This window comes from Podarcis raffonei, chromosome 12 (genome assembly GCF_027172205.1).
Source record: "Podarcis raffonei isolate rPodRaf1 chromosome 12, rPodRaf1.pri, whole genome shotgun sequence".
Classification (NCBI taxonomy): domain Eukaryota; kingdom Metazoa; phylum Chordata; class Lepidosauria; order Squamata; family Lacertidae; genus Podarcis; species Podarcis raffonei.
The window spans coordinates 51,489,806-51,556,364 of NC_070613.1; the positions used below are offsets into that span (position 1 = coordinate 51,489,806).

The 66,559-nt window shown below is 42.8% G+C and overlaps 1 protein-coding gene across 1 annotated transcript; it reads right to left on the reverse strand.

The window, feature by feature from the left end:
- Positions 1–246: 246 nt before the first annotated feature.
- DCLK3 (doublecortin like kinase 3) lies at positions 247–34,970 on the reverse strand. The gene is made up of 5 exons (XM_053359509.1): positions 34,851–34,970; positions 10,914–12,793; positions 4,404–4,536; positions 2,497–2,664; positions 247–1,562 (listed from the first exon to the last, which is right to left on the reverse strand). Exons 1-5 carry the CDS (start codon positions 34,936–34,938, stop codon positions 1,366–1,368), a joined length of 2,466 nt encoding a protein of 821 aa, XP_053215484.1. The 5' UTR covers positions 34,939–34,970; the 3' UTR covers positions 247–1,365.
- Positions 34,971–66,559: the final 31,589 nt, after the last annotated feature.

Consider the following 66,559-nt stretch of genomic DNA (forward strand, 5'->3'; position numbering starts at 1 on the left):
TGCTTTAGCCGAGTTTCCTGCATTACAGGAGAGTGGACTCCCTAAAAACTCCAAATCCTACAATTGTATTATTCTAGTTGCTGCTTGAACTTGCCCTTGCCTGACATCATATACAACATCAGACCAGGGGAAGGCGATCGTGGTTTTGCTCCAAAAAACCTGGTAGGTTAAGCTCTGAAGCCTGGCAGATCTAACAAGACCAGAAAGTCGGAAGTTCCCTATCACTGCCCCTTGGCAAGCACCTTGGAAGTTGAACAAAGTCCATTCGACTTCCAAAATGTTCAGAAATCAAGGCAGGGCTTATGATTGGCTGCAGAAAGCTCCTGCAGCCAATCAGAAGCTTCAGAAGTCACATTGGCCATTTGGGTTCCAAATAATGTTTGCAAACCAGAACAGTCACTTCCGGGTTTGCAATGTTCAGGAGCCAAAACGTTCAATTTGCAAGGCATTCGTCAGCCAGGGCACAACTGTATGGACATTTACTCTTTTAAGTAAAAAAAATGCCATTGGGTGCACACATTCACAAGTCCTCATGCACACTTAAAAGTAGTTCTTAGGATCCTGACCAGTATGTAAACTTATTAAAACATGTGGACGGATTACAAACAGAATCAATCTTATCCATTTAAGTTAACAGTTCAACAAGGACTTTGCAGGTAGCATTTTCCAAGTGAGTTGTGTTTAAAATATGCCTCCACCACCACGACGTGGTGTCTTCACTCCAAAGAAAAGGTGCAGGTGTAAAAGTTGGAAACATTCAGAGAACTAGATGAACATTAAGGCAGCCTTTTGGTGCACGCAGACGTACCAAAAAGAAAACAAGAACAAAAATCGCATATTTCATGGGCCAGAAACTGAAGAAGCTGCCTCATCCGGAGTCAGACCCATAGTGCAGCTAGCTCAGTACTGAACACAATGACTGGCAACAGCTCTCTGGGGCTTCAAGTCCTACCAGGAGATGCTCTGGGTTGGACCTGGTACCTCCTGCATCCAAAGTAGATGCTCTACCACGAAGCTATGACCAGCCCAGCTTCCTTCTGCATCTGGAGAGCCAGTGACAAATGTGCTGACCAGAAAACTGAAGGCCAATTCAGTCCTCCGCCAAAATATTTCAAGGATGGGTTCCCAAGGTGGCTCAAACAGGCTGTTCACCACCACCCCTGCCCCAAGTATTTAAAAAAAAAAAAACTGTAGAAAGAAGGAAATGGGGCACATAACATCACAGGAAACTAGCCAATCAGTTTGGGGGCACAGCAGGCTTTGTCTTCATACAGGAATAATGGATTTCCCCTGAGCTCAGTCCTTAAGAGTATATGATAAGTGTGCTTTTACAGTGGGCTCATTAAGTACACCTGGATGCACCTTTTACGAGTCTTTGTTGCTAGCTTCAGCCTTGCGCTGGCTCAGAAAGTGGCGCTCAAGATTGATGGTCACCTCCCTCTGGAGGTTCCTGCTGCTGTTTTTCCCCGCTGTGTGGATCCACAGGTGCTGAAGAACTTGCTGGGCGGTGTAGCGCTTCTGGGGGTCAATCACAAGGAGTCTGCTAATCAGGTCCTTTGCAGCTGTCGGGGGCAAGAACAAAGCAGTGAGTGTGAGTTTGTTTGGAACAAACTGGAGAAATGGGGTGGCAGTTAACAGTCAGTATATAATAATAATAATAATAATAATAATAATAATAATAATTATTATTATTATTATTATTATTATTATTATTATTATTATTATTTATTATTATTTGTACCCCGCCCATCTGGCTGGGTCTCCCCAGCCACTCTGGGCGGCTTACTACAAAGATTAAAAATACATTAAAATATCACACATTAAAAACTTCCCTGAACAGGGCTGCCTTCAGATGTCTTCTAAATGTCAGGTAGTTGTTTTTCTCTTTGACATCTGGTGGGAGGGCGTTCCTCAGGGCGGGTGCCACTACCAAGAAGGCCCTCTGCCTGGTTCCCTGTAGCTTTGCTTCTAGCAGTGAGGGAACAGCCGGAAGGCCCTCAGCGCTGGACCTCAGTGTCCGGGCAGAACGATGGGGGTGGAGACTAGTAGGTCTAATTCAGGCATCCCCAAACTCGGCCATCCAGATGTTTTGGGACGACAACTCCCATTATCTCTAGCTAACAGGACCAGTGGTCAGGGATGATAAACAGCTGGAGGGCCGAGTTTGGGGGTGCCTGATCTAATTCATCATTCAACAGATACGGTGGCTGCAAACTCTAACACACCGAGTGAGACTTGTAGGCAGATCATGGGAGAGGTTTTTGCTGCCCGTGGCAATGTTAAGAGTAGTTCTCAAGGCAATTTTAAATACAGCATTTTCTTATCAGATCTAACCAAACTCATAACGCTAAAGTTTAATGGTATGTGCCAAAAAGACCAATAAAACTAAATTCTGCACTTCTCAACAAAGACGGATGCCAACAACTAAAATCACAGAATTGTCCAACACACACAGTCCTGGCTATCAACTCCCCAGTCTGCTTTTAGGAAACTTACCAGCCGAAATGTTGTCCCAGTATGGTGAGAGAAATTCATAATGCCCAAGTTGTATGATTCGAAACAGCTCCTCTTGATCTCTTTCGTGACTCCGGAAGGGGGGGAATCCACAAAGCAAAATATAGAGTATAATGCCAGTAGCCCACATGTCCACCTCTAGTCCATAGCCTACGGGAGCAGAAAGATAAATCCAGAATCTTTAACATATGCAACCAGTTTATAAGGAACAGCCGCTTTCATTAAAAATGTAAATGAAATATTGGAGTAAAATGAAAAATCTCCTTTCAAATGGCACTGAGATTATACTCATGCAGTGCACATACATGCCTAGTTAGATGTAAGCTACATTAGTCTTCAATGGGACTTACTCAAATGGAAAGGTGCATAGTTGTCAAGGACTGGGCAAAGGAGGAGTGGTGGAGCAGGGCAGGGAGGAGGAAGAGGAAGACAGATAGATTTACAACAGGGGTTTGAGGGAGGTTGCAGCTCAGAGGCAGATGAGGGGGAAAGCTGCGAAATCATGGGAGAGCCAGAGCAACACCAGGTTGACACGTTGTCATTAGAAAGCATTCCAGACCCTCCATCTCCCAGAACCCGGCGAGCCTTAAAAGTAGGGGAGCAAAGAGCTCAGAGGGCATGTAGCAGCACCCATAGAGGAGGTGATGATGATGACGACGAATGAGGAAATGGAAGAGAAGGGGGGTGGAGATCCACTCGGGACAACACCATTATCCAAGAGGCTGGGTTCTACAGCCTCTCCCTGCAAAGACTGAAATAAAAAAGGACAGGAAGAAACTTTTCCTTGTCTTTATACTTTCCTGGGCAACCAGCCGGGAGCCGATGACAGCATCCTGACAATAGTAGTGCAGTCTGTGTGCTTCTTAATCTTTTTAAACTTGGGAATCCCCATTAAACTTTCTCTAGCTTTTCTCTCATCTCCCATTCCCGGGACAGCACCAATAGGAAGAAGAAGAGGAGGAGTTTGGATGTGATATCCCACTTTATCACTACCCGAAGGAGTCTCAAAGCGGCTAGCAATCCCCCACAACAAACACTCTGTGAGAGACTTCAGAGGCTGAGAGACTTCAGAGACGTGTGACTAGCTCAAGGTCACCCAGCAGCTGCTCGTGGAGGAGCAGGGATGCGAACCCGGTTCACCAGATTACGAGTCCACCGCTCTTAACCACTACACTACCACACCACACAATAACCTGTTCTATAAGTAAACATACACAAAAGATGTGTGCAAAGAATCTGCTGATGCTATATTGAAAGATTTACTAATATCAACACCACCTTTAGCAAAAAAATAGGATGTGCAGGGAATCATCATAAGAATAAGCAGCAGTTTTTAAAACTCTCTTTTTTCCTAATCACATTAGGGTGATGGAGCAGTGAGGGTGCTGTCACTTCCGGCGGGGGGGGGGGGGGTATTCAGTGACTGCATTCTTCCAAGATGCAATCCACCCTGGACTTTGCTAGAAAGCAAGGAAGATACGACTTGCTTCAGGTTTCTCCCCTTTCTTAGAACATCACAACCTAAGCTTTCATGCTACAAAGCCAAGAGGGAAGATTGCCCTACAGCTTACAGAGCAGTGGTTTTCAAGCAGATTTTCAAAAGAAACCCAGTATGGCCTGTCCATCAATTCTAACACTATTAAGGAACTGAATATGGAGAAGTGGGATACATAAAAAGGTAAAAATAAGCTAGTGGTGATCCCAATATCCTAGAGTATGTTTATCTGCCCTGTACAAGCTCTCATCCAGAAGACAGCAAACTGTTGGAAAAAATAATGAGAAGCCCAATTATATTTCTTGTTCAATACTGCATCTAACAAATATTTGGATAATAGGACAATGCACTAGGTTACTTGGAGCATATTAAAAGAATTAAACTTTATATTCACCAGTCTCAGCCAGTATTTCAGGAGCAACGTAAGTTGGAGTTCCACACACGGTGAATATGGGTTTGGTCACCTGTTTTGCAAGGCCAAAATCTGCTAGTTTCAATGTGGTAGTTTTGTCTGGATTACGCTGGACCTGTGGAGAAACAAAAAAAAATTTCAGAATAAGCTGCACCTTAAGAATATAAGAAAACGAATAACTTTTGCCTTAACACAAACTTAACATGGGCTTTCCAAATGAAGAGCAGCATTTATTTTTACAGCACATGGAGGTGGGAAAAAGCACATCATATATAGCTGGCTGTCACTTGTGAGCTTTCCCTTGCCACACACTGCGATGTCATGAAGTGGTTATAAATATCTTTGCTGGTTCAGGAAAAGTCCACAGATACGATTTCCCCCTGACAATTTTTTAAATTATTATTGTAAACACTGACCCTGTAGTTTAAGCAACTATATTTCATCAGACCTTTCCAAGCGGGGGTTTTAATACCTTGGACAGTGTTCTGGAGCAATGATCATAGCTTAGTCCCAGGTGGTAAAGCTTTGTATATGAAAAGGTCCCAGATTCAGTCTCTGGACTCCAGATAAAAAGCATATTGGGGAAAACATCTCCCTAGGATTCTGTGGAGATTAATTTCAGTCAGAGTAGGCTATACTGAGCTGCTAGATGAATCATTTGTACAAGGTAGGTCCTTGTAACTGTTATAAGAATTTTAACGTCTTATATATAAAATAGATGTTCATAAATGTACCAAGCAAACACATTTACAAATATGTAAACCACATGTCTGAAACCCACAGAAAAGTCCTGAAACCATTTTCTCTCTCCCAAAATGACCTCAAATATTTCTCTGCAAGGTCGAAGGAAATGGAAAATCTTCCCATTGTCTCTTTCACAAATCCTGTCTTAATGGCACATTTAAGATATGAATAGGGTGTGAGCCTGTGACCTGGATTCAGAACTGAGTAACAAAAGAGTGGCCAAAACCCAGATAATGCAATCAGGTAACTTGCCAGACAGCAGATAAACAATGCATTCAGATTTCTGTTGTAGACCGCCTTTTCTGTGATGTAGGTATGATGTATCGGGGGGGGGTCTTGGGCTACACCCCTTCAGTGATGTATGTATGATGTTTCTGGGAGTGGTGTTGGACTCCAGGGCGGGCAATTAAAAATGTCTATATAAGGACTTGCGCGGATGGCTTGGGGTTCCTCCTCCTCTCTCCTGCGTGTGGGGGGGCACCCTGTTGCAACAGTTAATAAAGATCAGGCTTACTAGCTGCTTTGCTTCTCAATATTCTCTGGTTGGTCTCGTGTTATTTTCTCCTACCGACAGAGAACCTACAAAAGGACTCTATATGGGCTCTTGGGTGCCCCATAAGGGAAAAGGAGCAGTTTTTTTTACTTATATCATAACTATATCTCAAATGACAGAATTATATTCCAAATTACAGTATGAATTTATGTGCGAGTCCTTACAGTTACCTGGTTAGCAGGTCACTAGTGATTTCAGGGAAAGAACAAGTGCCCACGCTTCAAATCTTTGCATTTCTCTATGTTGTATCTCTTTACAACACAAGATGGCAATACTACATTATTATTTCAAAACATTTGCAGGAACTAGACTCCCTTTATATTCCCAGGCCTGCATAAAACCAATGGAACAGCACAAAGCCTTGTCAATACAGTGGTACCTCGGGTTACATACGCTTCAGGTTACATACGCTTCAGGTTACAGACTCCCCTAACCCAGAAATAGTACCTCGGGTTAAGAACTTTGCTTCAGGATGAGAACAGAAATCGTGCTCTGGTGGCGCGGCGGCAGCAGGAGGCCCCATTAGCTAAAGTGGTGCTTCAGATTAAGAACAGTTTCAGGTTAAGAACGGACCTCCAGAACGAATTAAGTTCTTAACCTGAGGTACCACTGTATTCTTTTCTCTATAACCACTTAAGCTTCTATTAGCACCTAGGTGTAATCTCCATTTCCAAGCTTGCTATTGTCAAAGAAACTGAAGTGTGCTTGTGTAATGCAAATTACCGTATTTTTTGCACCATAACACTCACTTTTTTCCTCCTAGAAAGTAAGGGGAAATGTCTGTGCGTGTTATGGTGCGAAAGCCTACAGATGGCGGGGGGATCGGCTGCAGTTGTGAGCAGAGGATCCATGGTTCCCCTTCCTTCCCTCCTCCGTGGCTCGCTTTGAAACAGCAAAGCAGGAGAAGAGCCGCTGAGTGGGGAGGAGAGAGCATCAGAGAGCCTGCTTCTTTAAAGGAGCAAAGCGGGAGAGGAGAGGAGCCGCTTACACGGGTCACCCCAAATTCACCAGCAGATCACATAGCATGTCCATGGCTACAGCTTGCACCAAAAAAATCATGCACCCACTGTTGCCTGGGGCCGCGGTGGTGCAAAAACATGGTTACAAAGCATGGATCCTCAGGATTTTTGCATTGGGCTACCCCAAACTTACCGTCAGATCACATGTCTGTGGCCACAGAATGAACCACAAAAATCATACATCCACTGTTTCGTTTAGAATATTTTTTTTCTTGTTTTCCTCCTCTAAAAACTATGTGCGTGTTATGGTCGGGTGCGTGTTATAGAGCGAAAAATATGGTAATCTCAGGTGTGGAAGGTGGTGGATTCTCCTTCCTTGGAGGATTTTAAGCAGAGGTGGCCACCTGTCCTGGATGCTTCAGTTGAGATTCCTGCAATTCAGGGGGTGGGTCTAGATGACCCTCAGGGTTCCCTTCCAACTCTACATTTCTATGATTCTATAACTGGCAATGTGTTTCATCCTTTGCATTCTCTTTTGTACAATTTTGCGTTGGCGAGGGGCTGAAATGCTATGCAAAAGCATTATCAGAATGTTTATTAAGCAGGTGGTGTCGGGTGATTCAAATTCAAAGGAAGAATCAGGCAAACTAGACGGAAGGAGGGACTTTAACTAGCAAATACAGTGGTGCCTCGCAAGACGAACGCCTCGCAAAACGAAAAACTTCGCTGCCGCCCGCCAGCATTTTAAAATCTCCCCGGGACAGCGGAGAAGTCTCCGCTGTCCTGGGGGCTTTTAAAATGCTGGTGGTCGGGAGGAAAGCCCTCCTGTCCCCGGAGCTTGCGGGGTGGGAGGTGGGGAGAAGGGCTTTTCTTCCCACCGCCAGCCTTCAGAACAGCCTTCTGAAGGCTGGCGGTGGGAAGAAAAGCCCTTGTCCCCCCCCCCAGCCTTCAGAAGAGGACGGGGGACAGACTGTCCCCAGACCTGGTCTGAAGGCGGTTTCCATAGGAACGCATTGATTGATTTTCAATGCATTCCTATGGGAAACCGTGCTTCGCAAGACGAAAAACTCGCAAGAAGAAAAAACTTGTGGAACGAATTAATTTCGTCTTGCGAGGCACCACTGTATATTCATAAAATGGAGAGCAGAACTACAGGCAAATGCCTCATCAGAAGCAACTGGTTCCACTTGTCAACCTCTGCCCATCTACCCACATATCCATGCCCACTCCCATCACGGATGGACCTCAAACACCTTGGCTTTCCCAGTTCCACACCAAGGGTGCTTTTACTGGGATGAGGCAGGCTGCTGGTGGTGGTCGTTGCCTCCTGTCTTCCTTTTCCTGGTCCCCAACCACACATCCATCTTTGCTGCTAATCACTAGAAATAATTTATAATAATAATAATTTATTATTTATACCCCGCCCATCTGGCTGAGTTTCCTGAGACACTGGGCGGTTCCCAATCAGGTGTTAAAAACAGTACAGCGTTAAATATTAAAAAGTTCCCTGAACAGGGCTGCCTTCAGATGTCTTTTAAAGATAGGATAGCTGCTTATTTCCTTCAAATCTGAAGGGAGGGTGTTCCACAGGGTGGGCGCCACCACCGAGAAGTCCCTCTGTCTGGTTCCCTGTAACCTCACTTCTCGCAATGAGGGAACTGCCAGAAGGCCCTCGGCGCTGGATCTCAGTGTCCGGGCTGAATGATGGGGGTGGAGACGCTCCTTCAGGTATACAGGACCGAGGCCATTTAGGGCTTTAAAGGTCAGCACCAACACTTTGAATTGTGCTCGGAAATGTACTGGGAGCCAATGCAGATCTCTCAGAACCAGTGTTATGTGGTCCCAGCGGCCACTCCCAGTCACCAGCCTAGCTGCAGTATTCTGGATTAGTTGTAGTTTCTGGGTCACCTTCAAAGGTAGCTCCACATAGAGCGCATTGCAGTAGTCCAAGCGGGAGATAACTAGAGAATGCACCACTCTGGTGAGACAATCCGCGGGCAGGTAGGGTCTTAGCCTGCGTACCAGGTGGAGCTGGTAGACAGCTGCCCTGGACACAGAATTAACCTGCGCCTCCATGGTCAGCTGTGAGTCCAGAATGACTCCCAGGCTGCACACCTGGTCCTTCAGGGGCACAGTTACCCCATTCAGGACCAGGGAATCCTCCACACCCGCCCACCCCGTCCCCCCAAAACAGTACTTCTGTCTTGTCAGGATTCAACCTCAACCTAGAAAGGCCCCACCACCTCAATTTACCTATGTGGCTGTTTTCAGCTGCAAAATCTAGCAGAGGGGAGGGTCAAGCCAGCCTAGACGAGAGCTGGAGACTACCAGAATCTGCCTGCTCTGCCTCCTGTCACAACAAACAGTTAAATCAACACTTCTTAATCAGATGCATCAAGTATGTGTTTTGGATGGGGGACGTTCAGGTTTCTGGTTGGCTAGGAAGGTTTTCTGTCCGAGGGAGGCTATAAATCTGCTATTTATTGTTTTAGCTTCCTTGAATTTTCAAGCCTGGGTACAGAAAATCAATCTCAGAGAAAGGGGGTGGAAGAAGAAGTACGGCTGCGAGTTTGAGAGGAGATATGTGGGAGGAAAAGAGATGTAATCACTGAACTTCAGTATCACAGACTAAAAAGAAAGAGACAAAAACAAATGAGGTGCCAGTACATAAGGTATCTGTTCTAGTCAGTATATTTTTCCTTGCAAGTACGAGTTATTCTCTTATGAAACCTGTGGATTTTTCGTTAAAGAACAAAAGCAAAGCCAGGGAGCCACACAAAAGCTGTTTAGTGTGCCTATTTACCTTTAAGTTAAACCTTTAAACACCACCAAGGGCCTTCTAGTGGTTCCCTCACTGCAAGAAGTGTCACTACAGGGAGGGCCTTCTCGGTAGTGGCACCCACCTTGTGGAACGCCCACCCATCAGATGTCAAGGAGATGAATAACTGCATAACTTTTAGAAGACATCTGATGGCAGCCCTGTATAGGGAAGCATTTTAATGTATAATGTTTTATGTTTCTATATACAGTGGAACCTCTACTTACCACCATAATCCGTTCCGGCAGCCCGTCCTTTAGGTGAAATGGGTCACTGGTAGAAGCGCCGTTGTGCGCATGAGCAGATGGTGGCAGCTGCTTCTGCGCGTGCATGTATCGCGGCAAACCTGGTATTTACTTCCGGGTTTGCTGCAGTCACAACTTGGATCGGGCCCAAGTAGAGGCAGTCGTAAGTAGAGGTTCTACGTAAGTAGAGGTTCTACTCATGTTGGAAGCCACCCAGAGTGACCAGGGCAACCCAGTCAGATGGGCAGGGTACAAACAATAAAATTGATGTTGTTAATGTTGTTGTTATTTAAACTTCTATGCTGCCCTTCATCAGAGGATGGCAGGGTGATTTACAATACAAGAACACAAAAATATGTAATATGGTAACAAACAAAAACTGTACCCCCAGCATCTAGTATTGCTAGGCAAGACCTAGAATAATGTGCTCTGAGGGAGTCTTCACATTATAGGGCCTGAAGACTTAATAATCTCCCCATATGTGCACAAACTAGAGAGAACCACAGCCAGTCAGAAGCTCCATGCAGCATACACCCATATCAAACAGGTATTTATAGCAAGCTTGTAAAAAGCCACTTGCCTGAATAACAGAGAAAGGTACAAGTTACCTACAGGTGAGAGGGCACAGAGGAAGCTTTGTATACTGAAAGAGGGTTGATTATTGTTAATTTTCAAGGTGTCACTATAGCTGACACTAATTAGCATGGATAGGCAGGCCAGTAATGGTTTTGTGGGATAGTAGTTTTTGTGGACTTATTTGCAAGGGTGGTTTATAAGCACTGCACATTGCATTTTTAGTACCCTCAGCGTATAACTCTGAGTGCAATATGGTGTCAGTTGTGTCCCAAGCAAGGATATTAGAAGTTATTCCGCGTCTCTCATTCCAGAAATAGCATCCTAACATTCACACCCTACAGTGTATATCCATTTCCTGAAAATTAGTATTTTTGTCCAAAAAGACATACCCAACAAGTACAACCCCTCAGTTGTATATTTTATTATTATTATTATTATTATTATTGATTGCTTGATTGAATTTATATACCACCCTAGACCCAGAGGTCTCAGGGCGGTTCACAGAACTAAATCAGAATATAATACCACAAAATATATAATCAAAATAAAAAAAAAAACCTATAAATGCCCCCCCCCCGCACATTTCCCAATACTTACCAGAAGATTTTCTGGCTTAAGATCTCTGTGGACAATGTTCTTGCCATGAATATAGACGAGCGCTTCGCACAGATCAGTTATCATGAGAGCAGCATCACGTTCTGTGAATTTCACACTCTCGATTATGGCATCAAACAGGTCCCCACCGGGAACGTACTCCAAGATTAGGTATATTTCTGCATCGGTTTCAAATACTTCAATCAAACTGACAATGTTTGGATGGGAAAGGCTCTTTATGATCAGTATTTCATTTTCAAGCATGTCTTCCTTTCCTTTCAGCTTGGACTTATCGATGATTTTCATAGCATAGTTCTGATTAGTGCTGCGGTGATGACACTCCATCACAACAGCAAAGTTCCCGTCTCCAATGGTTCTGCCAATCTCATAGCTCTTCTCCACATCTGCTCTGCTTGAGACATCATGTCTCAGCTTCGCGTCACTGGCCCTACGCGTCTTGTTAATCTCTTTGATGACTTTATGTTCTTCCTCCTTTTCATGCCTAATCAGTTCACCCTCACTATGACCTACTTTCTCGTCTCCTCCATTAGCTTCCTCCTTCGGTTTCCGTACCTCTTCCCTATTCCCCTGAATCTTCAATGGTTTTTCAGTATCTGTCCGGGAACCCTTGATCAACCAACAGCTTTGGTTCACTCTAGAACATTTCCGGTGCTCCTTCTTCAATTCATAGGCATCTCCTACTATGGTACGCTGACTTTCAATGGGCTTCATCTTTCCCAGTTCTTCATCATGATTCTTATGGCTTTCCAGAGCTTGCTCTCTGTCAACGCTCCTTTTTTGCTTCTCCGAGTCTTTTTTGGCATGGCTGAGAGGGGCTGTCCAGGTACTTTGACAAGCAACATCGTTCCACGTAATTTTGCCCTCTTCCGCTGAGCTTTCTGACATTTTCCTGCAATTTCTCAATTTCACTGGCCTTTCTGCATGATATCTCTGACACGTTCTCATACTCAAGTCCCTGCTCTCAAATGGAAGATCAGTCTGTCTTTCCTTCTGCAATTTTTGCCTGAGCTCCCTTTCTCTTTGGCACTTCTCACACCTCACTATCATGTCCGAACTCTTTTCTGCTTCACTTTCAAGGCATTTCTCTTGATTAAAATACCTCTCGCATTCTCTCGCTTTTCTAGATGGCTTTGCATCTTGCTCTTCATTCCAGTTATCTCTGACCCACCTCTTTTTGGTCCTCACTTTCTCCTCTTGCCTGACCTTGGTCTGACCTTTCACTTCATGCCTATTAATTAGTTTAGGAGATATGGCATCCAGACAGTTCTTGGCAGCTATGGGCTCAAGGCTCTTTTCCAGTTTGGAAGACTTTTCATACAGCCGGTTTTTGGGTTTCTGAGTTTGTTCCCAGTTTTGTGTGGTTCCAGTGCGGGGTGCATAGGGGTTGTCAGGGAAAAGCTCTTGGATTGCCGCCTCCAGGTTCTTCGGGGTTAGCTGTTCCTTTCCCATAGCTATAAAGGCATCGCCTTCTCTAAAGAAGTCAGAAACACTTCGGATTTCCCTTCCCTTCAAATTATACAGTTTTCTCACGCGGTCATTCTTCCAGCGTGGAAACCCAAGGGCTTCTGAGATGTCAGCGATCAGTTGTTCAAATGTCTGGACAGATCGGCGATTTAGGAGCAGCGTTATCTTCCTCACTGTGTGCCCACAAGGTTTTACAACAGTGACAATCCTCGGCTTCACTGGGCTGTTCTCGGAATGAATTGTGTGGAAACCAGTCCGGGAATTAATAAATGGGGAACTGAAACAGTTTGTACCAAAGAACGGCTTCCCAAAACTTCCACGGCCAATTGGTGGGCAAGTGCCTTGTAGTCTTCTCTCCGTTATGCAGTTTAAAGAGTGGTCAAAAAATCCTCGAGGTTCTGCAAAAGAAAAGAAAGCCATTCAACTTTTGTTCCCTGCGAACTTCTAGTGAACATTTTCTGCAAGTTGGGTGGGCCTAATACACAAAAACTAAGACACTCAGTCCAAAGAGCTGCTAACTGTTAACTGATCCCTATTAGCATATTGATATCACTTAACATGTCCCTTTATATCAGGAATAGGTTTGTCCAGTTTGGAACCCCAATTTTCAAGGCAAATACAGTGGTACCTCGGGTTAAGTGCTTAATTCGTTCCGGAGGTCTGTACTTAACCTGAAACTGTTCTTAAACTGAAGCACCACTTTAGCTAATGGGACCTCCTGCTGCTGCTACAATTTCTGTTCTCATCCTGAAGCAAAGTTCTTAACCCGAGGTACTATTTCTGGGTTAGCCGAGTCTGTAACCTGAAGCGTCTGTAACCTGAAGCGTATGTAACCTGAGGTACCACTGTATTGACATACAGTATGTTGTCTCGCACCAAAAATAGACTTTGAGGCATTTGAATGGCACAGAGTGATCCAAAATATGTATTAGAAAGCAATGGTGTGAATTTAAAGTCTATTTCCTAGTGTTTGTGCCATGTTGAGCTTGGTGGGTTTTTTGGCTAACTTTCATTGAAATATTTTCTGGTGAAGAAAAACACACTATAAAACCAAATACCATACATCTGAACAAACAAAAGTTGTCCACGGAGGACTTTTGGAACACTTGTAAGTTAAAACCCAATGGCCACAACACAGCAATTGGAAGTTTAGGGAAACAAAAGAAGTAAACATGCACACATTTCAGTACCCTGTTCTACTTTTAAGGCTATTGGTGGGAGACAGCACTCAAGACCTGCTGATTTTTTCCCAGCAGTCTACATCAATATAGAAAAGATATTTCTCCCAAGAAAAGGAGTCAATTCAAACAAAGCATCCGCTCCCAAAATAAAAGGCAGGAAGGGAATTCAAACTCTTCTAAAATAGAAACCAGCATGTTTTTGGATTTCAAAGAACGTCATGCACATCTCTAACTCAGAAGTTCTTATAGACAAGGTCACTGCAAATATCACAATCCCCTCTATGGAAACAATGCAAAGAAAAGCGATAAAGCCATTTTTATACCACAGCATGACTTTGGTGCTGCAATAAAAATACAACTTAGTCATTCTGGCCTATGATTTATATAGCTATAAGCAGTGCTATTTTTCTAGAAAAAGAGGTGCTGAAAATCCCTTGTTCTTTTATAATGGCAATGGCACCCACCTGAGAGGGGCCGGAGCTGAGTTTCAGAAAGTTCTGGCTGAAAAAAAGCCCTGGCTATAAGCATATAGAGTAGTTCTTCCAACTCCAGAGATACTATAGTTGTAAAGTTAGGACCTGGACCTGGACCAACTGATTGCTTCCAGTGATTTCTCTCATTTCCTAATCTGGTGGAAACGCTTGCCCTCCAACAGTCAACAGGCTAGCTACATATACAACCAAAACACCCATTATTTGAGCTGGAAGCACCGAGTGCCTCTGAAACCCCAGTCTTTAATAACCTTTGACAACGTCATAAGTCAATAGCATCTTTACATTGAACCTTAATGGACAAGACAGCTTGACCTCCATGGAAAGAGAGAGGATTGGTCAACTGGAATATCAGGTACCTGGAAAGCAATGCTGGCATCCATGAGACTGATCTCTCTGGGTATCAGGCTGGGCCTTATACAGTGAAGAGTCATATTCAGAGCTTACCAAACCCCACAATGGCTTTCCCAAAAAGATATGAAGCACAGGCAATGCTGCCCATGTCTACCCACTCAGAGATCACATGTGGTCCTGCCCTAAAATTACAAAGCTTGGGGCAGAGACTGTCAGCCGTTTTAATATATCTCAGATAAATATCTGAGGTTCAAGGACATCAATATCTTGTGAAATTATATTCCAACTCTATGGAACCTGATGGAGGGACAAAAGGCCATTATGGTGGATAAGCATTCCGGCACTGGAAAAAACAATCATCCTCTCCAATTGCGCAGTGATCAGAGAATATGACTACCCTAGCTGCATACGAGAAAGTAACTTTTCAAAAAAGGAAACAGGAAGGGAAATTCTTAGATATATAATATGTTTACGTAAGGTTGCATAAAAGGAGTTCTGTTAAATTGTGATTGCCAACTGAGGGTCCCCAAACCTCTTATTTCAGTATATTAAAAATGTAAATTCTAAAAAGTGAGGCTGTGAAGGACTATGCAATTGGTCAAACCTGCCAAACAGGTCTTCCCTTTGTTATGTAAAAAAAAAAAAATGGCCAAGCACAAGAGACTTGTTGGAGACCCTTCTGGAGGGGAGAGCAATTTGGAAATCAGCTGTAGAATGTGCAAACTCAGTGTCTGTTTGAAAGAAGCAGTTTAGTTAAATTAAGATGAGAGAAAAAGGTGGACTGCTTTATGCAATGATCTTACAGGAGCTTGTGGTTTCATTTGGAATTTGAAGAGGGAGCAGTGAATTTAGGGCATTTGCTTGTGTTAAGTGGTATAGATTCCCCTATGCTCAACCTGTATATATGTGTGTATATAAATCACCAATACAAACGCCACAAACACTAGCAAGTCTCCCCCAGTGACCTCGTTTCAAGGGAATAGGACCTATGTACACTGTGCCCCTTGAGTTCTCATCATTTAGAGAACTGGGACACATGCAAAATATTATGAACCCAGCTGTACACTGGTATGTCAGCATTAGTCCTGATCAGAACACACTCTCATTTAAAAGGGCTAAGGACAAAAGTTTAAGGACATTGTCAGTGTAGGTAATGCTACATTTTCACAATAGCACACACACAAAAACCAGTAGCCTGTTTGTAAAGTTATATCTGAGAGAGTTTCTATAATGCCTGGAGATGTTTGAAGCTAGGGAAGTCTGTGTAACTCTGCTTGAGAGATACATTGACTGGTTTAATAAATTAATTGAATGTAAGTTGTTGAACACACTTCTTTACAGGGAGGGTGAGGTTTGACTGTCTCTCATAAATCATTGCTCCTACATATGACCAAAAGAATAAATGGTGCCAAGCAGCAAAAACTATGGAATAGACAATGCAAAATCAGAAAATTCAAGCAAATCCATGTGTACGTTTTACACTGGCTGCAGAATTTGGCTTCTCTTCTCAAATGAACTTTGTTAGTATAGTGTATATGATTTTGTTGAGGGGGATACATGCAAAAAAACTAAGAATTCATGAACATGGTTCTCAAAAGAGAAATACTTTATCCCTCACAGCCTAGGCATAACACCCATATTTGAATTACATACCCCAACTTTAATATGTGCTAAGTCAATACATGAACCCCCTTCAGATTTTCAGTGTAGTCTGAACAAAAGTGCATGGGTTGGAGAAGAGGAATGTGGCGGCAAGACTCCATCTCACACCTAAGCATGTACATTTAAAAATCTGAAGAGAACTTGTGAGCACACAAGTAAATGCAAGTAGGGACCTCTATACACGATCGGGAGCTTTGACTTTCACAAAGTTCCCAATTACGCAGAGAAGTCCGAATGTACAGTCTTAGTGGTGAAGCTTCTTCATCCTGCATGTTCATTGTATGTATGTTAAAAGGTCCCAAAGAGGGCCTTATATTGAGGCCAAAAATGTCAGTTCACCTAGGCTTGCCAACGTTTCTCACAAAGAATATAAAAAGCTTGAAAGACATACCCAACAGACAGAGGAAGCCTTACAAACAGGAAGACACTCTGGCCATTGCCTGCATGACTTTCCTGAATCACTTGAGACTCCTGCTCAAATACATGCAAAAATTCTACCAGGTACTGGGGTGCCATCGGGGGGGACTGGGAAGATCGAGGCACCCCAAAAAATTCAAGCAGGGGGACAGGTCCCGCATAGCTGCGGTAGTCTCTGCTGGCCCTCCCACAGCGGTCCCCATCAGGCCTTCCTTGTGGCCACAACGGACCCTGCTGGTCCCCCTTCCAACACATGACATCACACATGTGCAACAAGCCCCCCCAAAGTTGGGTGGAACTCAGCACGTGTGCTGGGGCACAAGGATAACTATTTTGAGCCAGACATGCCATTTTGTTTTTAAAACAGTGAAGCCAGTCCTTTATATTCCTGCTCCAATTCACTGAAGGTGGGGTCAGGGGAAGAGAGGCTTTGTTAGATTGGGGGGGGCGGATTTCTATTACTAATAGTTTCTCAAGTAGAAAAACCCTTCAAAACACATTCTTATTATGCAGAAGGCCTTTGAAAGAGCATAGCTATCAAAAACTGCGTTTGAATTTATATCACCAGTGGTCCATTAATTATTTCATTATCATGCAAAAGACCTTTCATTGGCTCATTTACGAGACTGGTGACTAAATTGCAAGTGCCTTTGATACTTGCCCCTTCCCCAACTAAAGTCAGTGCATTAATCCCAACGATACTAAAATTATAGTACACAAAGGTATGCACTGTGACAGACCCACAAATCACTGCATACAAGTATGTGTAAAAGCAGGCTAAAGGAAGGACAAACTGGCATATGTATGCCTCAGCTGAGCACAGTTCAGAACAGCCCTTTGTATGACATGGCTCCGTTGCGTAAACGTACACAGGTTTGCAATGCGCAAGTAGCCATTATCTGTAAGGTGTAACTTGAGTCTTTTAGAACTGTATTGACTTCGATCTCTTGTTCCTTAAAGTAAATTATTCACAACGGCAACTTGCAAGGCCAATGTACACTGTGTGTGCACGAGACTGTACAGAAAGGGGGAGCAAAGAAGGCAGGACACTACACAGCAAGTGTATTGAATTAGTCAGGTGGAAACAAAATGTGACCACAGGCATCCTTTTACAGCACGTGAATTTCACACTGGCATTGTTTACCGGCACCTTAGAAATGGAATCCTGCCTTCTTACCCCAGGTCAGCAAGCAGAAATAAAAGCCAGCAATGAGGGATTTAAGGAAGCAAAAATTAAGGTTTTAAATTTTTTAATTTAATATAAAATTATTAAAATGGAGGGAAATGCACACAGGAGCAAATCTGAGAGCTCAAATATACTTTTATCCATCTAAGAATGCCCTATTTAGTATGCAGATACAGAATTAGTACAACTGGTTTTGCAGTGGCTTATGAACACAACCAAGACACCAAGATTTCACGCAATGTGGGGCTTCCCACCTAACCCACAGTTTTCCAAGATCAAATTTAAGATAGAGACTTCCCTGCACGTATTTACTTACCTAAGCTAACCATTCTGCAATGGATAAATCCAGATTTGTCCAGGGTCTGGAAGGAGGGGGAAACCGTCTGTGTTGAGAGCTTGAGAGGTTGCTAGTATAACCTGAGACTAACTCCTGTCTGAAGAAGAGTTCAATGTAACCTGAACCTGGCAAAACAGTTCAATTCACTGCTTCAGTCTTGTCTCTTGTAGCTCTGTACCAATTTAATGCTGGGTGTCAATCAGATTTAAGAAACCGGAGCAGACCAGAGAGTTGCATCTACTTCCTTAACTGTGATTAAAGCAGAAGGTGGAAGCGCATCTGCTCTCACTGTGGTTAAGGCTGCCCAAGGGCAAATGCAGATGTACCAATTTGCCACATGGCTGATGCTAGAGAGCAAAATCCCATCTTTAGCCTTCCTCTCTGTCCTGTATATTTCAGCAGACATCTCCTCGGTCTGCAATAAAGTCTAGACTACATTTACATTTTATGTTATTATTGAAACAGGAAAGCATAACTGAATGTTACAAATGCTAGACATAAGCAAATATTTAAACCTTTCAATACACACACACACACACACACCATGTGCAACACTAATCTGAAATATTATTCAACTTCTAATCTGAAAACCTGGTTCTTTAAAGACAACTCTACGCACAATTCTCTATAGTTCAGGGAATATACCTCCTCTGCTCTTTTATCATGTGTCATGGATTGCTAAGGCGGATGACCAGTTTACAAGTGGTTAACCCCCAAGCCTTGAGCACTGTTCAGAATGCATGTTAGGCAGGGGAAAAACTCACATGACCAAGCAAATTCCATGGTTGCCAGACTGCTTGTTTTGGCCACAAGCTTGCTGCGTAACCAGAATAGCTCAAAATCCTAGTTTAAGAATCTTAGGATGGAAATTTGATCTGCACAGGTAGTGAGCATGTGATTCTGCGGCCTATTCAATATTTCTTCTTTTTTTTTAATAAGATATTTATTAGAGTTTTCCATTTTATACAAACAAAGAGAAAAAAGAAAAAAGAAAAAATAATAAAAACACATAAAGTTCACAACTTATTTTTCAGTAACATATTTCCCTGACCTCCTCATACCTCCCCTTCTTGTATTCCATTTCAAATTATTTGTCCAGCAAATCCTTATCTCATAGCATTACAGCTAAAAAACACCTTATTTTCTATCCAACATCTTAAATTATTGTGGCTTAAACTTTTACTTATATAAAAAACACACCATTTTTTCATATTCTTTTATACCATTACAGCTAGAAACCACTTAATTTCAATCCAACATCATTCAACATTCATTAGTATTGCAGTATTTCTGTAAATAGTCCTTGAATTTCTTCCATTCTTCTTCTGCCGACTCTTCTCCCTGGTCGTGGATTCTGCCAGTCATTTCTGCCAATCCCATAAAGTCAATCAACTTCATCTGCCATTCTTCCAGAGTGGGTAAATCTTGCGTCTTCCAATACTTTGCGATGAGTATTCTTGCTGCTGTTGTAGCGTACATAAAGAAAGTTCTATCCTTTTTTAACACCAATTGGCCAACCATGCCCAAGAGAAAGGCCTCTGGTTTCTTCACAAAGGTATATTTAAATACCCTTTTCAATTCATTATAAATCATTTCCCAGAAGGCCTTAATCCTAGGGCACGTCCACCAAAGGTGAAAAAATGTACCTTCATTTTCTTTACATTTCCAACATTTATTATCGGGCAAATGGTAAATTTTTGCAAGCTTGACTGGGGTCATGTACCACCTGTATATCATTTTCATAATATTTTCTCTTAAGGCATTACATGCCGTAAATTTCATCCCAGTGGTCCACAACTGTTCCCAGTCAGCAAACATAATGTTATGTCCAACATCTTGTGCCCATTTAATCATAGCAGATTTAACTGTCTCATCCTGAGTGTTCCATTTCAACAGCAAGTTATACATTTTTGACAAAATCTTAGTTTTGGGTTCTAACAGTTCTGTTTCTAATTTAGATTTTTCCACCTGGAAGCCAATTTTCTTGTCCAAATTATAAGCCTCCATTATCTGAAAGTAATGAAGCCAGTCTTGCACTTTGTTTTTTAGTTTCTCAAAACTCTGCAGTTTCCATCTATCTCCTTCTTGTTCCAAAATCTCCCAATATTTCGGCCATTTGGCCTCCATATTGAGCTTTTTCTGAGCTTTCGCTTCCATTGGCGACAACCACCTTGGGGTTTTATTTTCCAATAAATCCTTATATCTAATCCAAACGTTAAACAAAGCTTTCCTAACAATATGATTTTTTAATGCTTTATGTGCTTTGACCTTGTCATACCACAAATATGCATGCCACCCAAAAACGTTGTTAAAACCTTCTAAATCCAAAATGTCTGTGTTCTCAAGAAGCAGCCAGTCTTTCAGCCAGCAGAACGCTGCTGATTCATAATAAAGTTTAAAGTCTGGCAGGGCAAATCCACCCCTTTCTTTTGCATCAGTTAATATCTTGAATTTTATTCTGGGCTTCTTGCCCTGCCAGACAAATTTAGAAATGTCTTTCTGCCACTTCTTGAAACAGTCCATCTTGTCCACAATTTGCAATGTTTGAAACAAAAACAACATTCTAGGCAATACATTCATCTTTATAGCTGCAATTCGACCCAACAAGGAAAGCTTCAAATTTGACCAAATTTATAAATCTTTTTTCACTTCCATCCAACATTTTTCATAGTTATCTTTAAACAAATTCCCATTTTTAGCTGTCATGTTGATCCCCAGGTATTTCACTTTCTTCACAACAGTTAAACCTGTTTCATTCTGAAACTTCTCTCTTTCAGTCGATGTTAAGTTTTTCTCTAAAACCTTAGTTTTTGACTTATTCAATTTAAATCCTGCCACTTGACCAAATTCTTGAATTAGTTCTAAAACTCTTTTGGTACTAGATTCTGGCTCCTGTAACGTCAAAACTAGGTCATCTGCAAATGCTCTCAGTTTATACTGTTTAGCTCCGACCTGTATACCTTTAACCAACCGGTCCCTTCTAATCATGTTCAGCAGGACCTCCAGGACCGATATAAAAAGCAATGGGGAAATTGGGCATCCCTGTCGTGTCCCTTTCTCTATCTTAAATTGTTCCGTAACCACATTATTTACAATTAATTTAGCCTTTTGTTCAGAATATATTGCACCTACACCATTCTCAAAACCTTGGCCTACCCCCATACCCTGTAAGTTCTTTTTCATAAAACTCCAAGAAATATTGTCAAAAGCTTTCTCCGCATCCACAAATATCAGGACTGCTTTGGTATTTATATTCACTTCTAACTTTTCCAAAATGTCAATTATGTTCCTCAAATTATCAGATAAATGTCTTCCCGGTAGAAAGCCCGCTTGGTCCTTATGAATCTCTTCAATCAATACTTTTCTCAGTCTCTTAGCCAAAATGTCAGCAAAAATTTTGTAATCCACATTTATGGGACGGTATGGGACGGTAGTTCTTAAGTTGAGTCTTTTCAGTTTCCGTTTTCGGTATTAGTGTAATATAAGCCTCTTTCCACGATTCTGGTGCCCTTTTTCCTTCCAAAATTTCATTGCAGACTTCCTTCAAAGGTTGTAATAACCACTCTTTCAAAGATCTATAATATCTGGAAGTCAGCCCATCCGGTCCTGGAGACTTGCCTAGTTGCATATTTTGAATGGCACCTTCTATCTCCTGGTCAGATATTTTGCAATTCAACATTAGTTTGCTTTCTTGTGAGATTTTTTGTAATCCATTTGTTTTCAAAAAAACAATCAATGTCCATTTCATTCTGTGGCCCTTGTACATATAGTTGTTTGAAGTACTTCTGGAAGCAATTTCTAATCTCATTTGGATTATGTATGTCTTTTCCTTCTACTTCCAAATTTGTGATGGTATTTAATTTTTGTCTTTTTTTCAATTGCCAAGCCAATAATTTCCCACATTCATTCGCTGATTCAAATGTCTTCTGTCTCATTTGTTTAATTTTCCATTCTATTTCCTGATTCATCAATTCCATATATTGTACTTGATAAAGTTTTATTTCTCTCAAAATCTCCTGCGACTTTGGCTTTACTCTCAATTTTTTCTCCCCTTCTTTTATTTTCTCCAAAATTTTATCTTTTTTCTCATTTCGACTTCTCTTCTTTATTGCATTCTGTTGTATCAAGAACCCTCTCATCACAGCTTTACTTGCATCCCAGATTACTCTTTTTTCAACATTTGTTGACATATTTATTTCAAAATAGTCTTTCAAAGTTTTTTGGGCCTTCTTATATACTTCTTCATCTCTAAATAGGGTGTCATTCATCCTCCATCTAAAGGTGCCGGTTGTTGTTTGCTTCATCTCCATCTTTACGGCATTATGGTCAGAGCAAGTTTTGGGGCAGATTTCCACTTTTTTTATCTTTGGTGCCATTCCTCTAGTAATCCAAATTTGGTCAATTCTAGTCCATGTCATCTTGGCTTCAGAGAAAAAAGTTCCCTCTCTCCCCAGGGGGTTCTTAGTTCTCCAGATGTCAATCAAGTCCATATTGTCAGTCATTTCAAAGAAAGTTTTTGGTAGTCTACCATCTTTGGTGACTACCTGTTTTTGTGCCTTGTCCATGTTTGTAGATACGACTCCATTCATATCCCCCATCAGGATTATATTATAGTCCATATAGTCCAAAAGGGTCTCGTGCAACTTCTTAAAAAATTCAGATTTCCCCTCGTTCGGTGCATACACCCCTACAATCAAAAATTTCTCTCCTTGAAGTTGAATTTCAATTGCCAAATATCTTCCTTGTTCATCTTTGAAAATTAATTTCGGTAAAAGCTTCTCCTTTGCGTATATCACCACTCCTCTCTTTTTGACCTTGTCAGACGAAATAAACTCTTGTCCCAATCTCTTGTTGATAAGTATTTTCCTGTGAAGCCTCATTACATGTGTTTCCTGTAAACATATCAAGTCCAATTGTTCTTTTCTTAAAATATGAAAAATACCTTTTCTCTTTCGAGGGGAGTTAAGTCCATTACAATTCCAACTTAAAAGTTGCAGCGCCATGGTAAATTACTTAGTTTTCCCTCCAACTGCACCAAGTTGTTGTTCTTCTTCTGTCGGTGGTTTGTCTTTCCCTGGGCCAGGGAGTCCAAATGATAAGTTTGCTATGTCTAGAATACCTTTTCCTGATGCGTATGGCTCCTCCTCCTTCTGTAGGTCCTCCTCGTGATCTTTCAAGAACTTGTCTTTATCATTTACTGTCCTTATTCTTATTTTCTTTCCTCTGTATTTGAAAGACAGACCTTGGGGAAATTCCCACCTGAAGAGTATTCTATTTCTTCTCAGTAGAACAACCAGATCTCTGTAATAGGCCCTTACATCCAAGATATGTTTAGGTATATCCTTAAAGATCTCCACAAATGTATCTTCAATTTCCAGAGTTCTTTGGTAGTGCAAATTTAAAATTTTATCTCTTTCTTCTTTTGTTCTTAAGGTGATCAAACAATCTCTTGCTTTATTCTTTCCTTGTCTTTTGCCAAGTCTAAATGCACTCACTATCTTGAATTCTTCTTTCCCCAGGTCCTGTTGCCAAAAATCTGTTAGTTCCTTTGTAAGGAAGTCTACCAGATTGTCTTTCTCACTTTCAGGTACTCCTCTGATTCTTAAATTCTTAAATTTCTCTCCTTTCTTTGTAATTCTATCATAGACAGTGTCAGGTCGTGTTCTTCTAATTTCTTATATACCGGTGGTATCTTTTCTTGAACGACGGTTGCAATTTCCTTAGCTTCCTCAGATAACTTTCGAGTCGAGGCCGATTCCTCCAATAGCTTTTCGATGGACTGTGTATTAGAGTTTACCTTCTTTCCCAGTTCATTAATACTTGTAGTGTTCAAATCAATTTTTGCTGAGGCCTCAGCTACTTGTTTATTTGTCTCTGCAACCTGTTTAGCTAATTTTTCCAAAGATGCATCAATCTTGCCAAGTGCTTGCGCCAATAACTCTTCAGATGACATAGCTTTTGGCTTTACTTGCAAAGCAGCAGCTCCTGCTGTGCCTGCTGCTCCAGATGTTGAAGCCCTTCTCTGGTGTGTAATATCTGTCTTGTATTGTCTGCCAGACCTGGTGATTTTTTCCTGTGTCAGCTCTATCTTCCCTTTTCCATCTGCCATAACACTCTCATGCACAGCCCAAGGTCAGTCTCACGCCTGGAAAAAATTGTTTTGAAGAGGAATTTTCCACAGCTTAGTTACTTAGTGGCTTAGTTGTTATTACAACATAGTCTCCTCTAGGGGGACACACTTCCAACTTCACTTTGCAACTTTTAAAACAAATATGGTCCTTATAAGTCCCCAATATCTCTTAAGAGCCACAGTTTCAATGTCCTTAAAAGTTACTTTCAATAGCAGTACTGGAGACACTGTATCTTTCTTTCAGAGTTAAGTCAAAATTCTTTACCCTTGAAGTGTTGACAGTTCATCCTGGTAATCGGCTTCCCTGTCATAGGCAGTCCGTTCCCAGGTTTTAAAGGCAGCAGATAAACCTTTACTCCTCTTTTCTTGCAGGATAAATATTACTCAAATTTCACCCCTCTGTCCCTGCAAACAGGGGGGAGATCGCATTTTTGGTGCTGGATTTTAAGCCTTTCATTAACGTCTTTCAAAGTTGCAGCTTTACAGTCTCTTTGCTTTGATCTATTTACAAGACCGGAAAGGCAGACTTCCTGTTTGTACCTTTCCTGTTTCAGTGCCAAATTTACTAAAAAATTTCTCAAAATATTTGCTTGATCCTACTCACGGGTAGTTGTTTTAGCTTCCAATTGTCCAGAAAGAAATCAGCGCTCTCTGGTGTATAAAGACTGAGGTTTTTGAGTTAAAATGGGTTAATTAAATTGATGGGGGGAATTTAGGAAAAGTATTTTAAGAATAAGTTTTGAAATATAAAGATTGAGGTTTATAAGTTAAAATTGATTAAGTAAATTGAATTAGAGGAAACAAGGTAAAGTGTGGGGACAAAAATTGCTGAGCTAAAAATTGGAATTGGAATACAAGAAGGGCAGGTGTGGGGAAGTCAAGGAAATTGGGCATGGAATGTAAGTAATGTTTTTTCAACTGTTGTTTTTTCTTTTTCTTTTCTTTCTTCTCTCTTTTTTCTTTTCTGTTTTTCTTTTATATTTTTTTGAAAATTTTAATAAATATAATTAAAAAAAGAAAAAGAAATCAGCGCTCTCCGACTATGGCTTGAGGCTTCACTCCGCGAAGAGGGTAAATGACTCTCAGCCCCGTGCCGCACACCCCCTTTCCATTCTGGAGCCTTTAAAAAGGCTCTTTCGCAGCGGGGGGGGGGGCGCAAATGGAGACCGCCGAGTCTCCGAGTTCACAGGCTTCACCGCCTGTGATTTCTTTGGGTCCCCGCTTCGCCGCAGCGGCCAGACCCAGTCCCCGCGGAGCCGATTCCCTCCGGAGCTCAGAGGGAATTCGCCATTCGTCGCTGGCGCTGACCGGAAGTCCAAGATTTCTTGTTAAGAGAGTCCCATCTACATCACCCTTAAGAGACCAAAGCAAGGCATTCTTATAATACCTGCTGAGAACTGAAGTGTAACTCCCAAAATAATTTTGTTTCTAAGTGGACTAAGTGGTTAAATACTGGAGATACAGATCAAACATTGCTAACAAGGCAGCTTACAAAGGGAAATCAATATTATGCATTAACTTGCAAAGCAGTCTTAATACTTCCCCAGATCTATCAGCTCCTTATGCACTGAACGAGACCGACTTAATTTTATACGACAGGACAAGTAATTGATCATTTCTGCAGGGGGAACAGATTTTATCTCAAGGGACATTCTGAATAAAAACATCTGCCAATATTGAAAACAGGCTTTAACGTTAACATATTTGTACACAAAAAGAACGCATTTGTTAAAACAGGAATATTCATATTATAAGAAAACTATAGATTATGCGTTCTACCCAAACAGATGATGTTTCCAGTTTTAAGGCCTTTTCAGTGGCAGCCCCTCAACGATGAAATGCGTCCCACAGCAAAGTTCCCCAACTGTTGCCTTCTTAGCACTAAGCTAAGACTCTTCTGTTCTCCAGGGTCTTTTAAGAACTGGATTCTGAAGTTCCCATGATACAGCTGGCAGTTTTGATGTACACATTTCATGGGTGTTCTTCGCCAGATTTAGGATAGTGAAAGTGGTTCGCACACACAGGGCACAAAGCCAAGGGGGTGCAAAATAAAATAAAATAAAATACAACAACACCTATATTTATCCGGGTACCTATTGATATGATCCTTTTTAAAAGCAACTGAACCAAAAGGAATAATTGTGAAAATAAGAAATATTGGTAGGAGAGGCAGGACACGCAAAATTTTGTCTGCTCAGGACGCCACATTACCAAAGTCTGTCCCTGCAGGTGTTTTCAGTTCTGTGCTGTACACAGTATAATACTGAGCTTGTTTTATTGTTCTGGGTTTGTATCTCTCTCTTAACTTTGTGGTTTTATTGTTGCTAGACCTCAGAATTCTGCAAATAAGCTGCTTGAGTGACAGATCATTTTCACAAGGATTACTGAAAGCCTCCTTTATGCGTAAAGGTAATTGCTCACATTAGCGCCATAATTGGACTAAATAAAATTATACTAGGAACAGAAGGAAGTCAGGAAATGTTCTATTTTAATTTACAGTGAAGCAAATTATTCCTAGGTAAGATAAACAACTTTCAGACACCATAGACTGTATATAATTCAATAAACTATTGAAGTAAAGGGAACACAGGAAGCCTGCCTTGAGTCAGACTGCTCCTCTGGCTTCGGGGCTTTGGGGTTTTTTTGTTAAAACAGGAGCAGGTTCTAAGTGAGTCTGTTCAACACGCTGCATTGTTCTATGGCTAATTACATTTAAAGGATGATATCGACCACCCCTCAAGGGATACAAAAATTATTCAGAGATCACAAATGTTAAGTAAGGGATGAGGGGGGCTAAGTGGTATCATCTTGCTCTTGTGATGCCAGAGGCAGTCAGTTTGTGATTTTATTTTTATTTTATTTTACTGACTTCCATAATTTTCTATTACGTGGGTGGCAGTCGGCAAGAAACAAACGCAAAGTCTGTTGCGTTAAAATGCCCAGGTTAAGGAAAAGGAAGAGAAGCAACGGGCCTCAATTGCTGTGCCAACAGCACATTCTAGCAATCACATTCATTCCTCGGCGTTTGCAGAATATGGCTACATACGCATATGCAGAAAGGCACAAGCCCTTTCTTCATATTTATTTATACCGTTAATCATAAGGTGTGGGGAAAGACCCCATAACGGAGAACATATTGTGCATGCAATACATTTTGGTTTCTGTCATCTCCAGGTAGGGTGGAGAAAGACAATATGCTGGAGTTGGTACTAGGCATCATTGGTGCTGACCTTTAAAGCCCTAAACGGCCTCGGTCCTGTATACCTGAAGGAGCGTCTCCACCCCCATCGTTCAGCCCGGACACTGAGATCCAGCGCCGAGGGCCTTCTGGCGGTTCCCTCATTGCGAGAAGTGAGGCTACAGGGAACCAGACAGAGGGCCTTCTCGGTAGTGGCACCCGCCCTGTGGAACGCCCTCCCACCAGATGTCAAAGAGATAAATAATTACCTGACATTCAGAAGACATCTTAAGGCAGCCCTGTTCAGGGAAGTTTTTAATATGTAACGCTGTACTGTTTTTAACACTGATTGGGAGCCGCCCAGAGTGGCTGGGGAAACTCAGCCAGATGGGCGGGGTATAAATAATAAATTATTATTATATATTATTATTATTCTAAACTTAGTAACCTGTTTAGCCTATCTCTGCACATCCAAGCCACCACTATTTATTCTGAAAGCTTTCCCCCACTGTTTCTTCAGCCCTTGTAAACAAGGTCAGATGCTAGTTAAGGCACAGTTATTTTGGAATATTGTGCATGGGATGCACCTTCTGGGGTAGTTTGTCCACCTTTGGTCATCACTCTGCACTCAGCTCTCACCTGTGGCTCTTAGAAGCTGTCAGCATGCGACAGTGGTCACATCCCGGGAACGGCTTCCACTGGCCAGCTAGACCAGGTGAGGGTAGCCAATGGGTCTCAAACCCTTGGTGAGTCAGGGACTTTCCCTGCATGCAAAGACGGGCTCTGGAGAATTGAACAGATGAGACCAAGTGGGTTCAATGGTCAAGAAGGTGGTTTCTGCACAGGAAGTGAGGGGCAAGTGGGGCTCATCAACCTGGGAAGGGAGTCCATCTAGGACAAGGAAAACTCTGATCCTAAGCCTCCGCTGCTTTGTGGGATATATTTGGGAGGAGAAGAAGAAGAGGTTAAGGAGAGATCACTTTGGTGCTACTAACCCAGACAACAAATTTTGCAATAACCATGCAAAAAGCCATCTGCAAACTGATCTACTACAACTTCTTTTTCTTCAGATTTCCCTCTGTCTGCCTCAACAAATCTCAAGCACCCTCCTACACAATCCATTATGAGTGAATTGCCATTCCTTGCATAGCTTTTTCGAGAACAAAAAAAGGAATGTGTTGGTATATTTGAAAAGGCAAGTACCTTGCTGAGAAAGAGAGAGAGAGAGAGAGAGGGAGAGAGGTGAAAACAGTGGCAACTCCCACCAACAAAAGCAGGACACAAAGTAAATATTCAGGCTTGTAGCTAGAAATTGAGCTGACTGGGTCATCTTACTTCAGTGCAAAACAGCAAGGGTAATTTTTTTTTATTTAAAGATAATAAAACATTTTTAAAAACCACTTTAAACCATTGCATTGTCTTTTCACATGGATCAGAAACAGCCAGGAACAAAGGGGTGGGCAACTGCCTTGAGTGTCCGGTCATTTGGTCTTCCAGAAACCTAAGAACAAGACACTTCTTTTCCTGAAAACAAAGAGGCCTGGACCACCTCTAAGCTTGGAGTCTAGGGGTGAAACCCCAAAGCTTTCCACCCCTTCTTGCTACAACTGAAGCTCATTATACATTCGCAAAAGTGGATCATTTCTAAGATTCTGATAAGTTTGTGGACTCTAATCCACAAAAACTTATGCCATACAACAGTTCTTATCTGTTGTTAATTAAACTGTCTCAAGAGAAAGAAGTCTACATAGACTCCGTTTGACTGAACCAGAATCCTTCTTCCTGTCCCACATGCCAGTTTCTTCTTCCATTTGTTCTAACCATAGTTTCAAGTGGTGATTGTTAAGGCAGCTATGGTCAGCTCCCAAGTCCAAGCCTTGGTTTACAATGCTTTTTCAAACCATGGTTTCAAATTGCATTTTGAAGACTAACACTAATTACTGTTTGCCCAGTTCAGCTATTATGGCATTGTTTAAAGAAAACCCAGAAATGAGGGGGGAAGCACCAAACCATTATTACCTTGATGGATCATAACACAGACCCTGAATACAGCCACAACTCTCTCTTGTGGTGAGGAACCTATTCGTTACAAACTGGCACTATACTTAAATTTTAAGACGATACCAAAGTAAATTTCCATAGTTCCTCTTATTATTAAGTACACATATCTTGTATGGACTGAAAGAGAAGTGGATAGCTTTTAAAAAGGAGGTGCCTTTCTAAAAAGGGAGCATTTTCCCCTCTTTAACTCATAGCTCTGAAGTCAAGAGCAAAAATATTCGCACAGCATAAACACCATATTAAAAGGAAGCATATTAACTGTTCACATTGTATTTTTCATGGTGACATCTATCGAACCTCCAAATAATGAAAAAGTTATGCATTTCTTTATGAAGTGTTCGACGGAAATAAAAGATTCATGTTAACTATCCGCCCACTGCACTAACACAATCCATGCAGCTTGATTCTTTAATGTTCAGGCATCTATTTATAATATTTTAAGCTTCCACCCTCTCCCTACGTCACAGTATCAAGCTTAGCATGTATACATCGTACGCACAAGTTGCTAAGGGGCAACTGGCTCCATTAGAGAGTGAGGAGCTAAAGCCTAAGAGAGATTACTTTTCGACTTTTGGGGGACTATGGCAGAAACGCTCCCAGACTGCACATCGCAGCCGCCTTCCCTTCTACGTTGAATGCTTTCCCTTTGGTCCCTGTGTGCTCCTTTCCAGTCATTCAACATTTAAAACCTAGGCAACCTGAAAGCGAAAGCCAAAACTAACAACCTACCGTAAGCTTCTTCCAAAGGCAGATATGCATGACTGACAAAATACACAGCTGGAGCTCTAGCACCTTCACAAAGTCTGCTGTTTGCTTGTTTCTGAAGCAACTAGAACGCATTCATTTTATGTGGAGTGGAAATATGCCCCCTTCCCCCCAAAAATGACTGTAGAGTCCCAAACCTATTCTCATTTAAGTACAGTATGGCATTTTCTGTTCTCATTTGAAACTACCGGATTTTAGAAGTCATGCTTTAAAAACATAAAAATGATTATTTTCAGCAGAATTGAAACCAGTGTTCAAATATGAAAACTAGGAGCTAAATGGCACCTTAAACCTAGGTTATGGGCGCAACAAAGGGATGTCTAAGCACACTTTTTAATATCAAAAATATAAATCTGAAAATGAATGAACTGCAGCTAAAATATTATGTTCATTTTCCACGTAGTCTAGTCCTTCCCCTGCCCACGCCCTTAATATTCTTAAGAGGGTCTCTTCTCCAGTCTTCAGAGTAGCTAGAAGTGGGGAGGCAGAAAAAGATCCTCCTTTCCTTCCACTCTGCAGTTTTAATCTGAAATCTTAGCCGCAGTGCTGCGCCCAGAGCTCAGAAACTGCTTGTGCTAATTCTGTCGCAAAATGCACCTAGAACAATGTGAGTTTCAAACACTGATTGAAACATCAAGATAGCCTTGATTTTCTCTATAACGCTAAAACAACTTGGATTTTTGAAAAGTTTGGTTGTTTTTCCAATCCACCAAATTCCTGCAAATTTAATGACACCTGTCTAAGTTTTATCAAAAGTCTTCGCTTTGTTCTTTCTTAACAAAAAAGGATGGATAGCAGTATACACAAACCAGATTCTATTTTTCCTGCAATAAATTATTTGCTCATTTGCTGAAAGGGTTGTTAACATGAACTCTAATGAATTCCCATCACAGGCCATGGGAATGTGTACCATGACAACAAGCCAAAACAACTTTTTTAAAAAGTTGTTTTTCATAAGTGTTTTTTTGTAGAACACATCAATACAGTGGTCCACTTCTCATATCACAATAAAACATACAGTCGTTTGCAAATTCACATTAAAACGTATTTAAAAACTATGTGTTCGCCCACCCTGCTAAAAAGTTCGCACTCTGCTCTTCTCTTCAAGCTACAAGCAGTAAACCAAGAACAAACTGTTGGTTACCAGTCATGGTTTGCTTAGAGAGAAACAAACCATGAGTCAAGGTTTAGATATCACAAGAAGTCAAAGTGGCTCTTTCTTGGTGGCACAGCAAGAAGGGAGGACTAGAGCGAGAACTTCTGAGCAGCATTTACTAGCACTAGGCACATTCATATTAAAATAATAACTTTAAACTGTAGTTTAATGTGACATGTGAACTGGGCCAAGTGTCCCTGGTTCAGATTTGCCACACACAAAAAGGAGTTTTAATACAGCTGTTGAATTCGAAACTGGGCAAATGAGAATACTGTGATGTTTTTCATTGAATGCAAACTTAACTTTAAAAAAAAAGTCTCTGAAATAATATTCACCTCGTTCTCCAACCACAATTATTTCACCCTCCACAGCTATAGCCGACTTCAAGATTCTCTAATTAAATATTTTCCAAGTTTTGAAAAGGAAGATATACAAACGTTTGGAGAAAGTAACTCATTAAGAAGCACAAAGCTGAACACAACCAACATCATTAATATCCATTTTAACATGCAAGCAGCTGGAGGCGACATAAAAAGGACCAGCCTCTTAACCACTTTGCTGATAGATCCATGAGATATATCCATCCCCCACACACAAACTACATTCACTATCCTGCAACGATGGAGACCTAGGCCTGCATTTCTGACAGAAACAGTCCCTGCTCTTCAGAACATGAGAACAACTTTGCCACCAAGGCGATGGTTTTCAGGCATGAGCCTCTAATGATGAGAAATGAACTCTAGGACAGAGCAGGATCCTGCAGCAAGCTCTGATTCGTGCCTCTCCCAGCCTACACCTAGTTAGTAAGGTTGAATATTCCCAAGCAAATCATAGAATCATAGAGTTGGAAGAGACCACAAGGGCCATCGAGTCCAACCCCCTGCCAAGCAGGAAACACCATCAGAGCACTCCTGACATATGGTTGTCAAGCCTCTGCTTAAAGACCTCCAAAGAAGGAGACTCCACCACACTCCTTGGCAGCAAATTCCACTGTCAAACAGCTCTTACTGTCAGGAAGTTCTTCCTAATGTTTAGGTGGAATCTTCTTTCTTGTAGTTTGGATCCATTGCTCCGTGTCCGCTTCTCTGGAGCAGCAGAAAACAACCTTTCTCCCTCCTCTATATGACATCCTTTTATATATTTGAACATGGCTATCATATCACCCCTTAACTCTTCTCCAGGCTAAACATGCCCAGCTCCCTTAGCCGTTCCTCATAAGGCATCGTTTCCAGGCCTTTGACCATTTTGGTTGCCCTCCTCTGGACACGTTCCAGTTTGTCAGTGTCCTTCTTGAACTGTGGTGCCCAGAACTAGACACAGTACTCCAGGTGAGGTCTGACCAGAGCAGGGTCAGACCTCACCTCAAAGGGTCCTCATTGATTCACACTTTGCAGAAGGGCCATCGCTTAGTAACAGAGCATCTGGCATGTAGAAGGTCAGTCATTGTAGATTGGGCCTGCCAGTGTCGCTAGGTAGATCAAGGCAGCTTCTTATCAAGATGGGGCAAGTAGCATAGTTTGGAGGGGAAGAGCTTCCTGGCTTCAACAAGTCTTAGAAATTTTACCTTATCCTGTGCCTATCACATGGAAGCAGAATAAGCAGCAGGTAGAGAAACAGTGACCCAAAAAAACAGCAGCCACATAGTCTACTGATGCGTTTTAAATTTTTATAAAGCAGGAAAACATATAAAGGATCTCCGTAACACTTAATTTGTGTAAAGCGACTCCTGAGAGTGGAATCCGGCGCAACAAGAGATGTGGCAATCTGGAACTGGCCAAGACGCATCTGGTCTGGCATCCTTTTGCAAAAAATCCCAACAGGTGGCGCCACCCCTATTGGCCATTAAGTCACCAAGGGACCACAAAGTCCATCTTCTGTCCATGCTTACTTACTCTCCTAATTTTGACAGCTACTGTATCTGATCACCACTAACAGCCACCTGGGGAAGAAAGTCAGAGTCAGGGAGCGCTGGGAGGGCTCTTTTGTTCTTCCTATCCCAGGATACTAGAGATCCCAAGACCAAAAATATACAAAACTTTTTCCAACTCCCATCCCAGCCAATGAAAGGAAGCAGACGTTTAGTTCACATCACAATTTGCTGTTGTTGCTGCTGTTTTGCAACTGCATCATACTTTTCACGGGCAATAAATGGAGAAATGACAGCAGGTCAGTGTGCTCACTTCTTGCTAGCACAGGAGTCAACTTGTGGGGGCCAAGGTCCCTTCACCCCCCCATAAAATATTTGAGGGGGCTGCCCTGCCCAAGTTGATGGGCATTGCCATTCAAATAGTGTGTGTGTGCTGCATCATTCGATCAATTATGCCCCAACCCCCAATACTCTATTCAAGCTGACACTCCTGCTTAGGAGGCTATCCCATGTTGGGCAAAAATATTCGTCCACTGGAGGGGGTTGGACTAGATGACCCTCGTGGGTCATTCCAACTCTACGATTCTCTGATTCTGTTAACTACAGTGGTACCTCGGGTTACAGACGCTTCAGGTTACGGACTCTGCTATCCCAGAAATAGTACCTCAGGCTAAGAACTTTGCTTCAGGATGAGAACAGAAATCGTGCAGCAGCGGCACGGCGGCAGCAGGAGGCCCCATTAGCTAAAGTGCTACCTCAGGTTAAGAACAGTTTCAGGTTAAGAACGGACCTCCGGAACGAATTAAGTTCTTAACCCGCATTGAAACAAGCTCTGCCCGGGATAGAAACCAGTCGATACCCAGCTAGGCATTGCCTTTTCCGGAGAAGATTCTCCCAAGCACTTAGAAGACAGCCTTACATACGCTCAGGATCGTTTCTCGCCAGCAGATCTACCGGGTATTCCCCCACCTGCTGATCCTCTTTTTTTAAAGAGGATCCTCTTTTTTAAAAAAAAACAAAAAAAACCTCCACCATGTACCTCCCCCCCCCACCTGAGGAAACACAGAATGAGGGCAAATAAATGTGGGGGTGTCAATAAGGAGGCTGACAAGGGGGGGGTAGGGGGTAGAGGGGAGGAGGAGGGGGGGTAGAGGGGAGGAGGAGGGTGGGGTAGGATGGGGTTAGCAGGAGGGGTGGGTGGGGGTAAGGTGGGGTAGGAGGAGGGGTGGGGTAGGGTGAGGGTAGAGGGTAAGAGGGGTGGGGGTAGGATTGGGGGTGGAGTAGGGTGGGGGGTAGAGGGTAGGAAGAGGGGTGGGGTAAAGGATAGGGTGCGGGTAGAGGGCAGAGGAGGGGTAGGCTGGGTAGAGAGTAGAGGGGTAGAGTGGGGTCTCCAAGGGATCCTGCGCAGGCGGGCGAGGCATTCACACGTTTCCCCTCGTCACGTTTCCCTCTCCCGTCTCAAGTTGGCCGCGCGCGCGGGGCAGCGAAACTCCCGCCGAGGGGAGCGCGCGAAAAACTCACGCAGCTGATATAAAACCGGGAGGGGGGGCTGGCAGAGGGAACGGGGGGTCCCGCGGGGGCGGTTCGGCAAGGGGGTCGCCCCCGCTGCCCCGCTGAGGAAACGGGACGCGGGGCTTTTTTCCCCGCGGCGCAAGGCGGGCACCACTCACCGGGATGGTGCCGGGCGCAGGGGCAGCCGCAGGAGGGCGCCGGCCCGGCGGCGGGGCGCAAGGGGGGCGGCGGCGCGGCGGCAGGCATGGTCCCCGCTGCGCTGGGTCCCTCCGTCGCTCTCCGTCTCCTCGCGCTCTGGCGGCAGACGCGGGCACGAGATGGCGAGGCGGCGCCTCTTCCGCCCAGAGGGCTGCGCCGTTCCCCGCGGAGGCGGCGCCCCGCCCGGCGGCGTCGCTTTCCCGGGAGGCTGCCCGGCTGCCTCCTGCCGCTCTGCCTTCAACGCCCGGCTCCGAAATCTCACCCAGCCTTTCGCTGGGCTTCTTTGCGCAGGCTGCTGTCGCCACCCTGCCCGCGCCAAGCCGGAATTCCAACAGGTGAAGCTCTCTTCCTCTGGCATTGCCAGGAAAAGCTGCCCTTCTGAACCTGTTGAATGTCTGTCTGCCTGCACAGATTGCGGCAACGCTCCGAGGCACTCTGCATAGCCCCGTCGGCAGAGCAGGAGACTTTTAATCTCCAGGTCGTGGGTTCGAGCCCCACGGTGTACAATAAATTCCTACACGGCAGGAGGTCGCTGTTTCCCAAACTTGGGGACTACAACTCCCATCATCCCTAGCTGGCAGAAGCAGTGGTCAGGCATGATGGGAATTGACGGCGGGAGACCCGAGTTTGGGAAGCCCTGATGACTCTTGTGGTCCAACTCTACAATTCTATGAATGTGCCCAAGTTAGACTGTGAATGTAACCAGTGATGAATAATTTCGAGCAGCAGGGTTGCTGCCGTTTCCTTCCTGTTCCTGTCGTTTGGGTCCTCAACAGCTGTGTGGCAGGCAGAAATTCATCAGGTCTGAAGCACAGCTTTTCCCAGTGCCTGAGCAACTGAGCTGTTTGCTTTCAGGAGCAACTGTTCCTGTTTCCCTTATTCCCTTTCATGGGAGTAGCACTATGACAACCCTGTGTTTTGAGCCACTGCTCAGCCACGCAGTCTTATTTTAATGCCAAGACTCAAAACCACCTAGCTCCTGGGACACAGTTCACCTTACAGCATTTCCACCTTTTCATTGTGCAACCGGCCAATACTTAATTTGAAACATCTCTCACCTGCCCTTCAACAAAACATACTCCTGGGCAGTGTGTAATAATACAGATAATGCATTAACTAACAGTTAACAATAAAACACTTAAAATTAGCAACATAATAAAAGGCAGCTGGTAAAAACTGCACAGTTGACTGAGACAGGCAGATGCCAACAAAAGATCCTGGTGCTGAAATGAGTGTGATATAAATGCCAGATGAAAGCATTCGAAAGCTGAGGTGCCACCACCGAAAAGTCCACTCCTTTATGATCGCATCATGACACACGTCTGAGCTGGCCGGTGCTTGAAGCAGCAGGACTTCAGTGGCATATCTTCAGACATGGGCAGGTCAGTCCAGTCTCCCCACCATTGTGCAACTTCCTATTAAGTTGCTGCGAACTTAACTTCTCTTCTTGTCGTGTTGCCAACATGGCAGACACAGCAGAGAGGGAAGACCCAGTGCTTTCTTCCCCCTTGCCCTCTCATTTTTCTGTAGCTGCCCTGCCGTTTCAAAATGCCAGACTCAAAGGCTCACAGAACACCTCATGAACCCTCTATGGTGAATATGAGTGAATAAAATAAACATTTTGCTGATGAAAAGTAGTTGCTTGCATTTGACCTATAGGCAAGCACTTCAGGGCGGTTCCTCCTAGTAGGTACTGGATTTTGGGTGTCACAAATGGGCAGCAAATGGTTAGTTATTTAATGTCCTGTTGCTTTCTTTTGACTACTATGGAGGTGTAAGGTTGTGGTTTCCCCCCCTCAAATGTCAAAATGACTGGACTGACGTTGAGTACTAGGCACCCAGACTTGCATGGGTGTTGTGCTGATCCGTCTCAAGAAGCGGCAAAATGGCTTGACCTGGCTTGGGTGATGAAAGGACCTTAAACTTTGCCCGTCCATCAGTTTAATCTGGCTAAAAATCTGTGAGATTGTACAGCCTGAGTGGCAGAGGATGGGAAGGGAAGTTCAAGCCTTTCCTGTTCTCCATCACTGTTATGTACTGAGTTGAATAGGATCCAAACTGCAGCAGTCTGATTGGTCCTAGAACAATAGGATCCAAAAGGGAGCAGTCTGATTGGTCCTAGAACAATAGGATTCAGAATGCAGCAGTCTGATTGGTCCTAGAACAATGCAGCAGTATGATTGGTTGGCAGGAACTACCCAATCATGCTCCAGATAGAAGTGAATCCACAACCTGATTGGCTTACAGTAGAATTCCGGAATTAGCCAATCATGTGCAGCCCATTGTGTAAATAATGTATATAAAGCAGATACTTTGAGGGGACTTTCTTTCCTCCTCACCACTATGAGCTGAATAAAGAGCATGAAATCACTTTGCGACTCTGAGTATATTTCAATCACCCTGCTGTTTCTCCCCCACTTAGATCTCACCCCTTCTGAAGCCACAATCCAGGACTGGGGAACATAACTGGAGGGAGGTGGAGCTCCGTAAATAACAGACTCAGGGACTAGTCACGGGTCCAGTTGCCATACAGCACCTCCACGTTTCCAAGGCTCCACGTTTTCAAAACTCTTCTTCACTTCTTCACAATTTTAAAAGGAGAAAAGTTTTTTAATTTTTTTTAAAGCATTTTCAATTGCCACTTGTAAATTGCGGGCATTTTCCTGCAGCACTGAGAGACCCGTCCATTTTCTAATAAGCAGAGGCTGGTTAGCAATGAAGGCCATGCATTAACATTTTTTAAATTTACTTTGTAATTTACCCAGCAGTTAATTAGAACTTAAATAAATACCCATCTGTGTACATTAAGGCCCTGTTTCATGTTGCTATCAAGAGGCAGCCGGAGACATTTTGGAGACTGAAGTAGAAAATCCAGCTTTTATTTAGCCTGTGTACATGATATACCTTTAAAGCGTTTGAAATTCTGCTCCTTGGAGAATTATCTGCCATTTACCTCTCACCGAATTACGATTCCCAGCAATCCTTAACAAACTACAGTGCCCAGGATTCTTTGAGGGTAAGAATGTGTTTTGAATGTGCTTTAAAGGAATATTATAAACACTATTCTGCAACCACAAAAGGGTTTCTAGGGCAGCTAAATTGCACAATCCATAGTGGTAAATAGATTAAACTGTTTCTATTTGATACTTCAAAAAGAATCTGCTCCCTGTGGTGGGTTGCCCCTCCTGCCTAATGGCAAGGCTGGCCCTGGTGTTGTTTGACCTACATAGTTACTATAGCAATCGTCTGCCTCTGTTTCTCTATGCAGCATCTCACGGTCACTTCATTGCTCTCCTTCTAAGGATGACTAATGATAACACTGTTACTCCCCCCCCATTCTGTACAATACAGTCAAACAAGGAGTGTTGCACTGTATTGCCATGCAGAATGAAATTGCCACCAGAATGAAAATACCCGGTATTTTTGTTGGTCTGGCTACTTTTGGAGGGGACAGGGATGCAGGGAAGGCAGTAATTTCATCTCCCACTAAGATGGAGATGGGGAATGAAATATACTCGGAATCGAGCATGGATTTCATGCTCTTTATTCGGCTCATAGTGGTGAGGAGGAATGGAAGTTCCCCCAGAATGTCTGCCTTATATACATTATTTACACAATGGGCCCCACGTGATTGGCTAATTCCAGGATTCTCCTGTAGGCCAATCAGGTTGCGGATTCACTTCCACCTGGAGCTGGATTGGGTGGCTCCTGCGGACCAATCAGACTGCTGCATTCTGGATCCTATTGTTCTAGGACCAATCAGACTGCTGCATTCTGAATCCTATTGTTCTAGGACCAATCAGACTGCTGCATTCTGGATCCTATTGTTCTAGGACCAATCAGATTGCTGCATTCTGAATCCTATTGTTCTAGGACCAAACAAACTGCTGCATTCTGGAACCTACTGTTCTAGGACCAATCAGACTGCTGCATTTTGGATGCTATTCAACTCAGTACATAACAGGGAACATGTGGCCTGCAGATGTTGCTAGAGCTCAGCTCCCATCATTCCTGAGCTTAGGCTGTGCCGGCTTGGGGTGATGGAAGTTGGAGTCCCGCAACATCTGGGCAACCACAAGTTCCCCAGCCCTGCTGTAGAATGGCCACAAAAAGTTAGAAGGGTTCAGACAGAATGGCACGGGATAGGGCAAGCCCTTTGTCAACCCTGTTACTGAGCCATAACCTCAGTATTGAAGAGGCTCACCCAGGAAGACCGAAATGTGGCAACAGAACTGAGCTGAACAAATGAACCTGTGCGCTGGAGAGCCACTGTAATCCATCCTCCACTCTGTTTTCAGCTTGCCTATCGCAAATAGTTGTTCCAAAACAGAGCGGGGAAAGCAGCTTGCAGAGATCAAGCCCACAGACTCAGCACGGGCCAAATGGTTTGGTTTGTTTGATTTGTTTACAAAATACAATACCGCTGTCTATGTGTGCAAGATGCGACTTTAAAGCTAGCCCGTTTAATTTTTGCAGCTCCTGGGAGCTACCATCTGCCCTGCTGATCAGCAGACACCTGACACATAATACAATATAAAAATAAAAGTGGTTGTTTTGTCTGTTATATTAGCTTCAGTAGTAAACCAATTTATACGCAGTTATGGCATTAAAAAAAACACAGAAGGGAATTTCATTCCTATACAAATTCTTCTGGTGCAATATTTTTGCACCAGAGTTGCAATGTGATATCAGTGCCTGCCAGCTCTAATCCACCTTGGTACTATGATATTGATCCTACCAATAGCAAGGTGCCTGGCAGCGATGACACACTGGGCGCTATAGACATTTTAGGAATCATATAATCTTGTACAGAGTGCACTGACTCTGCTGCTTTTCAACAAACTGTCCTGTACTTCAATCACCTCACAGGTCCTGAAATACTGCCAGCTGAAAAGGATTGATCTAACACTTATTCAGATATTATACTGTTTAAACAACTTGAAAAATGTTGCCCCCCCCACCTCAGTCTGCCCCATCTGCACCTGCTCCACAGCAGCTGAATGACCCTGGGATCTACAGATGAAGGGTAAGAGCTGGACCATAAAGAAGGCTGATCGCCGAAGAATTGATGCTTTTGAATTATGGTGCTGGAGGAGACTCTTGAGAGTCCCATGGACTGCAAGAAGATCAAACCTATCCATTCTGAAGGAAATCAGCCCTGAGTGCTCACTGGAAGGACAGATCGTGAAGCTGAGGCTCCAATACTTTGGCCACCTCATGAGAAGAGAAGACTCCCTGGAAAAGACCCTGATGTTGGGAAAGATTGAGGGCACAAGAAGAAGGGGACGACAGAGAACAAGATGGTTGGACAGTGTTCTCGAAGCTACCAGCATGAGTTTGACCAAACTGCGGGAGGCAGTGGAAGACAGGAGTGCCTGGCGTGCTCTGGTCCATGGGGTCATGAAGAGTCGGACACGACTAAACAACAACAACAATAATAATGGCATTAAACATAGGAGTCAGCAGTAGAGCAGCCAGGGCTGGCTCATGACATTCCTTTGTCCTTTAAAGATAAAATAATGCTTGAATAGAGTTGTGGATGTTTGCAGACTAGGCAGCAGCAAACCCTGCCATGAGAGAATCCCTTGCAGAAACAGACAGTCACGTTGTGCATCCACAACAGGGACCAGGGGAGGAACGACGACCCCTGGGAGAAGCATGGAGAGAAGAAACACCCTGGTTCATCTGAAGCAGCACGACTAGATGCCTTCATCTGCCCCAGCTGCAACAAAACATGTCTCTTCCATATCTACAGCCACAGCAGACGCTGCGACCTTCCAACAGTGTGATTCACTCCCAAAGGCGCACTCCTCCGTTGTTTCCCGAGACAGATGGATACCAACAAGTACCATATATGGCAGAAACCGATTTCGATGCGTTCGTAGCATGAGGGGTGGGGTCCTAAATTCCCCTGCGTTGACTGTTTGGTAAGTCGTACATGTAATTTTAAAGTAGTGCATGGGAAAGCTTTTTAATTAAACTGCAGCCAACAATAGGAAACTCACAAGGGACTAGCAGCTTGATCTGATAATTAGAGTGGAAGCACACATTACTTTAGCAAACATGTATTCCCAAGCTCATGCTTGTAAAGGTAAACACAGACGAGGAGGCAAAAGGAACATTTATAGGGAAGAACAGGGAAAAAGGATCCCTCTGGTAGCAACCAATCCTGCTCTGTAAATACCCTCCTCCACCTAGGCTGCTGTTTCTCTGCCAATCTTCTTCTCATTTTAGAGCCTGGATGTTGAAAAGGCTTATTAAACATGGCCCAGGGAGGGCATGTTCCAGTGAAAAGTTGTGGTCGTGAGAAGGGTTAAGCCCCCTCTTCCTCCTGGCTGACGGAGTACAATTCAGTTGCCACGTTGTGCAGTCCTTGCCTGGTGACAAATTAAGAACCCGACCAAAACCAGACATTCTCTGGCAAACCGAAATCTCTTACAATACAATCTGCGTCACGTTTGCTCAGAATTAAGTCCCACTGTGTTCCGTGAGGTGTACTCTTTAGTGAGAGCGTCTAGGAATGCAGCGTGGCACATCCAATGTTGTCGTCGCCGCTTGTTACCTAAAGGGACACAAACATATATACATTATACCATGGGGCAAAGCGACATTTATATAAAATGTTAACAAGAATAAGGGATCTTATTTCTTATCTGAAGGGCCACTGGTGGTGCAAACCACCAACTGTTTTCTTTTTGTGAGTGAGTGGCCTGGGGCATGCATTTGAAAACATGGATCAAGTAAGCTGTTAGCTGGCCTGACCTGGCCTGATTAATCTCCCACTGGGTAAGTGAGAGCTTTGAAAGTGCAGATTGTGCAGCTGGCAGCCTCCTGCCAGAGGAGAGCTTAAGGGCCAAAGCATACCCTCCAACATTTCTCCAGTGAAAATAGGGACATCCTATTCAATAATAATAATAATAATAATAATAATAATAATAATAATAATCTGCTCATCTGACTGGGTTGCCCCAGCCACTCAGGGAAGCTTCCAACATATATTAAAACATAATAAAAATTTTTAAAAACCTTCACTGTACAGAGCTGCCTCCATACCCTCCAACACTTCTCCAATGAAAATAGGGACGTCCTAAGGAAAAGGGATGCGGGTGGTGCTGTGGGTTAAACCACAGAGCCTAGGACTTGCCGATCAGAAGGTCGGCGGTTCAAATCCCCGCGACAGGGCGAGCTCCCGTTGCTCGGTCCCAGATCCTGCCAACCTAGCAGTTCGAAAGCACGTCAAAGTGCAAGTAGATAAATAGGTACCGCTCCGGCGGGAAGGTAAACGGCATTTCCATGCGCTGCTCTGGTTCGCCAGAAGCGGCTTAGTCATGCTGGCCACATGACCCGGAAGCTGTACGCCTGCTCTCTTGGCCAATAAAGCGAGATGAGCGCCGCAACCCCAGAGTCGGTCACAACTGGTCAGGGGTCCCTTTACCTTTACTTTAAGGAAATTCTGGGAACAAATCAGAAACCAGGACAGCTTCCGTAAATCTGGAAGTGTCCCTGGAAAATAGGGACACTCGGGGCATCTGCCAAAGCAGTGGTGTAGCGTGGGTTGTCAGCGCCCGGGGCCGTGTGGAACAGTATCTGCATCACTCAAAAGATCATAGCCGCAGAAATGGAAACAGGAGGAGCTACCTACGATAGAAGAATGGAGAACCAAAATGATGGACTATGCAGAACTGGATAGAATGACAGGAAGGATCCGGAATCGACGAGATCAGAGATTTACAGAAGATTGGGAAAAGTTTATCCAATATTTGCAAAAACTGAGTGATAATCAGATTACGTTTGTAAGTTTTAAGGAAGCTCTGTGATGCGAAAATGTGAAAATACGTCTTAAAAATGAACTGAAGTTAACAGCATTAATAACAATGGGTAGAAATGTGTAAAAAGTAATAAAGTGAAGGAATTGCGGACAATTTGAGGGAAGTCAAAAAGAGAAGCAAGATGTAATTAAGATGTTTGGAGTGTGTAATTTTGTTTTTGTATTTGAAAACCAATAAAAATATAATATAAAAAAAAAAAGATCGTAGCCACAGAGATAAGGAAAGAAGAGTCGTTCTGTTGTCTGGAGAGAGCACTTCTGGTTTTGAATGGAGCCGTTTTGAATGGAGCCCAGCAACAGAAGCATGCAGTTCTATGGGGGGAGCACCGGGTGTTGAAATTTTGTGCCTCTAACAATTTTGCTCTTGGGGCAACTGCCCCTGTGGGCCCCCCCCCCATGCTTTGCCACTTGGCCAAAGGACTAAACAGCTGGTTTGTGGCCTGGAGATTCCCTGCCCCTGGTTTCAAAAGACCTAACCATTAAACAATATTCTTGGGTGAAACAGGACCGGAGCCTCTGCAACAAGATAGGCGTTTGGCAGGGGGCAGTATGTGGAGGCTGTGTTCTCCTATCAGCCACCACGGCTACGTCTCCAATTTTGCCATCAGTCAAACGTGGAGTGTGATGGAAGTTAACTACTTATTCCAGATACACAATTCCAGAGCAATGGCCTAAGGGAGCCAGCACCTGTTGGGTGGTTTAGAAAGGGCAATGGTTCTTCCTCTGCTTACATAAAAGAGAGGGTGTGACAAAATAATTGCCTAGCATCAGAAACAATGCCTGAAGAACACTCAAATGATATCATACGTACAGTAATGTTATGCTTCCAGCACTGATATACATTGCAACAATAGCACACTTCATAAAAGCAAAAACAGTTGCACAGCAACAGCACGGCTCCCAAATAACTATGTTGTAAGAGTTAGGGGTCGGGGGTGTAATGGTGCCAGAATGACTGCAAATTTTCCTTGATAATCACTGGGAAAATTGTCAGCCAGATCGTAAGTTAGGGTCCAAAAAGGCTAGAAAATTGTAAAAGAAGGTAAGTCATTCTTCTTTTCCCCTCCCCTTTCCACCTGAGTAAGGGGCAAGCTAGGCATGCGTGGAAAAATTAATAACAGCATATTCAGAGGCAGGCTACATTTTTGGAGAGAAAATTCAAGGAGGAAGCAAATGTTGGGGGAAACAACAACACTTTTTTGGAGGGGGTGACCCTCTTTGGAGAGCTGAGAATTTTCTGCTGGCGTATTTAAGCTGTGTGCTTCCATTTATGTTCACCCTGTATATTTGTAAAATATTACTAAATAGTTACTGAAATATACTCAGAGTCGCAAAGTGATTTCATGCTTTTTATTCAGCTCATAGTGGTGAGGAGGAATGAATGAATGTCCCCTCAAAGTATCTGCTTTATATACATTATTTACACAATGGGCTGCACATGATTGGCTAATTCCGGAATTCTACTGTAAGCCAATCAGGTTGTGGATTCACTTCTATCTGGAGCATGATTGGGTGGTTCCTGCCAACCAATCATACTGCTGCATTGTTCTAGGACCAATCAGACTGCTGCATTCTGAATCCTATTGTTCTAGGACCAATCAGACTGCTGCCTTTTGGATCCTATTGTTCTAGGACCAATCAGACTGCTGCAGTTTGGATCCTATTCAACTCAGTACATAACAGTTACACTTTACAAATGCTTTAAAATGCCAGAAGCTTCCAGTGGCTTCCTTCCAAAGGAAGCCAAACAGGAATAAACATGCCTGGAACTTCTCACTACTCTGAGAAGTCGTGGGTTACAATACACTGGTACCTCAGGTTACAGACGCTTTAGGTTACAAACGCTTCAGGTTACAGACTCTGCTAACCCAGAAATAGTACCTCGGGTTAAGAACTTTACCTCAGTAGGTGGTACATAACCCCAGTCAAGCTTGCAAAGATTTACCATTTGCCTGACAATAAATGTTGGAAATGTAAAGAAAAGGAAGGTACATTTTTTCACCTTTGGTGGACGTGCCCGAAGATTAAGGCATTCTGGGAAATGATCTATAATGAACTTAAAAAGGTATTTAAATATACTTTCACCAAGAAACCAGAGGCCTTTCTCTTGGGTATTGTTGGCCAGGGGGTGTTAAAGACAGATATAACTTTTTTTATGTATGCTACAACAGCAGCTAGAATACTTATTGCGAAGTACTGGAAGACGAAAGATCTACCCACACTGGAAGAATGGCAGATGAAGGTGATAGACTACATGGGCTTGGCAGAAATGACGAGCAGAATCCGAAACCAGGGAAGAGAAACAGCGCAAGAAGAATGGAAAAAATTCAAGGACTATTTAAAGAAATATCACAAAGTTAATGAAAGTTAGAATGATGATGGACTGAAAGTAAATGGTTACTATTAGTAATGGTTAAGACAAGGAGAATAAGGAAGGTTAGTTTAAACTTAAATTAAAATAAGGGAAGATTTGCTGAGTAATTGATAAGAATTTGGAATACAGAAAAGGGAGGCATGAGGAAGTCGGGGAAGGAAGGTATAAGAAATTAGGATATGAAATGGTACATGTTTTTTGTTTTGTTTTTGTTTCTGTTTTTGTATGTTTATGTATGTTTATGTATGTTATGTTTATATGGAAAACTTTTTGAATAAAAATATTATAAAAAAAAAAAAGAACTTTACCTCAGGATGAGAACAGATATCGTGTGGCAGCAGTGGGAGGCCCCATTAGCTAAAGTGGTACCTCAGGTTAAGAAGAGTTTCAGGTTAAGAACGGATCTCCGGAACGAATTAAGTTCTTAACCAGAGTACATGTTCAGAGTACAATCTCTGTCACATGGACCAACAAAAAATATGCACTCATCAGGCTGCAGCAGAAGTAGTGCAACATGCACTGAGGCACCCCAGAAGAAGCATGGGTTGTACAACAGGTGTGGGGGAGAGGAACTATGGAAATCAATATGTTGCCTTCATCCTAGCATTCAGACCCAACTCACCAGATTCAGTAGGTGTTTCTTCGCATGATCAAATCCCAGAATGGACACAACATTTCCTGTGGTCTGTGAGGGAACAGGAGCAGTATCGTGTAGGCCAAGTGACTTCAGGGTCCAGGTCTTCGTACAGTGGTACCTCGGGTTACATACTGTCAGAGGCTCAGGAGCAGAAGAGCAGGGGAGAGAGCAAATAGAGAGCGGAGGAGAGGAATCAGAGGGGAGCGTAGGGGAATATGACAGTGGCCCGAGAGATTCCATGAGCTTCTCCAGCGAATCAGAAGATTCCCAGGAGGGGGCGCCTATGATAAGGGCGAGGCGAGTCCCAGGGGGGACGCTCCATAAACAAGGAACCAGAGGGGACTCCCAAGGGAGTAGCGGAGGATCAGGACCAGTTCCCCCACCAGAGCACAGTGGGGGGGAAGAGTCACATGAGTCAGGACCAGCTTCTCCTCCAGCAGGGAGAGAAGATGAGTCAGGGGTAACCACGCCCCCATCGGGGAGTGGGGAAACGGAGGGAAGGCCAGGTCCAGCTAGCCTCCCCGAAGGAGGGAGCAGTGACACAAGTGTAACGGTCAGAAGGAAAGTGGGAGGCTGCGCGCGCGCGCCAAGTTCAAATGTGGAGGAGCGCGGGACAGCAGAAGACCCGGAATGGGAGCCAGGTCCTAAAGAGCCAGGAGGGGGGGAGGAGAGTCGGGGGACTCAGCGTCAGAAGAATCTAGGAGGGCTGAAACTCCGACTAGCAGGAGGACCCAGAGAAAGAAGGAACAGAGGAAGAGGTGGAGTAAGGCTAGAATCTTAAGCTGGTGTCAGGGGGGAGGAGATTCAGATGGGACTTCTACGGTCTGAGGCATAGACGTAGCGTTGCGCGCTGCGCGTCTGGAAATGAAACTGAACTTCAATAAAGACCTTTTTACTTGAGGAAGAAGCAGCGTTGGTCTTGTGTGAGCTGGGACCTTGGGCAGCGCTGACACATACGCTTCAGGTTACATATGCTTCAGGTTACAGACTCCGCTAACCCAGAAATATTAATTACCTCGGGTTAAGAACTTTGCTTCAGGATGAGAACAGAAATTGTGAAGCAGCGGCACAGCGGCAGCAGGAGGCCCCATTAGCTAAAGTGGTACCTCAGGTTAAGAACAGTTTCAGGTTAAGAACAGACCTCTAGAACAAATTAGGTTCTTAATCTGAGGTACCACTGTACTTCCTTACCAGGAGATACCTATCCAGAAACCATTGTGCTTGTGCATGTCTTCCTCAACTGAATGCTTGCTCTAAAAAATAAGACTCCTTGGCTCAAATTACAGACACAAAGAGTTGGAAGTGACCCTGAGGATCATTCTAGTCCAATTGCCTGCGATGCAGGAATATGTAGTCGTCCTATCAAACCTGTAACCTTGGCATTATCAGCACCATGCTTTAACCACCTGAGCTATCTACCCTAACCTGGCCAGATGTAGCAGAGGACAAGACTCTTGCACATTTAATCCAGGTGAGATAAATTATCAGCACTGGCCCCAACGTGGTGGAACGATCTGTCACAAGAGACTAGGCCCTTGCGGGATTTGACATCTTTCCGCAGGGGCTGCAAGACGGAGCTGTTCCACCTGGCCTTCGGCTTAGACTCACTCTGACCCCTTATGTGGGATTTGGTATATAAATTTCCCCTTGGCTTTTTTGCTGGCCCATGTAGGACCAGCATGGATAGCTGGCCCGGGTGAATACCTGATGTTTCCTCGCTATATGGTCTTGATTTATGAGCTACTACTAAAATGAGGCTGTATTTTAAGCTGTATTTTAAGCCGTATTTTAATTAACTGTTTGTTTGTTTGTTTGTTTGTTTGTTTGTTTGTTTGTTTGTTGTTGTTTTCCTATTACGTTTTATTGTAATTCATATTTGGTGTTAGCCACCCTGAGCCCGGCCTTGGCAAGGGAGGGCAGGGTATAAATAAAAAAGTATTATTATTATTATTATTATTATTATTATTATTATTATTATTATTATTATACACAACTATTAAAGGGACAGAAGCCCTGCCCACTTTTGCATTTGCTTAGATCTTCTAATAATGACATCATCGATTAGACTGAGATCCTCTATACCAAGAGGAAACTTCGGTCTCCAAATGTACCTTATTTTTCGCTCTATAAGACGCACCAGACCACAAGACGCACCTAGTTTTTGGAGGAGGAAAACAAGAAAAAAAATATTCTGAATCTCAGAAGCCAGAACAGCAAGAGGGATCGCTGCGCAGTGAAAGCAGTGATCCCTCTTCCTGTTCTGGCTTCTGTGATAGTTGCGCAGCCTGCATTCGCTCCATAAGTCGAGCACACATTTCCCCTTACTTTTTAGGAGGGAAAAAGTGAGTCTTATAGAGCAAAAAATACGGTAATTCAAATAACACCAACACAAGAGAGGGAGGTATCTCCAAGCTTTGCAGAAATACAAAATATTTTAGGGAAAAGCAAAACGTTGGAGATGGCAAAAACAGCACAATGAGGACCAAGCATCCTCAGCTGTCACAGAATAGTGGCTGACTCTCTCTTTTTTTTTGGGGGGGGAGAAGGGGATGCAATGGAAAGAAGGCATGGGCCCCCGGAACCCTGAACCGGTAGAATCTGCACTATAACTTTTTGTTGCAGGTCCCACTTGTAGAATATCTGTCAGCTTTGAAATACAATCATTTGTGAAGGTTAAAGATTTATCACCTGACACTGCCACAAGTTTTAAACTAATTAATCCATAGGAGCACAAGATAATTAGAAACCAAAGTGTAGCAGGGGTATCTTGGTGGGCGGTCGTTTTTAAATCAACTGTGGCAGAAGATGGAGAATTCTCAATAGATACATTATTATTTTTTAATGGCAAATGTGTCATCTCACAATTGCATGTCAAAAGTAAAATGAGTAGAAATTATGACTGCCTGGCATTCTATGCTCTTTTGCACCATAGATTTTATTATGTGTGATTTGTGTTGAGCTGCAATTATGGCCGCTGTGTTGACCCCTATCTTTAGGCTGCACACTGAGAGATATGTACCTCATGAAGTATGGCTCACAATACACTGCAAACCTCAATTATAATAATTTGCATGGGTTGAGTGCTATGCCTTTTAATTAAAGCTACCAAAAACACTGTTTTTATCCTGTTCTGATGAATGAATCATTTTTTGCAACATTGTCTATATACGTGTAAAGAAAGGCAGGCTGTTACAGTGGTACCTCGCAAGACGAATGCCTCGCAAGACGGAAAACTCACAAGACGAAAGGGTTTTTTGTTTTTTGAGCTGCTTCGCAAGACGATTTTCCCTATGGGCTTGCTTCGCAAGATGGAAACATCTTGCAAGTTTGTTTCCTTTTTCTTAACACCGTTAATACAGTTGCGACTTGACTTCGAGGAGCAACTCATAGCACGCGGTGTGGTAGCCTTTTTTGAGGTTTTTGAAGACTTTGGTGATTTTTGAAGCTTTTCCAAAACTTTTCCGACACCGTGCTTCACAAGACGAAAAAAATCGCAAGACGACAAAACTCGCGGAATAAATTAATTTCGTCTTGCGAGGCACCACTGTACTGAGCTTATCAAATCCAGAAAAAATATCTTCCACTTATTAATGAAGTAAATATTTGTTTGGGAGAAGTGAATTAAAAATCAAAAGCTGGATCAAACCAGAGGCTTTTCTAGCTGTGCTCTCTCTGGTAACTTACAGACAGGAATATTGCAATGCATTCTATATAGTGCTGCTCTCGTTACTACGGCATGTATTCCTGTGTTTTTATATTGTAAACTGCCCTGTGATCCTCAGAGAAAGGGCGGTATAGAACTTTAATTAATGAAATAATAACAAATAAATAAAGTTCCATCAGCAAGATGACAAACCCACCTGTGTTTCCTTCAGCATCCAGTAATCAGAGAGAGTGCTCCTGTACATGGAAGCACAATTACAAGCTATTGAAGCGAACCAGTGTTGTGCAGAACTAGAAATGCTTCTGTCCACTTGATAAGGGAGGGTCTTCTGAACTGATGCACCCTGGTTGTGGAACAGGTTGCCTAGGAAGAAGCGCCCGGTTCCTTTACTGCCTGCCTTTTGACAGGCAATAGAAGCAATTACCGTATTTTTTGCTCTACAAGACGCACTTTTCCCCTCCTTAAAAGTAAGGGGAAATGTGTGTGCGTCTTATGGAGCGAATACAGGCTGCACAGCTATCCCAGAAGCCAGAACAGCAAGAGGGATAGCTGCTTTCGCTGCGCAGTGATCCCTCTTGTTGTTCTGGCTTCTGAGATTCAGAATATTTTTGTTTTTGTTTTGTTTTCATCCTCCAAAAACTAGGTGCATCTTATGGTCTGGTGCGTCTTATAGGGCAAAAAATATGGTAGGTTCAAAAAGCAAATTCCTAATTTGACCTGGTGGGTGTCTCCCCCCCCCAATTAATCATTGGTTTTTATTTAATGATTTGTAATGATTATTCTGAGCAGACTAAAGGATTAGGGTAGCCGGATGCAAAAGAAATTGGGGTTTCTGCACCATCAGTAGTTGTGAAAAAGAAGGAATAGCTGCTGCAGCTGCTGAAAATTTTGTGGTCTGCTTGGAAGAATCAACACACTAAAAGCTTCTTTGTCTGAACAGATCAGACACTACCAAAATATTCAGAAAATAAAAACTCCAACTGAAGTATGTAAGAATTGTCTTTTTAACTCACAAGAGAACCAGAGTGATGTAGAGTGAGCTGTCTCCAACTGAGTTCTACTCAGAGTAAACCCATTGAAATTAATGGACCTAAGTTAGTAACGCCCATAGGTCTACTCTGGATAGAACTAACTTTGGATGCAACCCTTTGTTTTGGACTGAGAGACTTGAGTCCAAATCGATACCCAGAAATGAGTATCACTAGTCCAGCATGTTGATTCTGACAGTGTATAGCCAGATGCATCTAAGCACTCAAAAAGGGCATCAAAGCTGCTAGTCCCTCCCGTGTTGGTTGCCCTCCCCACCTTGGATTCAAAAAGTATGCCACGCCTGCACAAAGATCTTCTATTTATAGCTATCCTGACTAATAAAATTAAGGAGAGCATTATCTACAGAGTTACAATGACATAGAGGGCACACTGAGTTTTGGACAACTAGGAGTCTCAAATAACCAAAGCTCAGATGACAGCCGTTGCACTACTAACTTAGTGGAAAAAGCTGTTTACCCATGTTTTATTTATATAAACCAAGTAACAAACTCTCAGTAAGATTTATTATTTATAATGCAATGGTATACACAGACAACTCTCAGTTTCATTAAAGAATATCATGGCATTTGAAGGCTAAGAAATTTCAGTCAACCTGACACAAAACTGGATTTTTAGGAGCCATGCAGCTGTCTCATTGATGTTGAAACAATAAAATGTATTTGTAGGGCTTACAGACTGCATACAGGTGAGGCTATGTACACATTTAATTGCTGCATATCTGTTTACTTACTTCTCTGAGGTAGATGATCAAACATCTCAGGGGAGATATTGTTTTTCAGAGTTATTGATGTTTGCCCTGCAAACATCACGAAATGCTATTACAGCACAGACTCTTATGCAGTGTATTTAAAATGAACAGGATTCAGTTGGTTTAATCACACACACAAAATATGAAAGCATGTTTCTCCTTGGCATTCAATCTGCTAGACCAATTCTCGTTTTGTCTCACTTACCTGCAGTAAAACTGAGAATTAACAGACTCAGTATTTTATTTGCTTGGGGCAATCGCTGCTGGCTAAATCAAGTTGAAAGTAAGAAACAGGGCTCCATAATAATAATGCTCAATATGACTTTCATTTCAGGGCAGAGCTAGTGTGGCTAAGAGACAGAGCTATGAACCACAAAGTATCTAGTGCTTTCCACAGTAAGGCATTTTTGAACTGTCTAGGCCAGGCATAGGCCAACTCAGCCCTCCAGATGTTTTCGGACTACAATTCCCATCATCCCTGACCACTGGTCCTGTTAGCTAGGGATGATGGGAGTTGTAGTCCCAAAACATCTGGAGGGCCCAGTTTGGGGATGCCTGGCCTAGGCACTGTTCTCCTGCAATTTGCTGAAAGTGGAATTAACTGGGTGCGTCCACAAGGTGCAGAATACTGGTGATAAATTCTCCAGAAACTTCTCAGAAACCAGACCCTTCAAAAGAAAGAACAGGGAACACTGGAAGGCAAGAGGTTGTCTGTCTGAGTTCTCTGTTATTATTGAGTGCAGGAATTACGAACACTCTGAAGAAGTGTGTGAAACCAGCACCTTCATATCTGACCTTCATATCTGACCTCAGCCAGCCATTCATTCGCTTGGTGCCCTTTGATCAGGAATCTGTGGCCCTCAATGTTGTTGTAGTTCAGTTCCTATCAGCCAAAGCCAGTGCGACCAATACTCGTGGAGAATGGGCAATGCTATCCACCAGCTACTGTAGCAGGGGCAAATTTTGGTAACATCTCATAATGTGGCACCCGGTGCAAGGCCAAAATTTGGCGCCCCCAGGTGAATCTTCTCAATTGTGGATCTTCTCAATTTTACACCCCCTCGGCTCCCTGTGCATGGGAACTGCCAAAACCACCCTAGACCTGGTGCTGTCCGTAGGCCTCCCAGGTATCAAATACCTGCCTTAGGGCTCAGTTCCTTACCCAAAACATGAAATAAAACAGACCAACCTTAAAGGTTCACTTTAAATATGACTGAAATCATGTGTTGCAAGTGCCGTATTTTTCGCTCTATAAGACACACTTTTCCCCTCTTAAAAAGTGTTATGTACTGAAGTTCTCACCATGGGCCAGCAGGGGGATACTGTAGATAGTTATGCAAATGAAGGATCGAAAGTGACGTTTAGTGATTGGATAGTTTGTATGCAAATGAAGGATCGAAAGTGACGTTCAGTAATTGGATAATTTTAGAAAGTTGCTACAGTTACATTCTTCTGGAGCTCTATATAAGCAGGCTGACTGAGCTCTTCAGTTCAGTTCTGTTCTGGCCTTTGAATAAACAAAAGCTGTTTGAAGAATCACTGTGTCGTCTGATATGTTCGCCCACAACTTAACAAAAAGTAAGGGGTAATGTGTGTGCGTCTTATGGAGGCAATGCAGGCTGCGCAGCTATCACTGAAGCCAGGAGAGCAAGAGGGATCGGTGCGCACCAATCTCTCTTGCTCTACTGACTTCAGGGATAGCCATGCAAAGCCTCCTGAGTGCAGCAGGCCTTGTGTTTCCATTTCTCCTCCCGCTTAGCTGGAGAGGTGCTGCGCAGAGAGGGAGATAATGTTTTTCTTCTTGTTCTCCTCCTCTAAAACTAGGTGCATCTTATGGTCGGGTGCGTCTTATAGAGCGAAAAATGCGGCACTTTACGGGTTTAAAGCATTTCACATGTACAACCTATTCCAAATGCTAAGGATCGTTCATAGGAATAGGCAAAATTCCCAGCCTAGGTGGGTTCAAGCTGTCCCAGGTATTTAGCACAGGCATCCAGATATGATAGGTGGATGAGGGAGAAGAATTATCTCATGCCATGAGGAATTAGGAAAGCAACCTAATTAATCCATCGTTGCCTCAGGTTTGCCTTTTAACTGCAGGAGGTAGTTAAGTACTAAAGTAATCTCACCTGCAGGAGGGCAAAAAAGAAACTCAGGAAATGCCTCTTTGGGGAAGAAGAATGTAGAAGAATTGTATTTATCCTCTCACAGTCCCTAGGCTGGATTCTCACCTGCCTGATTCCTGGCTTGGTTTGTGCTGACACAGATGTCAGCAAAATAACTTTGGGGTGTCTGCAAACAAACAAGCAGCTGGGAGAAAAAGCAAGCAAGCAAGATGTTATGCACAAGTGATGGGTACAAAAAAAAGGTTACATAAGGAACTCCGCCCTGACCCCATGCGACACCAGCAGAGAAAAGGGACTGCGCAAGACTTCTGTCAAGAACAAGGCACAAACTTGTGTGCATATAGTAAACACCTAAAGAAACAGGAAACGGCATTAAACAATGACAGGTAATAGCAAACACTGAAGATTTTGCCACTTCTTTATACAATTAGCAGCTCAGCATAATCTTTACTAATATATATAGTATTACTAGTAACTAGTCCAGGAATTTAATTTATATGCAGAATTCATCATGCGAAAGGCTGGGATGGATGAATCCCAAGCCAGAATTAAGATTGCCGGAAGAAATATCAACAACCTCAGATATGCAGATGACACAACTTTGATGGCAGAAAGTGAGGAGGAATTAAAGAACCTTTTAATGAGGGTGAAAGAGGAGAGCGCAAAATATGGTCTGAAGCTCAACATCAAAAAAACGAAGATCATGGCCACTGGGCCCATCACCTCCTGGCAAATAGAAGGGGAAGAAATGGAGGCAGTGAGAGATTTTACTTTCTTGGGCTCCATGATCACTGCAGATGGTGACAGCAGTCACGAAATTAAAAGACGCCTGCTCCTTGGGAGAAAGGCAATGGCAAACCTAGACAGTATGTTAAAAAGCAGAGACATCACCTTGCCAACAAAGGTCCATATAGTTAAAGCCATGGTTTTCCCAGTAGTGATGTATGGAAGTGAGAGCTGGACCATAAAGAAGGCTGATCGCCGAAGAATTGATGCTTTTGAATTATGGTGCTGGAGGAGACTCTTGAGAGTTCCATGGACTGCAAGAAGATCAAACGCATCCATTCTTAAGGAAATCAGCCCTGAGTGCTCACTGGAAGGACAGATCGTGAAGCTGAGGCTACAATACTTTGGCCACATCATGAGAAGAGAAGACTCCCTGGAAAAGACCCTAATGTGGGGAAAGATTGAGAGCACAAGGAGTAGGGGGCGACAGAGGATGAGATGGTTGGACAGTGTTCTCGAAGCTACAAACATGAGTCTGACCAAACTGTGGGAGGCAGTGGAAGACAGAAGTGCCTGGCATGCTCTGGTCCATGGGGTCACAAAGAGTCGGACACGACTAAACGACTAAACAACAGTCCAGGAATGGGGAGCTTGTGGGGAACTCATTTTATGTCAGGTGGACAGAAAATGAGGAACGGGCAGTTTCGAAAGATATAATAATAATAATAATAATAATAATAATAATAATAATAATACATGCATTAAACCCCAAATAAGGGCATTACTCATTCAAGGGCCACTCACCAATTAGGTACTGAAGATAAATTTCATGATTTGCATAAGCCAAGGAGAAAGAGTTGACAAGACTTATGGGGAACATGATAGCAATTAGCAGAATCTGTATCTTGTCTTCAGTCCCACAAGCTACCTGCTATGCGGTTGAATTCCCACCTCGGCCAATCACTTCCAAGTATACTTCTTTAGTTTGCCACCATAGAAATGATCCCTCTCTTCTTCCACCAAAGGTCAATTTTTCCTTGCTAAATAATGAAATGCATCGATATACATTTGTCTGGCTGCCTTTGGTCCAGGCGATGTGGCTGCTGTTCCACTTGCCTCCAGGTCCAGGGACTGTGGCTGGTTGTCGCTGCACCTCCTTAATAAACAATTTAAAATCCCTAACATATGGGGGGGATATTTATTATTTATTTAATGAATTTATATACCCCCCCCATATACCCGAAGGTCTCAGGGCGGTTCACAGAACAAAAATGCTCTGTGAGGGGTAAGAAAAGCACTCTCACGGATGTGCAAAAAGCATGGATTAATCCTTAACTAGTGAAGAGTTAAAAGTGGCAACTCTCTTTTCCATTGGGGGGGGGGACGCAAGAGAAAACTGAAGGGATTACATGGTGTGTACTTCAGCACACACGAGTCCACATTAACCTCTTTTCCAAATTTAGACATACCCCAGGGAAAATAAATTCTGCAGATGTACATTTCTAAAGGGCATCCTCTTTGATGCACAACGTTATCCCCAAAAAAGGGAGTCACACAGCAGCCTTCTCAGGTCTCTCTCGGCCTCAGGCACATAAACTGAGAACATGTGGGTTGTTGCTGCTTGAGTCCATTTCAATGCGGAGCATTAGGATTCATTTCACCAGAGTGCGCAGGCCCCGCCACCGACTGTCTATAATAAATCTGTTTTATTATCTACAGAGAAGGGGGCCCTTCTTAGAAAAGAAAAAGAACTGATATTGCCAGTGCCCCCAAATAACACTTTAGGGCTGTATTTGCTCATGTGCTTGGGGAAGAGGGAGAACAGAGAAAAGGTCAGAACAATGTTAATTTGCAGTGCACATTATATAACAAAGAGCAATTTGTCTTATTCTACAGAAAATCATACTGCATTGAAAAATATTGCCGGCATCATTCTGACATGGCAAACAAATCCAGAAATTTGGAGCATCGTGCAATTTTTTTAACATATCAATTTTGGGAGTGGGGGAGAGAAGCAATCACAAAGTGGCACAAATTCTACATTATTATGTTATTGCCAAGGGCAGAGGACTCAAATTTGCATTCAGGCTGTTTTACCATTAAGACCAAACTAGAAGTGTCATGGGAATTGCTTGAATGCAATAAACATGCAGTTTTTAAAAAATGTAAAAAGGATGAGAGGAAGTCTGATCATAGAGAATGGAGATGAGGGCTTTAACTCTCTCAGTCCCTGACCCCACCTCCCACTCCCCAAAAAAAATCCTGACAAAAAAAATTAGTTTATCCCACTGCTTTCCAGTACACGTGAAGGAGCGTCTCCACCCCCATCATTCTGCCCGGACACTGAGGTCCAGCGCCAAGGGCCTTCTGGCGGTTCCCTCGCTGCGAGAAGTGAGGTTACAGGGAACCAGGCAGAGGACCTTCTCGGTAGTGGCACCCTCCCTGTGGAACACCCTCCCATCAGATGTCAAAGAGAACAACAACTACCAGACTTTTAGAAGACATCTGAAGGCAGCCCTGTTTAGGGAAGCTTTTAATGTTTAATAGGTTATTGTATTTTAATATTCTGTTGGAAGCCGTCCAGGGTGGCTGGGGAAACCCAGCCAGATGGGTGGAGTAATAATAATAATAATAATAATAATAATAATAATAATAATAATAATAATAATTTCAAGAATATTAATCAATTTTTCAATTAATATTATTAATATTATTATTTTCAAGAAAAATATGTGCCAAACTCACCATGAAGTTGTTACAATAAGTCACTGGGCGACTCGGAGCAGTCCTGAACAGATGCTGGTTTGACCCATGGACATCTTAGGTAACGGTAAAGGGACCCCTGACCGTTAGGTCCAGTCGTGGATGACTCTGGGGTTGCGGCGCTCATCTCGCTTTACTGGCCAGGGAGCCAGCATATGTCCACAGACAGCATCCGGGTCATGTTGGCCACTATGCCAACTATTAGCATGACTAAGCCGCTTCTGGCGAACCAGAGCAGCGCACAGAAACGCCGTTTACCTTCCCACCGGAGCAGTACCTATTTATTTACTTGCACTTTGACGTGCTTTCGAACGGCTAGGTTGGCAGCAGCAGGGACCGAGCAACGGGAGCTCACCCCGTCGTGGGGATTCAAACCGCCGACCTTCTGATCGGCAAGTCCTAGGCTCTGTGGTTTAACCCACAGCATACAAGTTATGTTGACACAAAACCACACACACACACACTACGTAAATAGAAGTATAGAAGCATAACCACCCCACTCACCATTCCCCCATCCCCCTTTTTTTCTTCCTAATTGTTTGAACCAGTTCATGAGCCAAGAACTTGTACATTGACCACTAACAATGAAACCTATGTTACAGATATTTTCCCACATTTATTGTGCTATTTTTGTGATATACAAATGACATGTAGGGGGTTGGGGGAACCATACACCATTTTCGCTAATTTCATTTACTATTTTGTTAAGAAAAAAAATGGCTAAATGATCTTTTTAAAGTCAATGCGGGGGGCTGTCTAATATTTCTTGGTTGGATTTTTCACTCGGCTCAGAGCAAGCCAGCAAAGTACTGTACTTAAATTCACCTTACATTCAATAGGTACCAATGGGCACAGATCTTCCTTTAGACTGGTGGAGAGAAAGTGCAGGATGTTCTGAAAAGAACTCCACAAAACCAAAGTACCCAGTTTTAAGAGGCGTTTCCCCTTCCTTTAAAAAAAAAAAACCTAAAGCACCACCACTACAAAATCAGTGTTTTGAGTGCTGTTGCCGAAAGAATTGCAGAAGGAAAGTTTATCTGCACAGACTTAGGAAACCCATTTCTAATCCCTCTCTGTTTATTAGGAATAGCCCCCCCCTTCCCCCATGCCACGGAGAATTCGTCATTAGGCTAGCAGCCTGGGGACTCTTCCTTTGCTACCATGGCAACTTATCTGCATCATCTACAATGCCCTGTGGATAGTCTTCCTAAAGTCCTAGTTTCAGCTAAAAACAGGAGTCAAGATAACTCTAGTCATCTGTCTTTCCCATTAATACAAGTCGCATTCAGAGGGAGGGGAGGCTGAAGAGAATTAAAATCGACAACAAATTTGTCAAGAAGCATTATGTTTAGGGGGAAAAGAAGCCTTTTAGCTCAGGCTCTGCAGGATTCCCTATACGCACAAGTACAACACAACTATAGATTTTTCTTCCTTTGAAAAGGGCTCATGAAAGGGTCTCCCTCCGCAAAGCTCTCAAACGAAACAGTGCTGGCTAGCTTGTTCAAACATCTCCGGCCGTTCAAAGTCACACAGAGAAATGGGCCCGTTTCTTAGCTACAGAACTGAAATGGTAGCTCCACAGGAAGGCCGTCAGAGATCATGAAGAACTTTCTTCCCTGCTGGTTTAAGAAGTCCAAAATTGGGTTTCTGTAGACATGTGGCGGTATTTGCAACCATTTTGTCTCACTCACTTCCCCCATTTTATTCAAGACCCATGAATTGGGAGGGGGGAGAGAGAGGCCTGTTTTGTCCACTGGCTTAAATGGAGGCAGAGTACAGTGGTACCTCAGGTTACATACGCTTCAGGTTACATATGCTTCAGGTTACAGACTCCGCTAACCCAGAAATATTACCTCGGGTTAAGAACTTTGCTTTGTAGCCTTATGAGGCTTTGCCCTCGGGTGGGAAAAAATATTGCGCCCGGGAAAGGGAGTGGGAGTCAAACAGACACTCAAGGAATAGTTTCGGAGAAAAAGCTTTATTTCTACCATCCATGAACTGGTAGAAGGAGCAAGTGTGATAGTTCACAAACAAGCACGGGTTCACAGCAATTTGCACAGAGCATATATTCCCCTTCCAGTTCCCTCCCCTTTCTCCTCTTCAATAGTCCTGCCCCATGAGTTCCTCTGAGCATAAACAGAAAGCTCCTGTCTTGGGACTCTTTTGGAACTCTTCCCAGAAAAGGGGGTAAGAAGCCTTGCGTCTCAGCATGTCCAGATGTGTTGCAACTAGAGTGAGATAAGATTCAGTTCTCTCTTTTTTTTAAAAAAAAATTATTAGAGTTTTACAAAATGAAAAAAGAAAAAAGAAAAAATACAAATAAAAACCAATTCCATCTTTCCATCACATTCTTTCATTTGCTTGATTCCCGAACCTCCTCAAACCTCCCTTTTTGTATTCCAATTTAATTTGTTAGTTCAGCAAATCCTTCCCCTCTTTACTTATCCTAATCATTAATCTTTAAATAATGTAGCATTAAATTTTTGTCTAATTAATAATCCAATATTTTCATACTCCTTATAGCATTGTAGCTAAAAACCATATAACTTTTCACCCAACATCCTTCTAACATTCATTAATTTTACAATATTTCCGTAAATAGTCTTTAAATTTCTTCCAATTTTCTTCCACTGACTCTTCTCCCTGGTCTCGGATTCTGCCGGTCATTTCTGCCAATTCCATGTAGTCCATCACCTTCATCTGCCATTCTTCCAGAGTGGGTAGATCTTGAGTCTTCCAATACTTTGCAATAAGTATTCTTGCTGCTGTCGTAGCATACATAAAGAAAGTTCTGTCCTTCTTTGGCACCAATTGGCCGACAATGCCCAGAAGAAAGGCCTCTGGTTTCTTCAGGAAGGTATACTTAAATACCTTTTTCATTTCATTATAGATCATTTCCCAGAAAGCCTTAATTCTTGGGCACGTCCACCAAAGGTGAAAGAATGTACCTTCAGTTTCTTTGCATTTCCAACATTTATTATTGGGCAAATGATATATTTTTGCAAGCTTGACTGGGGTCGTGTACCACCTGTAAATCATTTTCATAATATTCTCTCTTAAGGCATTGCATGCCATGAATTTCATACCTGTGGTCCACAACTGTTCCCAGTCAGCAAACATAATGTTATGTCCAACATCTTGTGCCCATTTAATCATAGCAGATTTCACTGTTTCATCCTGAGTATTCCATTTCAACAGCAAGTTATACATCTTTGACAAAGTCTTAGTTTTGGGTTCTAACAGTTCTGTTTCTAATTTTGATTTTTTCCACCTGGAAGCCAATTTTCTTGTCCAAATTATATGCCTCCATTATCTGATAATAATGAAGCCAATCTCGCACTTTGTTTTTTAGTTTCTCAAAGCTCTGCAGTTTTAGTCTATCTCCCTCTTGTTCCAAAATTTCCCAATATTTCGGCCATTTGGCCTCCATATTGAGCTTTTTCTAAGCCTTCGCTTCCATTGGTGACAACCACCTTGGGGTTTTATTTTCCAATAAATCTTTGTATCTTATCCAGACATTGAACAATGCTTTCCTGACAATATGGTTTTTAAATGCTTTATGTGCTTTAACCTTGTCGTACCACAAATATGCATGCCAACCAAAAACGTTGTTAAAACCTTCTAAGTCCAAAATGTCTGTGTTCTCAAGAAGCAGCCAGTCTTTCAGCCAGCAGAATGCTGCTGATTCATAGTAAAGTTTAAAGTCTGGCAGGGCAAAACCGCCTCTTTCCTGTGCATCAGTTAATATCTTAAATTTTATTCTGGGCTTCTTGCCCTGCCAGACATATCTAGAAATATCTTTCTGCCACTTCTTGAAACAATCCATCTTGTCCACAATCTGCAATGTTTGAAACAAAAACAACATTCTAGGCAACACATTCATCTTTATAGCTGCAATTCGACCCAACAAGGAAAGCTTCAAATTTGACCAAATTTCTAAATCTTTTTTCACTTCCGTCCAACATTTTTCATAATTATCTTTAAATAAGTTCCCATTTTTTGCTGTCATATTAATCCCCAAATATTTCACTTTCTTAACCACAGTTAAACCTGTCTCATTCTGAAACCTCTCTCTTTCAATAGGTGTTAAGTTTTTCTCTAAAACCTTAGTTTTTGACTTGTTCAGTTTAAATCCTGCCACTTGACCAAATTCTTGAATTAGTTCTAAAACCCTTTTGGTACTAGATTCTGGCTCCTGTAACGTCAATACTAAATCATCTGCAAATGCTCTCAATTTGTACTGTTTGGCTCCGACCTGTATACCTTTAACCAACCGGTCACTTCTGATCATGTTCAGCAAAACCTCTAGGACCGATATAAAAAGCAATGGAGAGATTGGGCACCCCTGTCGTGTCCCTTTCTCTATCTTAAATTCCTCTGTCACCTCATTGTTAACGATTAGCTTGGCCTTTTGTTCAGAGTAAATTGCACTTTTACCGTTTCCAAATCCTTCTCCCACCCCCATCCCCTGTAGATTTTTCTTCATAAAACTCCAAGAAATATTGTCAAAGGCTTTCTCTGCGTCCACAATTATTAAAACTGCTTTAGTGTTAATATTCTCTTCTAACTTTTCCAAGATGTTAATTATATTCCTCAAATTATCAGACAAATGTCTACTCGGAAGAAAGCCTGCTTGGTCTTTATGAATCTCTTCCATCAACACTTTTTTTAATCTCTTAGCCAGAATATCTGCAAAAATTTTGTAATCCACATTGAGTAGTGATATGGGGCGGTAGTTCTTAGATAAGATTCAGTTCTGAGGCCTGCTTTGAACCTTTGAACAGAGCCTATTCATTAGCTTTTTGAAGCCTTCTCGTGCTGATAAAAGTAACATTTTGCCTATGCACAGCATCTTGTGAGAAAAGCAGAGGAAAGCTTTAGCTGTGGATTTTTAGAAGACAAAAGGAATTTTGGACAGTTTTGAGGCCTGGGGTGATTATTGAGGGGGGGGGGTGACTTCCGGCCTAGGTGGGGTCACCTGTCCTCACCTCCTTCAGCTTCAGGATGAGAACAGAAATCGTGCAGCAATGGCACGGCGGCAGCGGGAGGCCCCATTAGCTAAAGTGGTGCTTCAGGTTAAGAACAGTTTCAGGTTAAGAACGGACCTCCGGAACGAATTAAGTACTTAACCCGAGGTACCACTGTAGTTAAAAGTAGATGGCAGACGTTTTCTTCTCAGGTCATCCTATTAAGAATGTCACCTGATCTTCAAATGACATTTGTCACAGCTGATGGCCCACAGCAGGCCATCTGCAAACCGGCAGTCCGGTCCAAGAGCCATCAATCCCTTTTCCAACAGCCCGCTGGGTGGAAAGAAGAAGAGAGGGAGCCAGGGGTGTCTCCACACACTCCTGGCTTTGGCCTTGCCCACAGTCACCATGAGGCCCATGGCAGATCCCTCCTAAATGTATGTGGCCCTCAATTTTAAGAAAACGTTGCCCAGCCTTGAGCTAAGAGAGGCAACTGCTTGAGGCTGTGCCTGCAGACCCTCCAAGTGTCCCTATTTTCTTTTTTTCTTTTTTTGTTTTTTCCCAAGTTTTTCGTTATTTATTTAAAAGGTGCACAAAAACATACAGAGAGATTTGTGCAGTCACGTACCAAAATACACATAAAACTAGGCAGTGTGCTTGTAGGTGGAATAAGCTAATTTGGGGAAACTGTAAATAATGTGAGAAAGAAATGGAGTCACCATTGCTTCCACTGCCTTTTGTATTCAGCCCATTTTTTTGTAACAGTTTAGCTCATTTTTTTGTAACAGTTTCATTAGTTTCTTCCATATTTCTATATCCAGTACACAAAAAACCAACCATAGTAATAGTACTAGGAAATAGCAATGTCTCAGAAGCCATGATTTCTGACCCACAATGCTGAATGTAGCCCATTACTCTCATGTTGTGATATGCTACATGCTTGATAATCCCCCTCATGCTTTTGCCATTCCAAGCAAGTGGCAAAAAACAGGAGGTTTCTCAAGCCACTGGGAAGGCAATGGATGTGGCTGGCGGGCTGTGCTTGGCTTGCTGGATCACAAGTTGTGCAGGCCTGGGGCAAATAAATTTTAGTTGGCCTCAATAACCAGACATGGATGGAGTTTCTTGCCAAGCCCTAATATACGCTTGCATCCTAACATGGACAGCGGGTGTAGAGGAGTTTTCTCTTCAGATCGTATAAATCTTTCGCCTTTTACAAGTGTCCCTATTTTCCAGGGGAAAGTTCCGGATTTACAGAAGCCGTCATGATCTGACCCCAGAATGTCCCACTTTCCCTTAGGATGTTCCTATATTCATTGGAGAAATGTTGGAGGGTATGGAGTTATGCAACCCCTGAGTCAAGGAGATAAGTAACTATACAACCTTTAGAAGAAATCTGAAGGCAGCCCTGTAGTGGGAAGGTTTAAAAAAAATTTTTTTTAATGTTATATTACGTTTTTATGTCTTGGAAGCTGCCCAGAGGGGCTAGGGCAATCCAGTCAGATGGGTGTGGTATAAATAATCAAATTATTATTTTATTATGGTGGAATAGGACATCCATATTTGCATTGGCTGGACTGTGGTCTTGAGGCTTCCTGCCCTTGCTTTAAAAAGACCTAGATATACAATAGTTAGCAGGTAGCAGGGTGCGTGTGGGGGGGACTACCCTGAGCCCCCTAACCTTGCCTGCTGCCCTCAATCCTAGCAGCAAGATTCAAGAGCCAGTCCTGTCAGCTTCTGTATGCTCAGTGGGAGACGGGCAAGAGAGAGAGATGCCACCTTGTCCTTTGCCTCACAGTCGACCCAACCGATAGATGTTATTTGACCGTCAAGAGCCACCATTTTCCACTAAGAATTCAAGGGATCATGATTGTCGAGATTGCCAGTAAAGCCTGAGGTTTTCCCTGTGGTAGTTCTTTGAACCACAGGACTGCTTTGACCAAAGCTATTGAAACCTAGGATCAAATGACCCAAATACAGAGAGTTTATTGTGCTTCAGGTGGACCACTTGCGCAGGATATCGTGGCCTATGGCCATCTTTCTTTCTTCAGGTAGGGTTCAAATCTGTACTTAACAGCATATTGAACAGCAAATGTGGGAATTTTCCCAGCATAGAGATGAAGCAACAAGATGTACAATCCTACGCACATTTAACACTGACCTGCTTCTGAGCGCAGACCCCTCTTGCATTTCGTGTGATAATATGGTCTATGCTCTACACAGGAAAGCCGCTCAGTAAACTTCAGATAAAGGAGTCTTTCTTTCATTGTGCAGTTGGGTTTTTAAAATTCATCCTTTTGTGCTCCTAATTTGTCATAAGTGCACACACCCCCTTGCAGGAGCAGCAACAAAAGACCAGAATGATGACATAATAGATTCTGAACTCCCTCCTCCACCCTCTAGCACGAGAGATTTGTTTTCTTCCTTAAGAATAAGCTGGCTGGTTAAAAATGAGAGACGAGAGATGATATTGAGCTCTCCTCCACAACCACCCACACACATAGTTGGTTTTCATCACAGATGAATGTGCTTGCTGCAGTGCTGCATTGTTTGTGTAAGAAAAAATGGCTTCTTAGTAGCTGTAATAAAATAAGCCCTCATACCTTGTAAGATGGGATAGGCTGCAAGGCAATGTTTATAACTCTTTGACTGCCACCATGACACTGGAGTACTAAATCTGGACACTTGGAATGCCCAATCTGTAGAGGTTTTTTATATTTTATTTTAAAGGGAGGAGCCAGAGAAAAAAATGCACTCCTTCCGGTGTTAATGTTAGACAGGGCAGTGGGCTGTTGGTGAGATCACTGAAATAAAAACTCATTAATCAACTCTAGGTTTCTGATTTAAAATGCTTCATTAACTGGTTCAGGAGAAATCGGCAGCTAAGCTGAAACAAAAGCAAACCGTCTTTGCTAACTAGTGCTTACACTTGATGTAGATCCTAAAACTATTTTCAAAAACCTATGTACGAAAGCATAGTTTCCTGTTGTGCACAAATGGCACAGTTCTCCTTCTAGAGCTTCATTAATGTGTGACTCCAAAATTCCAGATCCCCCCAAACTGATGTCAAACTTTACTGCTAGTTTCATGCCATTTCGTGCTGTGAACCCTGAATTTTGTGCTGCCCCCCAACTGAGTAATTGACACAGAAAATTGGGGTCACGAGTTAATGTCAAACATCCCACCTTGTCCGATGGACTCTAAACAGGTGCCAAATTTTTGAGCTCGTTTTGTGCTGTAAACCCGACGTTTTGTGCCACCCCAAAATCCAATCTTGTCTGATTGATTGCAAACTGCTGCCAAAATGTTGTGCTAGTTTGGTGCTGTTTTGTTAATGAAGTCCAAGCAAAGCTTCTCCAGCCTTAAAGACAAAGACATGCCCATTTAAGGTTTTCTGCTTTCGTGCATACACACTGGTCATGATACTTTAACACATTGAGAGTATGCACACATAATGCCATAGTGACCTCTGAATGGACCAACTCATTTGGCTGCTCTTAAAAAGAAAAAAGAAAAGTTTAAATTGCAGTTTCTGCTAAAAGCTGTAGCCAGGGGGCTGGTGGTTAATACTGCCATGCTTGTTTTATGTGATCTGCACTGGTTTCTGATTAGTTTCCAGGAGCTGGCTTTGACATTTGAAGCACTTAAGTATTTTACTCATTTAAAAACCTTTATAATAAACCACCTTTCCAAATGATACTCTGCCAAAGGCAGCTTTCATATTAAAATTCTGAAACATATAATTTCTACACCCCCCCCACAAAAAAACCACACACCTGTGTATCATAATACAAAGAGGAAGAATAGAGTTATTTGCAGATGAAGTGATTGTTGTAGATTCCATTCCTTTGGGTGACATTCCTGTAGTACATTTCAAGAGTGTTGCTTAATTTTTTTTTTTGAAACTGGCATTGTTGCATACACATCCTCAACCCCGATGGCCCCCAAACTATGTTTTGGGTTCCTTAGATGGAAGGTGATTGTTGACAAGAGCTGCTCAGTGTACTAACAGCAGACAAAATTCCCTTCAAGGAAGCTTGCACTGACCTCTACTGATCTCTTGGAATAATTAAATTGGGGAGAATATTTTCCCCCTTGTAATTGATGTCAGGGATGGGCAGACTTCAAGCTTACTTTTTTTACTAGGACCCCTGATATCCACCAACCTGAGCCAAGCCAAACATACCATTAGAATCAAATAATTCTAGATATGTTAAGAAAGTAAAGGCAATATTAAGTTAGGAAATGCGTAAGAAGTGATTAAGATGGAGGATTATCAGAGGTACTGATGGAAGTCCAATAAGAATGTATTTGTGATAAACTGTGTGGTATGTTTTATAATTTTGTATGTTAAAAACCAATAAATATATATATATTTTTTTAAAAAGAATCAAATAATTCTGAAATCAGCAAACCGTTTTTTTAAAAAAATCAGAATTCAATCGAACTTAAGAATTTCTACACCAGCACCTGTTCTTTATGCCCCCACCCCTGGCACACTTTCTTCATTTCAGCAGAATAACTGGGAAGAGGGCAAAAAGCAATGCTGTTGTTTCCAAGTTGGGAGTCAGAAATCCTCATGATAGACTTCAAGCCACCCACGCCTCTCTAAAACTGATTTTACAACCTCTGTAGAGAAAAGGCGGAGTCAGTTATAAACACCAATATTTGTTTTGTTTTATTTTCTAAAATAGTACAACGCTGTATTTTATTTTGTTGAATTGCAAAAGTATAAAAAACCCCTTTAAAATGCATACAAACCATAATGAAACTCTAGAGAAAG

Excerpts from the sequence above, each read along its gene's own strand:
- DCLK3 (XM_053359509.1), bottom strand. The coding sequence starts at position 34,938 with ATGCCTGCCGCCGCGCCGCCGCCCCCCTTGCGCCCCGCCGCCGGGCCG. Across the intron at positions 4,537-10,913 it reads TTAAGCCAGAAAATCTTCTG|GTCCAGCGTAATCCAGACAA; the intron begins GTAAGTATTGGG and ends GTTTCTCCACAG. Across the intron at positions 2,665-4,403 it reads TGAAATACTGGCTGAGACTG|GCTATGGACTAGAGGTGGAC; the intron begins GTGAATATAAAG and ends CTGCTCCCGTAG.